Genomic DNA, 69,545 nt, shown 5'->3' on the forward strand with positions numbered 1-69,545 from the left:
GAAGGCACTGCAGGGGCCAGTGACCCCTGCATCCCGTCCCCACCCACCCACCCCACTTTGAACAGGAGTGTCTGTAATAGTTACCTTTGTATGTTGGGTGTGTGGCAGGGGTTGGGGACGGCACACGACCTGTCTGTTGAGTTGAGAGGTCTGCAGGCAGAGGAGACCCACAGCAGGCGCTATGCCTATGGAACCCCAAAAGAGCCAACTGGTGAATAGATTGGACCTTGGGCTGGTGCTACAGTCGGCTGAGACAAACCTGGGGAGCACTGTGCTGATTGTGGCAGAGGTGGATGGAGCTGGTCTTCAACCACAGCAAGGAGGCTGGGCTGGCTGCAGCAGGGCTGGAGCGGTCACGTCGGGGGGGGGGTGTGCCAGTGTGCAGGCCAGGACATCTGACTCAGGTTCTAGAAGAATCTATTCTGGCTACTAGCTTTTGCTTTGCATTTAAATTCTTGGAGTGCTCTTAAGCCTCAAAGAAATCAATCTTCAGGCTTTAGCACTTGCCTTTTCATGTTGTTAACATAATCTAGTATTTTCTGTATGAGCGTTACAAATAACCAATGGGCTAGGATTGAGTTTCTTTACTCTTGACTCTTGCACATAGAACCGAGAAGTGTCAGAACTAAATTAAGTTTGTCCAGCATGATTAATTCTTCACAATTCCAGGCTGATGGCTATCTCACTGCCGTTGGAGATTCATTTCCCTATCTTCCCGTGTATAGACAGACGTGGTCAGCTTATCAGGGTTGTCATCCTATACACCCCCACTTCCTTCATGTTCTGTGAAGCCAGTCTTGCTTCTCACTGGTCCAACCAAACCCTGACCTCTAGATGCTCATTTTCAGCCATCAGGTTGCTGATTTCTTGTCCCTTTGGTAGCAAGACGTCAGTGGAGAGGCTTCCAGCTGAGTCAGCAGCCTCTGCCTGAACCAAAAGGCTGCACTTCTGGCTTTCTGGACCCAGCTGGGGGCTCTTCTGATTGATATAGTTTACAGCATCTTTTTTCTCCCATGTAGGCAAATTTAAAAGGTCTGCTGGGTAAAGTCGTATTACCAGACTTGGCAAACTACAAGTGCCTTGCAAATTAATATGCTAGCTGTCTTCTCTAAACCAGGCTGGCTCTGCGTGTATGTGGGCGAGGGGGGGGGGTACGGTGGGGGCAGGCAGGGAGGGGGCTTTTGATCATCAGGCTTCATATTTTATGTTTAAGAATCTTGAGGGGTACTTGGTTTGGGGTTTTTTTTCTTTTTTTCTTTTTGGCTTTGTTGTCATTGCTTTTGTTTTGCTTGCCATTTCATGAGCAGGCTTTAAGTGGAGCAAAGCCACTTTGTAAAACTTACACTTCCAAGATGCATATAAAAATTTTCTGGAAAAGTACTTCCTCAGTGTAGGTGTGCAGGAAGCAAAGGCTCCAGATGTTGGCACTAGGGGCTCAGTGGCTAGCATTCCAACAAAGGCACTGTGTACGGTGCCCTGAGCATGCCGCCTGGCCTGGCATATCAGACACTTTGTGTGCAGTGAGGAACGCAGACCTGCCATCTAGTCCCAGCTGTCTCTTCTTGCTGTGTGACGGGGCCTTCGTGTCCCCATCTATGAAACTGTAATAATATGTCCACCTCATAGGATTAAAGGAGAGAGTGAATGCCACATGCTTACTAATGCTTGGCAGTGGCAGCTGTTACAGTCCGTCGCCGAGGGCCTCGTTTGATGTGTTGACAAAACCTTGCACTTCCATCAGTAACGGGCAGGGCAGGGACCGTCTTCGCGTAAGATTAACAGCCTGCACTTAGGAAGTGGGAGGTCCACCATGGAGGCACCCTAACCACTTCTGGAGGCCGACACCTGGAGGGGTCCTGGAACCCAGTCCCGTGTATGTTTCTTGCCCATGTGAACAGCAAGCCACCCAGGAGGCATGTGGCATGTCTCCCAATGGCCCTGAATGCGATTTGGAGGAGGGTTTCCAGGTGTGACAGCCATCAGTGCACTTGCTGTGCTCATTAGGGAAAAGGCAGAATTTGAGTTTTCAACGTTTGCTCTGTGAAAGACCCTGTTAAGAGGTGGAAAAGACAAACTGCAGACGAGGGGAAGAGCTTTTCACACCACGCATCCGACATAGGACTTGTATTTGGAATACATGAAGAATTCCCAGAACTCAACAGTAAGAAACAAATACAGTTAGAAAGTGAGCAAAAGGGTGTGAAGAGACATTTAGGTTATTGGGTGAGACCCACCATCTGTGCTGTACTGTTTTCCTGCGCACGAATGTGGCAGTCTCCCCACTTCATTCAGCTCTTTTTTATTATTTTTTTTAATGGAGAACACGTTTTCTTTTTAATTTATTAGTTTCAGGTGTACAAGACAAGGTAATACTTAGACGTTCATCATTTATATCCCTCACACTGTGAACCCCCCTCCCTCCATCCACTATCCCTCCGACCTCACACTGACCATCACATTATATATATAAAATTATAGTTGGCATTCATTAATGTTTAGCTTCTGGTGTACAATGCCATGATCAGGCATCCACAGTATCCCTGAGGTGGTCTCCCAAATAGGACGCATGTCCATCGGATACCCAACAAAATCTTTACAACATTATTGAATACCTTCCCCAAATTAATTTTCAGAAAACCCTGAGGCCATCTTGTGGTCACCAGCTGCTTCCAAATCCCTTCCCCTTTCCCCTTATGCCCACCCCCCCATCTGACAACTCTCGGTTTTTCCTTTGTGTCCCCAAAACCGTTTCTGGTTAGTTCATTCACATGTTCTTTTCTTTAGATTCCGCATCATTCAGCCCTTTACTCGTCCGTAACGCTGTGTAACCTTCCCCGCAAAGCGTTACAAAACCTCAGCTTCCGCCCTGGGGGCCTGATGGCCGGAGTGGAGGCCGGCCCTAAGACCTCCCGCGCTGGCCGGTGCCTGCGGAAGGCGTCCGCACTGCTGGGTAGTGATCTCTGTCGTCCTCCCTTGCTCGGTTCATCACCTGCTTGTTATCACACAGCGACCGTGCCTTCCTTCCCTCGGTGTTTCTTTGTAGAAAACCATGCTTAGGCTAAAGGACAGCTTCAGTCGTTCCTTTCCAGCCCTTATGACTTGCATTTGTTTCTTCTTACCGTGTTGGTGATGACCTATATAGCTTGCTCTTAAATTTTTAAGAGCCAGAGACTTGCCCAAGGTCACGCAACGGGTCACGGGCAGGGCGGGGACGGCCCAGGGTGTAGGGACCCTGGTGTCCGAGGGTGAGGAACCCGAATGATCGGGCTGCTGGCGGGACCAAGACCTTCGCAACGGCCGGAGCCACCCGCCTTCCCTGTCAAACACCCCCTCCCGCCTCCTCAGGTCGCCGCCGCCGCCCGCCTTCGCGGCCCGGGGACTACACGTCCGGCGCACGCCCGCTTCGGCGCAGGCCCCGCCCCCTCGCCAAAGCTGGGCCGTCCCCGCCGTATCAGGTCCCGCCCCCCGGACGCAGCTCCTCCCCTTCGTCGACGCAGCCTCCGTCCCCGTGCGCGCTGCGCGGCTGAGGAGCGAAGGGGCGGTGGCCGCGGGCGAGCGGCCAATGAGCGCGGCCAGAGGGGGCGGGGCCGCGCGGTGCGCTCCCCCGCGGCTGAGGCGCGTCGGCTGTTGCGGGAGGAGCGCAGCCTGCGGGGCCGGCGTCTCAGTTGCTCCGCGGGGCCGGCCGTGGCCGCCGCCGCTCGGCCGCGCTCAGGTACCGGCTCCCCGTCGGCCCGCGAGGCGGCGGCCGGGTGCGTGCCTCCCCGTGCGTGCGCGCCCCTCGGGTCCGTGCGTGCGCGCCCCCGCCGCGGGGCCGCGCGTGAACTTGGGTCGGACGGTCCGGCTTCTGTCGGCGCGCCGAGCCCGGCCCGCACGGCCCGATGGTTTTCCACCCGCCTCGGTGCCGAGCGTTTTCGCCGGTGGGCCCTGAGGGCGCGAGGGCCCCGGGGCGCGAGACCCGTGTGGGACTCCCGCCACGCACAGCGCTCCTCGGACTGGCCCGGCACCTCCGCGCCGCCAGGCCCCCGCGCACCCTCTGGCTGTCAGGGCCCGCGCCGGGGCCGCGCTGCCACTTGTTGAACCGACTTGGGTGTCGCCTGCCGGAGCCGTGGTCGTGCCTGGTGGCAGGTGATTGTCGTTGTGCAGCGAGAGAGGAGCCGCGGGTTTGACGCGACACTGTGCGCCGAGGGAGCGCCGACGTGGGGAGGCCAGGGCCTCCCGGCGACCGGTGGCGGAGGCTCGGAAGCGGGTCCCGACAGCCGTCGCTGCGTGGACCGGACGGCGGACGTCTCGCCCGCTTTTCCTGTGGACGCAGGCCGGACGGCGGCGCGGCGGGGGCGGAACGTCGCCGCTTTACTCGCGCTTAACGGAGCGCGGCGGCGCTGGGCTCGGTCCTCAGCCGCGGGCGGCCGACTCGGGTGGGCGCGTCGCGTCGCGTCGCGTCGCGGCGCCGGCCCGTGTTTTGAGTCTGAGCTTCCGTAACTTGAAAATGCTTAGGAAACAACAACCAAACCAGCCCTGAAATCCACGCGTCACCTCCGTGAGTTTACGTTGATCGCTCTGCGCGGAGAACCTGTGAAGACGCGTTAGACCTCAAGAATGGGCTGCAGCTTCACGGCCGTTGAGACATTTAACTGGAACGTGCAGATTCTGTTTCTTCACGCGAGTCAGGGCTGCCACCTCACTGTCTCGTGGGATCACAGGTCCCGGCAGAGAAGCTCAGCCTCTTGCCCTGATGGGAGAAGGTGGGGAAGCGCCGCGTGGTGACTGTTTTGAAGTCCTTGGCTACAACCCGGAAATTCAAATTGAAATCGAAATTGTTTAGAAACGGTGGCTTTTCTTTAAATCGGGGTAGTTAGCGCAGGAATCCCAGACAGTTCTCCTTGCCTGCTTCACTTCCTGCCTCCCCTCGGGAATTCCCCAGGGGTGGCCCCTCTCCCCCTGGGAGTCCTCTCTGCGCTGTGGGCTGTGGCCTCTCCGGTGGCTCCATAGGTGGCTCCTGTGTGCCCCTTGATACCTGTGAACGGAGAACGTGCTGCTGGAGCTCTGGGCTTCTGGTGCCCCTGTGATGCCACTTTGCAGGTCACGCTGCCGGGTGGCATGTGTGGTGTGAACGGGAACCATCGTAACGGCTCTGCCCTGTGATGGGTTCTTATGTTTTCTTGACTTACGTTGGATTTAGGGGCTGCAGGAAAGACAGCAGTCCTTGTTGCTACTGGAAATAGGTAACGGAGAGAAGGCCAGAGTTCCTGTTTTTTTCTTTAAGGGGGTGTACGGGCCCTTGCCCAGTTATGGAGGCATGTGCTTTTGTGCACAGGGAACAGGCGCACGGAGAGACTCACCTGCTCTTACTGGCAGATAGAAGAACCAGGAGAACACTTAGGTATTGCTCACAGGTGCATTGCAAACATTTGGGGAAAAAAACACTGAAAAACACCCCAAATTTTTATGGAAACCCTTACAGCTTTTTGTGCAGCAATATTTCTTAACGGAAAATTGACATTCACAATGTTTGAAGCATTTGTTATCTAAACATGTGTGCCAGAAACCCGGGCATTTTCACGCGTGTTACTTAATTGGATTCCCTGTGGCCTTCTGTAGTGGGTGGTTCTTTCCCATTTCAGTCAAGGAAATGCAAGCACAGAGAGGGGAAGTCACTTGCCTGGGAGAGCTCAGCCAGTGAGCAGGGCAGCTGGCGTCTGAGCCTGGGTCTTCTGTCCCACCCACCCGAGCCCACCTGTGGCCTTTCGCTTAGTGAAATGACTTGCCGCACTTTTTCATTGTGGTTCAGTCTCCATTTTAAGATGCGAGTTTCTTCTGCTTTGTTGACTTGCAAAGGTAACATTTCAAACGTGATTTCTGTGTACCCCTAAACTGAGTATCCTGCTGTCCAAACCTTCTAGTTGTGGGTTTTAATATTAGCCGGTTGTGGGCTAGTTAGGATAGGCGATTTTTGTCTTCTTCTTTTGAAGTCCTCGAAAAGGACTTCAGCAGTCTGGCACATATGAGTGGCACCGGCTTTGTGGCACGGTCCAGGGCTTTGCCTGCACATTTCTGGGGATCCTGACTGTGGCACCTAAGTGTGACCCGGTAAAGAGGTGCCGAGCCCTGCAAATGGAGTGGCACCCCGGGCCTTACCAGATGACAGTAGTCTAGTGATTTGGGTAGTTTGCTGTGACGGCCTGCTTAGCTTGTGTTGCGTGTGGGGACATGGCCTCGTCCCTTCCCTTCCCAGCCTTCGTGTGATGCAGGAGTGACAGTAATGACTGTTTCCTACAGTGAGAGAGGTGCGTTTGGCTCCATTTGCCTTTTTAAGTGTCACTGCTGTGGTTACTATGGCAACATAAGTTATCTCCAAAATTGGTGGCTTCACACAACATAAATCATTTATCACTGCTCATGGTTTCAGGGGTCCAGAATTCTGGGGCAGCTCGGCTGGCAGTCTTTGCTGGGGGTCTTGTGCAGGCTGGTCAGATGGGGGCTGGGCCGGAGGGCCCCCTCTTGGGCATCCTCGCACCTTGCCTGGCACCTGGGCTGGGAAGTCCTGAACAGTGGGGGGCTCCCGGCGTCTCCCCACGTAGTCTCCCAGCATGGGGGCTTCAGGGTGTGTCCCGAAAGAGAGCCAGGTGGTTGTAGTGCCTGTTCACTGCAGTCTGGAAGTTGCTGAGCCTCTGTCATGCTCACGGGGCAGTTATAGCCCACCTTTTTGTGGGAGCAATGCCAAAGGATCTGCAGTCATGTTCTGAAAGCACTACATTCACGGCTGCTGGTTAATAACTAACGTCCAGCTGGATTCTAAGTTACTGTGCACGTGCTGTTGGCGAGGAAACTGCGCAGAAGGGAAGGTCCGAGGACAGAGTCCGGTGCCGCTGAGTCGGCCCTGTGGTTGGACTCTGCATGGAGCACCCCCTCCAGCCGTGCTGGCCGACTCCTCTGCTGTCTGCTACAAACCCCCACCCTGGGAGCCTGCTGCCCTCGTGCTGGCCTTCCGTCTGTTACTGGGAAAGGCCGGTGACTGCGTGCTCCAGGTCAGGCTCTGGGCACAGCAGACTAAGTAGGTGCTTAGTAGTCGTTCTCCCCATGTCGCGCTTCAGAAGCCATTGTGGAATGCCAGCAGGTAGGCCAGGGCCTCGGCTTGAACTTGGCGTCAGAGCTGCAGCTACTGGAGGGTCCGGGTCAAGTGCCTGCCCAGCCTCTGCCTGGGGCTCGGGAGGTGGAGCACAGCTGCCATTTCTAGGGGGCTTTCTGCAGCCTGGTTGTCCGTGCACATGGACCTATTCTGCGAGTCCGCGCTGGCCTCAGCCATGTGTCAGGCGGCCCGCTGCTGGGGATGCAGGGGTGACGCACAGCTGTGCGGCATCCTGGACGGCAGATGCTCTCTCTGTGTGACGTGTCAGCTGTCAGGCTGGCAGAGACCAGACCCAGCAGAGGGAACATGGTACTGCGGGGACGAAGGAGTCGTTAGCATGAAAAGCCCTGTGGTAGGTCGCACAGCCGCAGACAGGCTCCCACAGGAGCGTTCAGAGCCGGCGCCCTAGGCCGTTGAGCAGACAGGGGCAGACAGGAACGTGTCGTTGGAAGGCCTGGAACATGAAGACAACGGCTGACCCTGGAAGATTGCCAGCAACAGGAAGCGTGGCAGAGACCCGAGGTCGGAGCCAGCCCCGGAGGGCAGCACCCGACCCGTGGCTGTTGCAGGGACAGACCGGGCAATTCGGGCCTGGACGCCTGGGTCTCCAGATGGGAGGGCTGTGTCCCAAGGCCTGTGCGCATTTCCTAACACCGGGAGGGAGAAGAACCTAAAAGCCTGGCCAGCGTCCAGCAGAAGGGACGTGGGTGTCGCCCACCCACCTGCCTAGGCACCGTCTTAGGAAGTGGCCCGGTGAGGGCGCGGGTGAGTCTCAGGGCCCAGCTGGACAGCAATCCCCCGACCCGAGCAGACGCTGGGGGCCAGTTACAGAAGGCCTGAAGGGTGCCTGATGTCTTTGACCAAACGAAGCTCGTCGAGTTTTGTAATGTCGGGGATTTGGGGGGAAGAATTTATAATGGGGTGAAAGTTTGAGAAAAAGGAGTGGGTTACTAACTTTGCGGAACAGAGGACACTGCGGCTTAGCTGCGAACACTGTGTAGTGACATAACAGTGTCAGTGAGGACGTAACGAGGCTCCGACAGGCATTTTGGGGGGTTGGAGGTGGGGCGCACTCGTGAGATCCAAGCCCTGGTGTCCCTCCAAGTCCATAGGTGGACGGGTCAGGGAGTAGCTGGGCTTGTCACCAGGAGCTGTGCACGTAAACAAGCAGCTGAGCGCAGCGCTGAGGGTGAGGTGCCCCCTGGGAGAGCTCTGTGGTGACAAGCACAGCGCCACTGGTTCTTCAGACCGTGTGCGTGGCCGCGGCCTGTTCCGGGCTGCACTGCGTCCCTGGGAAACTGCTAAGCTGAGGTCCGCTCCTAGGTCCTAGCTCAGACGGTGTCTTTCCTGGAAATAGCGGCTCTGCAGATGGAGTGAGTTAGGACGATGTCATACTGGGGGGTGGGGGGCCTAACTGAAAATAATCAGTGTCATTAGAAAAGGGGAAATTTGTACAGACATGGGGAGAGGGATCTGGGAAGGTGACGAGTGCGGCTGCCACACGCCCAGGAACTGCCCGAAGCCACCAGGACAGATTCTCGCCAGAGTCTCCGGGGGGCCGTGGTCTGACTCAGGCCCCACTCCAGTCTGGCACCGTGAGTCCCTGCTGCTCTCAGCCCCAGGACACTCCGATGTGGCTTTGTAGATGGGGTGCTGACTGTTAATACGTGGAAATGAAGAAACAGCAGCAGAACAGAAACCACTGTGCTGCCTTTTTGGAGGGAGGGTTCCTGGAGCCACCAGCCAGCAGGCTCCTGTCACGTCCATCTCGTGGGCCAGCCCTGAATGACAGTGAGCGCCCAGCGTAGTCTGTGGAGCGTCTCCTGTGTGCCTGGCACTCCTGGGGCCACAGGGCACCTGGGTGTGGGAGAAGACAGGTGGGAAGGCCTGGGCCCAGCTCTGAACTGTGGACTTCGTCCCACGGCTGTGGAGGGGGTTTTTGGGGTGGCAGTTCCGGTTACTTTCTGTGGAGGCTGGGGTGAGGGGTGCCTAGCAGACGGGAAGGCGACTGCAGACATCCAGGCTTGCAACATGGGGTCTGAGTCAGGCACGGTGGTGGAGCCTGGGCAGAGAAGGACCATGTGAGGGTGTCAGCTGAGCCCCTGGTTAGGTTGCAGAGAAGGACCTGTGCCTTTAGAGGTGAGGCCAGTGGTTTGAATTTCCTGTCGTGGAGAACGTGGAGATGAGTCTGTTCACGTACTTCCTCTGGTGTGGGTTCACTGGACTCGCAGAAGAAGGCGTCCCTGGGCTCATGCCATGCTCTGGTTTGTGTGTGTGGGGTCACCAAGGGCCACTCCTAATGCATGGGCTGTGGGGGGTCAGAGGTCAGCTGTGCGTCCAGAGGCTCTGGGCCCCAGCGTCACCCACGTTCTTTGCCATGTGCAGCCCTCGGTCCCCACCTCTCGGTTGGTTGGCAAGGCTGCGTAGTTCTCTTATCTGGCCCCATCGTCCAGCCTGACCGCTGTGTCCACCTGGCACCAGAGTTCTGGCTTTGCCCTTCTCTGGCTCCCTCTGCTCAGCTTTCAGTCCTGGCTTTACTGTCACCACCTCAGAGGGGCTTCAGGCCACCTGGCCAGCTGCCTGCCGATGGGGTTCTGCTTGCTTCCTCCGGGCACCTGCCCCCCGCTGGCTTTGTTTTATTTGAGGAGAGCACGCGCTCCCTCAGGGCCCAGACGCTGTCCTGAGCTGCCCCACTCAGGCTCATGGCTAACTGGAGCCGGATGCCCTGTGCATGATGCTGTGTGACCGTGACCGACCGTCCCGGTGGTGCAGTTTCTTTAAAAGCATTGTGGATTGAATTGTGTCCCCCACAAAGACATTCAAGTCGGAGCCCTCAGGACTGGGAGAGGCCCCCAGAGGGAATCCACATGCCGACACCTTGACTAACTTCTGGTCTCCAGAACTGGTGACAGATTGGTGTGTTTCAGGCCCCCGAGTATGGTACTGTGATGGCAGCCATCTGAAGCTAGAGCATGGGGACTTAGATGTGCATGTTAGTAACACCCCAGCAATACGCATCCTTCTCCTCGGAGAAGGTTAAGGTGTCACACGCTTGGGTCCCTTCTCCCCTGCCCAGCGCTCCATCCCCATGTCCTCGGCTTGCTGCGGGGAGCCTGGTGGAGCCCCCACTGTGTGCTTTTCCTGCGTGCACACTGAGCGCACTCTGTTTATTTTTTAAAACTCCGTGACTTGTGACAGAGGATGACCGCTGCGCACTAGACTCAGCCGAGCCGCCACTTAGAGGGACGTAGGTCCCCAGCGTTCACACCTGACGGAGGTGCAGCCAAAGGTCGCATCAGGAGAGCACTTGATGTGGCCCGGCGCTGGTATCTGATCCCGGTGCTCATGCAGATGTCGGGAACGGTCCCCTCAGGTCCTTCCTCTGACCCAGGACCGGGGCTGCATTCGGCCGTGGTTGTAGTGCAGCGCTCTTGTCCTTCGTGACCTGGGCACCTAAAGGGGCGGACCAGCTGTTAGTACAACTCACCCTCCTGGGTTTGTCAGGTGTGTCCTCACGAGTACACTCAGGTCCTGCTCTCCTGGCAGGAATGGGCGCAGGTGGCATGTGTCCTGCCCCGCACAGCACCCCATGTCCACTTGGCCTCTGACTGGCCGAGTGCGCTTTGATCACTGGCTTGAGCTGGTGTCCACCAGCCAGGTCTGTAAAATGATTGTGGTCCTTGGTAATTAGCTGTGTCTCGTAGGGAGGCCAATGCTTGAGACTGTGGAAATACTGTTTCTCATCGTACTTCCACCGACTTTTAGCATTTATTCATGATTCTCGCCTGAACCGTTTGTTATGGGGCCTTTGTCAAACGGTGACATAAAAAAGATCCCATCAGTCCATCTACATTTCTCAGTCGGCATTCTACCAAAAGGAAGACCTCCCCTTCCCTGTCTACGTATTTTTCAGTTTTTTACGTCAGGGTGGACTCATGGAGTCTCAGTTCATCCTGTGGAGTCTAGCCCGTCCTCTTTATGAACTGGCTGCCGTGGGAGCCCTGTCATCATTCCCTGGGGGACATGCTCTGGCCATGTCTCGTCCTTCCCTGCCCCAGCCTGGAAATCAGCCGTCTCTCCAAGGCCTGTGTGGCCTAGTAAAATACTAGTTACTTTATTATTTTTCAAGTTTTGCTGTGGCTGCCGTAACTTGTGTGGTTGTACATGCTGTGTGCCAGTAGGAGGCTCTGATGGGGACTCGAGACGCCGCGAGGGGTGGGCACAGGGCAGAGCTGCCCCTTCATCCTGCATTAGAGGGCAGTGCCATGGCCTCTGCCCTCCGTCCTGGGCTGGTGGAATAGCAACAGAGGTGGCACCTGTGGCACGTCAGGCTGAAGGGGCATTCCCATGAGGGAGGTGCTAAGTTAGGGCTCGGAGTGAATGTATGTGGCATGGCAGTGAGAATTGGCCAAGTGGCAGATGCCATTCTGTGGCTCGCCTGCTCCTGCCCCGGTGACTACCAGCGGTGCAGTTGTGGTGTGGCTGGCGTGGGTTCTGAATGCTCCTCTGGGGAGCTGGCTGGTCCTAGCCCACTGTACTCCTCTCTGGGCCTCGGGGTCCCCAGCTGTGCTGGAGGCGATGGCCGTCCCTACCCTGTGAGCACGGAGCTGCCAGATGCTAGAGACCTAGTGGTAAGGCCCTGCGATGCAGGTGAGGAAACGTGAGCAGGGCTGATGTGCACCCCTCCTGGCCTGGAATAAACCCAAGATAGCGCATGGCATCCGGGTCCCCTCGGCTCAGCGAGCCCCGTGCCCTGCTCCTGCGGCAGCCTCAGTTGTGCCCATGTTTGCTGCAGCGCCTGCGTTCCCGAGAAGTGGTGGCGGTCAGCGTTCAGGTGGGCACTGGGGTGGCGGTCAGCGGCCAGCAGTCAGGTGGGCATGGGATGGTGGTCAGTGGCTAGCAGTCAGGTGGGCATTGGGCTGGCAGTCAGCGGTCAGGTGGGCACTGGGGTGGCAGTTAGCGGTCAGTGGTCAGGTGGGCACTGGGCTGGTGGTCAGCGGTCAGGTGGGCACTGGGGTGGCAGTCAGTGGTCAGCGGTCAGGTGGGTGCTGGGCCGGCGGTCAGCGGTCAGGTGGGCGCTGGGGTGGCAGTTAGCGGTCAGCAGCCAGGTGGGCACTCCGGTGGCGGTCAGCGGTCAGGTGGGTGCTGGGCCGGCGGTCAGGGGTCAGGTGGGCGCTGGGGTGGTGGTCATCAGCAAGGTGGACATTGGAGTGGTGGTTAGCAGTCATGCTGGCATTCTTGAGGTGGGCATTCTGATGGCGGTCAGTGGCCAGCTGTCAGCTGTCAGGTCACAGGCAGGTTGTTTCTTGTGTTTCTGCACTGCTGGCTTAGCCTTGGCTTTGCAACAGCTTTCTGGCTTCCAGAGTGTTTCCACATCTCCTGCTTTCTTGTCTTTTCAGAGCTGGGGGGTGGCCTTCCTCGGTGCTTCATTGGGATTAGGGGAGCAGTGGGCTGTCAGGTGTGTGTTAGCCCGCTACCCTTCCACCGGAGCCCTGCTCTTACTATGTTTTCCGAGGTGGCTCCTGCGGTCGTTGTAAGTGGCCTGAGTCAGGCCGAGGTGTTAGGTGCCCCGTCGGTGCTCAGGTAGAGCGGGAACACTGGCCAGGGGGTTTCGCATGTATTTATAGACGTCTTCTCTTTACCCCAAAACAGACACGAAGCTGGGAGAGGAGCCCTGGGAGAGGAAATGCAGCCGTGAGGATTAGCGCGGACCCAGCAGCGGCCTGGGCCCGCTGAGCCCGATGGTCCAGAACCGCCGTGGCCACTGGTGTGGAGCGAGGACTTCGGGCCACCGACCATGGTCACGGTCATCACCGAGAAGCTGCAGAATCAGAGCCTGGACGACCTCAGCTGCAAGAGCTGTGGGGCCAACCCGGTAAGCAAGAGGCCTCAGAGGCGCTGCCCGAGCTGGCCGGGGACGTGCGGCCGAGGTCTGAGGGGACGTGGGGGCCGGTGTCCCAGGGAGGCGCCAGCGCACACCCAGCGCCCAGAACCATCAGTGTCGTGATGGGAGGTTTTCAGCATCAGTAAAACGAGTGAAGTCTAACCAATACATAGAAGCGTGTGAATCCCAAGTGTGCACGAGCCTGTGACTCTCCCTCCCCCCACCAGTGACCAACACCCTCAGAGAGCCTGTCTCATCTGTCCCCATTGCTTAGTTTCACCTGGGTTTGCACTTTGCCTTAGTGGAGCCATTTTCTAGGGTTACTTTAACGTGAATTTCAGGACACCACCCCTGCCCTGGTTAGATTCTGGGTCCAGAAGGAAGTGGCTGAGTGTCTGGCCCCTGCGGACATGGGGGGCCAAGCCCACGTGATCTCACCAAGACCAGGTGCTCAGAGCTGCTGTGTCCGCCCCGGCCCTTGGTGACAAGAGGGTGACGGGAGGCTGTGAAATCCAGGCCTTTGTACCGTGCCTGGCGTGTGGCCCAGGGCCTGAGGGCCAGTGCTGCAGGTTCTCCTTCCTGCGGAGGGGAAGGGCTGGGCGTGGGGTGGGCATGCGCAGGAGTGTGGCTGGAGGTGGGGCTGCGTCTGCTGCCCAAAGGACTCCAGGGGCCTTTGCAGAGCGCTCTATCCGGCCTGGCACTCAGAGCCTGCCCCGAGCGGCTTCCTGCGGCACACACACCGTGCCCCAGCTCCCATCTTCCCCTCTGATCAAATGAAGAAGCATTTTTATGGAGACTTTAACCAAGACCAAAGATATAGCGCAGTACGTGCGTCGTCAGGTGGCCACATGCCCCTTAGAATGTCTCTGGCAAGGAGCCCGCTGCCAGGTGCCTGTTGGTTTTTCCAGGAAGACAGGCTGAGGGTCCTGCCTGCGGAGTTCCTGGGGAGACGCCTACGTGGCTCACGTTCTCAGCTCTCAGCTGGGCGTTCTCACCCGGTTAGGGAACACACTGCCACCCTGACAGAGAGAAGGTCGGCGGCCCTTTCTCAGCCGGCCCAGCCAGAGCAGCCCAGCAGTGAGCAGCGAGTGTGGCCAGAGCTCAGCCCCCGCCGTCTCCTCAGCCTCCATGGCCATGCCCAGGGCCGGCAGTTTGGAGTTCCGTTACTGTTGCTGGTGGTTTTCTTTTTCAAGACTTGTGTTTGTTTTAAAAGGGGGGCTGTTTACTTTTTTCGTCCTGGAATGGGAGAACAGACTGTCCATTCCCGCAGTGTAAATCTTTTCCATTTTAAGAGGATCCGTTGTAACATTTGAAGCCTAATTCTGCTGTGGGTGGCGAAGAGACCCGTGGCCTGGGCAGCCCGGGCCTGCCACTCCCCCACCACAGCTTGGGCAGCATGCCTCGGCGAACAGGGGCATGCAAGCAGGTGTTCGTTGTAAAGAGAATAAGGTGCCAAGAAAAATCCTGCCGATAATTCTTCCCATGTACCACAAATAATTTTACTTGGTGTGAATTTCTTACGAGTCTTGCTGTCCAGGATGGAAATGGTGTGGAAAATAATTTCCCTGTTACCGGGAGACATCTCACTGACTCCCCAGGGAGGCTCGCTGATTTACCTGTGTGGTTTTGGCAGCATGGCACCCAGGCTTGGCTTATAGCACCTGCTTTTACCAACATCCACTTTTTAAAAAAAAAAGAGGTGTAATTTGCATGCAGCAAAATGCACCGGTTGTTCCATCTTTTCAAGAAAGAATCTCTGCCATCTCCAGCACCATTTGATTTTGGGCTTTCGGTTTGTGTGGATCTTGAATATCCCTTTGCAGTGAGGACAGTTTGGGCAGCGCCCTGGAGGGACTTTGACGTCCTGTATGGGGTGGTCCAGTGTTTATACGGGAGACCAGCTCTCCCCTGTTACCAGCAAATGTCCAGAGTTACTCTTAACATCCAGTGAAACAAATCAGTAGTTTAAAGAGCCAGTTTGTTGTATAAGAATAATAGAAACTGAAGTTTTCAAAGGTAGTATTTTTATAGCAATATCTAAAGGCAGACAAGAATGGAGAGTTAGAAACCCCACACCCCGACCCACCTCGGTGAGGTCGCCTCTGGCTTGTTTTATCTGTGCCTGCACCCACACCCCTCCTCCCGTGGTTTTGCAGTAAATTCTAGACATTTTCCTCTGTAAATATTTCAATATGTAGCTCTCAAAGATGTTCTGTCGTGTGTCCCTGCCTCCAGCTTGTTCTGCAAATGGTTAATTGGAACTAGCTATGCTGTCCCGTTTGGTAGCCTGTCATCACTCATGGCTTTTTAAATTGGAATTAAAGTTGATTAAAATTCAACAGTTAGGGATGGTTGCAGTGCGCAAGTACTCAGTGTCTTTGTGTGGCTCGTGGCTGCTGTGGGGTAGTACAGATGGGACAATCCACGAACTGCCCGTCATCTCAGGGTTCTGTTGGAAGACCTGCCAGGCTCAGTCAGACGCACGGGGGACACACTGCGTGCTCTTATCCATTTGTCTGTTGATGGGCATTGAGGTAGTTTCCTCTTTGGAGCTGTTACCAGTAGTGCTGCTGTGCACATTGGCGCACAGGTTCCTATGTGGACAAGTGTCCTCTGCTCTCCTGGGCACACATCGAGCACTGGCATTCCTGGGTCACATGGCAGCCCTGGGTTTAGCCTGCGCACACGGCTGGCTGCACCGCCGTTCAGCCCCACTGGCAACGCGGGGGGGTCCTGGCTGCCCCACCTTCTTACCCACGTGTGTCGTTGTCCATCTTTGATTACAGCTGTCCTCGTGGGTGCGAGGTGGTCTCCTGTTGTGTTTTGGTTTGCGTTTCACCATGACTAATGTTACCGAGCATCTTTTCATGCGCCACTGGCCCCTTGTGTGTCTTCTTTGGAGAGATGTCTGTTGAAATCCTCGGTCCATTTTAGAACTGGATTATTTGTCTTTTTGTTGTTGAGTGGTAAGAATTCTTCATACATTCTAGATAGTAGTTTCTACTCATAATCAGATACATGATTTGCAAAAACCCTAGTTTTTCTATTCTGTGTGTTGTCTTCACTTTCTTGAGAGTCCCCTTAGAAGCACAAGGTTTTATTTTGTTGAAGTTGATCTGTTTTTCTCTTTTGTTGCCTGTGTTTATGCTGCCGTATCTAAAAATCCCTGGACAAATGTTTTCTTCTAAGAGTTATGTAATTTTAGCTCCTACACTTAGTTCCTTGATCCATTTTGAGTTAGTTTTCATATGTGGTATGAGGGGAGGGTCCAGCTTTGTCCTTTTGTACATTGATGTCCAGTTGTCCCAGCACCATTTGTTGAAAAGACTGTTCCTTCCCAACTGAGTGGTCTCAGCACCCTCGTCAACATTTACATTTTTAAAAACAGTCCCTGAAACCTAGTGTGCACTCGTATTTTACACTTACAGCAAATCTCAATTTGGAAACCATGTTTTCATTACAGAAATGTTTGATCTGTATTTAGATTTCATGAAATTTATAGTTAAAAAGCTAGATTGTCATACCCAGGTTGCTCCAAGCATACTGAAAAGTTTTCCAAAGACTGACTTGAGTATCCATTTTAAAACGAAAATGTTACTTCGGGGTAAATGACATTAGGAATCACTGACCCTGGATCACTGAATCTGGAGCCCTTAGTGCCCTCGCTCTGGGGCTCGTGGGTGCTGATGGCGCACGCGTAGTCCATTCTTTGGCCCCATCATATGGGTTTTACTCTGTGGGTGGAGGTTTGGGTTGTTTCCAATGTTTGGCTGCTAACCACAACGCTGTGAAGCCCCCGTGCGGCTTCTGTGGTCGTCTGTGCCACTCTCAGGGGCAGAATGGCTGCTGCAGGCATCCCTGTACCTGCCTGCAGCTGCTCCCTGGCCCCTTGGGTCCGGTGTGCAGATGTCTCCCGGGCTCCATCCACACAGCACAGAGGGCTTGCCTTGTTTCCAGGGGCTCGCCCCGGTGCCAGTCAGACAGTGACGGCCACGCTTCCCCAGCAGCACGCACACCTCCCGGTGTGGCCCTTGGGTTCTGGTAAGGGCTCAGCTGCCAGGACCCCGTGCCCCCGAGCCCGGGCTAGATGGATGTAAAAGCAGACAGACACAGGAGCTTTCGGGGACCACGGCTCGCCAGGTAGGCCTCAGACTTCACAGGTAGACTGTGGCCAAGAAAGTTCTGTGGGCTCAAGCCGAGGCTGGCACTTTCCGCAGGCCCTGTCCCCCCACGTCCAGACCAGTGCCACCCGGGGGAGCCTGGCTTGGGGTCTGGGTCCAGAGGGGGCTGTGTGGGTGGGAGGGAAGAGGCTTGCTGAAGAGTGACTGAGTGGCAAGGTTTGTGGGGACGCTTGTAGCTCAACAGGGGCCGGCCAGGCTTCCGGAGAAGTGGACGGGCTCATGGCTCATCGTTTCCTTCACTCAGTTGAGTGTTGTTAAGCTTTTAAGAATCTTGATTAAGGAGAACATGTATTCCAGGGGTCACTGCTTTTCTCTTTAATTACCTGAAACGACAGTTTCAGGTAATTAACACATACGATTGTTTCTTAGCACTATTTCTGAAGTCTCACATGAAACTTCTCTTTCCTATCACTTTCAGTATTCTGCCGAGAAACTGAGCAAAACTGGCCATTTGTTCCCTTTTGAGACCAACGGTAAGTATGGAAAAGCCCTGGGCGGTCTTCCTGGGCTGCTGTGGCCACAGGCGGTGAGCAGGGCCGGCCGTGCGCCTGGGTGGGAAGCCAGGTTGGACTTGACAGACCTTTGGAGCCAAAGCCCAGGAACAGGGTGTCCTAGGGGTGAGGGGAAGCTGAGCGGGAGCTGGCCCCTCCCTCTGCTGGTCTGTGGGCGGGGCCCAGCGAGGTGGGTGGGGTCGGGGTCTCCAGCCCTTCCTGGGAGCCTGTGGCCAGTTGTGGTGCAAGCTGGCCCTGCGCTCAGTGCTGAGCATCAGACGGAGGTGCCTGCAGGGCGCAGGTGTGCACTCACCCCCTCCAGTGCCTGGCTCACACCTGTGCCCTGTGGCCTGAACGGGGGCAGGTGGCATAGCTGCCCCGAGTGGGCGTGAGTGTTAGAATGTGGAAGTGAGCGTGAGTGTGAGAAGCTCCCTGGCACGTGTCCCCCTGATAAGCCTTGGCTCAGTGTCAGCAGCTGCAGTGCAATGTGCTAGTTGTGTGATTTTTAGGTGGAGCACACCTGAGCTGAGTCCTGTCCTCCCTTTGGCCACAGCGGCCGAGTGGGTGCCCAGTGGCCGTTGGTGGTAATCCAGGGTTAGGTGGCACTCCAGACCACTCTCGTGCAGGTTTGTAGCTGCTCTGATGACTAGAGGAAGTAGGCAGTGTGGCCCAGCACCTGACCCTGGTGCTGTGTCCTCACCTGGGCTTCGTCCTGCTGGCGGGGCCGTCCTCGCTCAGAGCCCCGGGGCGTCTGGCAGGGCCGAGGGGTGCAGCTTGCTTCCCTGTGACACTGCAGAAGTGAGAGTGGCTCCAGGGCTGACCCACCTGGGGAAGGCAGGTAGGGCTGGCATGCACCACGTCTGTGGCTCATGTTGCCGGGGTGGGGGGGCACCTCCCGGTGTGCCTGTGAGGGCCACGGCTGTGTGTCACGTGGCAGCATGGCCCCGCCCTGTGGCTGGCGGGTGTATCCTGCTCACCTGTCTCTCCTCCTTCCTATTTCCTCAGAAGACAGGTGCCCTTGGAAGGTCGTGAGTGGAGGTCGGCCCGTCGGAAGCCAGGCAGCCATGGGCCCCGCTTTCCCCTTCCTGTCGAGCCCCTGCAGGCCGAGCACCGGCCTAGGAGCGGTCAGCGCCGTGGACCTCAGGGACAGCTTAGGGCAGCCCTTGGCACCGCCCACCAAGCGACACTGCCGATCTCTGTCGGAGCCGGACGAGCTGGCCCGCTGCTGGTCCCCGTGGCGCCCTGGCGGCTCCAAGGTCTGGACTCTGGTCTCCAAGAGGCGATGCCACAGTGGCGGGAGCGCCAGCCTGCCAGGCACCACCGGGTCGCCGGGCAGAACCTTCCCTGTGGCTGGCCCCACTGTACCCCCAGCGCCGCGGCCGGCCTCGGCCAGTAGTGGCTTTGTGGATGGCAGCGGGGGCAGCTCGGGCCCTCCCTGGTGTTCCGTGGGGCCCTGGGTGCTGTCCTCGCAGCGCCGCCTGTCGCTGTCACAGGAGCGCCTTGTGGATGTGGGCAGCCTGCCGTGCACGCCTGAGCCCGGCCGGCGGCTGGGCCTGCCCCGGAGCCGCTCACAGCCCTGCGTGCTCTTCGGGAAGAAGAGCCCGCTGAAGCGCCGGCGAGAGGAGGACGCCCGATGGCCGCGCCCGTCCTTGGACTTCCTGAAGATGACACGGGTGAGCCTTTCTTGTGACGCACTCCTCCGCATGGTGCTTCTGTGGAGAGGTGGGCCCACCCGGCTGTGGTGGCGTGCAGCATGTGCTGTGCTCCTGCGGGAGGTGATGGCCGCAGGGACACACTGTGTCCTCCGGTCTGAGGCCAGAACGTCCCCAGCAGCAGCTCCACCTGCCCACCCATCTCCCTCAACAAGGCCGGCCTGGGTGTCCTGGGCCTGCAGGCACAGGGCAGGGTGGGAGCCCGAACTGCTGTTTGGGGTGAGAGAGTGTGGGATGCGAGGAGGCGTCCCGCTGTCCCCGCCAGGCATGCACCACTCTGGCCCCCGGCTCCTCCTCACCGTCCTCACCCTGTCCTCCACCAACACCTCTCTGGGGAGAGGGTATGTTTCGAGTCTTGGGCTGTGGACTAGCTTGAAGACTGGGTTCTGGGGCCAGCACCACCTGCCCCTGCCACCTGTCTTCTGCTCGAAGGCCCTTGTTCAAAGCAGAGTTAGAACAAAGAAACAGACCGGAAACCTGGACCTCTGTTTCTGGAGGGTGACATCTCTGCAGGGCCATCAGGGGAGCTGGAATGGAGCACAGGCGTGTGGAACGGTCCTATTCCCTTGGGACCTTCTGTGGATGGGGGCTGAGGAAGCAAGAATGGGACCTGCTGGTGTGAGAAGGGAGAGGACCTCCCACTGGGCCCGGCGGAGCTCTGCAGGCCGCATGGGGCATGTGCGTGGGGGTCCTCGTGGGAGAGCGGCTGCCCTACACCCTGGGCCTGGGGCTCTCTTGTCAGAACACAGACAGGACCCAGGTCCTCCGCACAGCAGTGTGGCCACTCTGGACGTCACTGTCATCTTGTCTTTCCTGAATGCTGGCTTTTTTGAAGTCTTCCCAGTAGGTGGGTCCCAAACCCAGACACTCTGGCTGTGGAACCTGTGCAAAGGGATGCCCTGATCTTTTCGGGTGAACATGGAAACCACCTGCAGCATGGGAACGTTGCGGGGAGCTCCTGACACGCACCCGCCTCCAGTGCTTTGGCATCTGTGGGCCTGCGGGGTCAAGCGCTGTTGGGACAGGCGGGGCTTCGCCCCAGGACTGCAGTGTTGGGCGTCGCTGGGGGCATGTGCAGCCCGACCCCTCCCAGAAAGGCCTGACAAGGCACAGCAGTGTCGGGGTCAGTGTTGGGGCTCAACCTGGAAGCAGAGGGGCTCCTGGTAGCGCGTGAGGCGTGTGCCAGCAGAGGCACACTGCACGATGATGAGCGGGCATGCTGCTGTGGGGGAGGGGTGTGTGTGTGTGAGAGAGATCTCTATATGGGGTGTGTGTGTGTGCGTGCGTGTGAGAGATTTCTATATGGTGTGTCTGTGAGAGAGATCTCTACGGTGTGTGTGTGTGTGTGTGTGTGTGTGTGTGTGAGAGAGTGTGAGAGATCTCTATACGGTGTGTGTGTGAGAGATCTCTACGGGGTGTGTGTGTGTGTGAGAGATCTCTGTACTGTGTGTGTGTGTGAGAGAGATCCTTATACGGGGTGTGTGTGTGTCTGCTGTGCGTGGATGGAGGTGTCAGGATCCTGGTCCATCGTGTTTCCTGTTGGTTCTTGTGTTCACTGCCCTTGCCCGGGAAACGCCCTCCCAGGGGTGGTGACGGTGCCTTGCTGGGTTCTAGGCCAAGGACTGCCTGTCACCTTTGACTTTGAAGGCCGCTGTCCAGAGAGGCCACGTTGAGGCCTGGGCCTTGGCTAGCTGGGTGGGGGAAGGGCAGACTTGAAGATTTTGGGGTCAAACTGATCAGCCAACAGGGATGGGAAGATGGAGCCCAGGAGAGTAGGTTAGGCACCTGCTGCTCCAGGGAAACAAGGCCTAGAGGTCAAAGTTGCCTGTCCTTTCAAAACGCTTTCCATCTGCTCCGGCACGTTCCTGTGGCTGGTCCCTAGGCTGTGCAGTGGCTGGGGCCTCAGGACCCGGCCATTGCCAGTGTCTGCGTGTGCACCCCAATGTCTCATCTCCCCCAGGGACACAGCACCCGTCTAGGAAGCGTGCTTGTCACGGGGAGTGGCAGATTCTGTCGGCAGGCTTGTCACTAGAGACCCCATGTTCCTTTTGTGGAGGATGCTTCACTTTCATGTGATGCTTCTTAGAGTGGCATTTGCAAAACATGCCGGAGGGACTTAAGAGAACAGGTTGTGACAGAGGCTGTGACAGTTCTGGGGCCCAGACTGGGGCTCGGTTGAGCCTGCGGCTTGGGGTAACCGGGTTTCTCGCCGTACATGTGAGGCTCAGCCGTGACCGTGTGCTTCCTGCAGGGGTCTTGGCAGCCCTGCCAGTGCGCCCCGGGGTCAGGGAACCCCATCTGTGCCTCGACTTGAGGTGGGGGAGCGCAGAGTCCGAGACTGAAGGCCTGGACACGGGGAGCTGCCCGGCCGAGCCTCTCGCTGGCCCCACCAGCCCCCAAGTCCCCGAAGGGCCGAAGGCTGGCTCTGGTCATCAGGGAGTGGACACCACACTGTCTCCCAAATCCTGCCCTGAGGAGGTGAATGTTTGAACAGGAAAACATTTAGGTTTTTCTATTTTGATTGGCAAAGCTGCTTCAAAATTGAAGTTAAAATATTCTCACTGAAAATGTGCAAATCAGTCATGGTTCTGAGAGTGTGGGAGCAGGTGCTGATCTTTATAAAAGTGTCTGTTTCTAGGGTTTTTAAAGACCTTTACCACTTAGAGGAAACCTTCAGCTGCTTCCTGCGTGATTGGAAAGTCACCCGTGGTGGAGACAGACACACTGCTCCCTGCTCAGGGGCCTGAGGACGGTGGTCTCAGAGCCTGACCATGCATGCCAGCATCGGCTGCCAGGCGGGAAGGTGCTGAGGCTGGTGACAGCCCCCAAGCACTGTCCCACACGCCCTGCTGACCTCACAGCTTCCTGTAGTCGCTGTGTGTCCAGCATGGCCTGGCAGGGCTGGGGGCCTTGACACGTTGGTCCACTGTGGATTTCCATTTGTCACATAAGCACGTTCTTGGTTCTTGTCTTTATTTTGTCACACATAGTGCATTCGAGACGCTAGCAGGGACGCAGGGCTGCAACCCTCTCTGAGGGAGGGTCCCGAATGAGGACAAGGGCTCTTACTCGCCTCCCCGGGGGTCACAGCAGGAACCGGGCCCTGATTCTCTGCGTCTTGTCCCAAAGTCCTCGTGTATGTGGTTGAATGAGGCAGTTGTGACGAGAAAGAGGATGTCGGCTGCCAAGAGGGTCAGCTGGTCGGGGTGGTCACGGCCTTTACACGGCCACCGCGGGTGAGGCGCGAGTGGGTGCAGGGGGTACACGGCGCCCTATTCGTCTGCTCCTGCGCTCGGGGGCGGGCGGCCAGGGGTGGCCTCAGCACCTCTCCCAGGCCTTGGTAACTGTGGGGGTGCACGAGAGTGGGAGGGAGCCCCAAGGAGTTCTTCCTTCAGCTGGCAGTAGCTTCCCTGTCAGTGCTGACTGGGGTGTCCAAGGACCCCGAGGACAGTTACACGGGAAGTGGGCTCAACGGATTCGGGCTGACCCCTCTGGCCCATTGTGGTCGCGGGACTTGAGTGTATATTGGCGCGCGGCCTCGCCCTCCCTCGCCCTCCCTCGCCCTCCCTCGCCTAGCTCAGGCTTTGTGACGCTCCCGCACGACTGCTCCAGTTCATGTCACCCTCTGGGTGGAACGGTCTCAGGGCAGGAAAGCCTGTCCTGAGAGTTGAGGATCTGCAGTGGCCGCTTCTTCCCGCTGGTTTATCGGCTTTCTTTCCAGGAGACATGGCCAGTGGGGTGCTGAGAGCGTGTGGTGGCAGCTGGAACACTGGGGTCTGGGAGTGTGTGTGCACACGCACGTAGGATACAGGGCACCCCTGGCTCCCCGCCACCACTGACATTTGGGGTGAGGAAGCCGGGCTTCACTGGGGTCCAGCGGCCGATGAGGTCCTCCATGGCCAGCAGCTCTGCTGCTCAGATCGGGGAGGACCCAGGAGAGTGGTGGTGTACCTGCCTGCACATGCATGTGCCTGGACGCGCACGCACGCGCCCTCACTTCTGGCCATCTCTGTGCCCACCTACAGTGTGGACACTCCTGAGCCCGTCAGGCCTCCCTTTGTCCGGGTGGGGAAGGCTCTCGGGTTTGTTCCGTTGGCTGCATGGAGCTGCCTGTTTCCTCTCAGCCGGAGCCTGTGGGACGAGGACACACGTGTGCTGGGCGGCAGGTGCTTGCAGGCAGGGGGAGGCCCCGCTTGGGGCTCCTGCTCAGTGCTGGCCTGGCAGGGGGCTGCTGACTGCAGGCAGGTGGGCTCTAGCCAAGCAGGGATGTGGTGTGAGCCTCCCACGCGGTCTCGGCACCCGTGGAGGCTGTGCTTGTGCAGGAGAGCAGGCTGTGTGTGTCATGTGGGAGACGGCCGGCGCCACGGCCAGTGGCCAGCTGCAGGGGGCCCGCCAGCCGCTGCACGGTGTTGGAGGGGATTCAGGGTCGCTCACAGGACAGCTTCGTGTTTCTTTCTGGACCTCCTGGCTTACACGCAGCCGGTCAGCTTGGCTACAGGTGGTGGAGATGGTGAGCGGTCGCCTGCCGGCATCCCCGCAGGAAGCTGTCTTGCACATAAGTTAAAAGATCCTTACAATTTAGAACTCAAAGCCTTGACCTTTGAATTTAGAAAAATATTTTATGTTCGTCTGCTTATATGCAGGTCCCCATCAAACCAGAGACGGTTGCAGAAGCCAGAGGACCATGCGGTGACAAGGGTTGCCGTGTCAGGACGGGCTCCAGGCCACGTCATCTGCCCCACTTTGTGTGGTGGGAGGTGGCGAGACTCCCCGTCTGGGCCGAGCCGTGCGGGTGGGTGGGTGTGTGTGCACTGTTTCTGAGGAGCATGGTTGTGAGTGCTTCACCGGCGGCCTGAGCTGGGAGTTGGGAAGAGCGTGCCATTTTCATACGCAGGCCACACAGGGGTGGTCCATAGGTGACCTGTGCACAGAAGCCATCCCACGCCTGTCAGGTCACTGTTGTCAGTGACAAGGACACCTCTGGGAGGTTTAAGGAAAGGCCTGGAACACTGTCAGCTCGAGGGGCCCGCCGTGCGTGGGGTGGCCTGTGGAGCCAGTGGGGTGACGAGTGCGTGAGGGTGCTGTGTGCCATGGGCACAGCCCTCTCTTCAAGCCAGCCTGTCGGATCTGCCTTGATTTGAATGAAGAAGGAGTTACCTCATGAACCCGTACTTTGTGACCAAAACGTGTGGCCAGTGGTGTCTTTTAAGATTTGATCCTTTAGCATTTTGCTTCTCAGACAGCACCTCGCTTGTTAGAGTAAAATAGCAAAACAAGAACAACACGGGCGCTGCCATCTGTCTTGGGGAGCCAGGGAGCTGCCTTAGAAACTGGTTCCCGGGGAGCTCCGTCTTCCTGGGGGACGTGTTTGTTGGCTGCAGCTCTCGGTGGGACTGTTTCCAGATGTTTCCAGAGCCTTCTAGCCACAGGGTGGGTTTTCTGATAGGAGGCATTTTGTGTGCGGGACGAGCTGTGGTTTGGGGGACTTTTGGGTGTGGAGTCGGTTAGCTCGTGTTCCAGTTCACGCGTTTCGGTGGCCAGTGTGCTGCTACCAAATTAAAGCCTGGGGCATTGGGATGGCTGGCATCGCCATGTGCATTGTGACCGCTGTGTCTGCAGGCTCCCTGTACAAGGCCCGGGCCACATAGTGACATGTCTGGGGGCAGCGTGGGTGTGGCTGGGACAGGAGTCCAGGGGTGACAGCTGGACGGTGGAGCCAGGTGGGAGGTTGCTCCAGCAGAGGTGGGGGCAGCATGACGTCAGGATGGGGTGAGGGCTGCGCTGGTGTCGCGGGGAATGGAGCCCTGGCTGTGCCGAGGGGGCTGCTGCTGTTTGCGGCCCAGAGTAGGACCGCGGTCGAGGGGCTAGAGGTGAGGAGACCAGGAGGCCAGGCACGCCCTGCTGCACGGCCTGGGGTCAGCAACCCCAAAGGTAGGTTGGGGTGGTCTGCGGCTCTCAGCCCCCGTGGGGCAGCCTGGGAGAGGTGCCACCAAGAGATGGGGTTCTGACTGCCACTGCTCTGGTCTGGGGATGCAGTCGTCTAGAGGAGCAGGGCTGGAGCTGAGCTTGGGGAGCCCCCGTCTTTAACCAGTCCAGTGGGGAGGCTGTCCTGAGCACAGGCGGTGGCGTGTGCCCGGGCCGTGGAGGGGAGGCCCCGTGGGGCGTGTGTCTCAAGTGTTTTAAGATGACAAAGACTTAAGCACGTTCATATTGAAGGAAGAGAACCGTTGGGAGAGGAGCGCTGAGGGGAGAGAGGTGGGGGCTGGGTGCGATGGGGCCCCGCCCACGGACATGGAGGAGGGGCTAAGCTATGGGGGCTCACCTGGTGGGAGCCATCGTTGGACCTGGGACCCCCCCGGCCAGGCTGTTCCCAAGTGTGGACACAGCTCCACACTGCAGTCTCCGGGTATCTGCTGCTTCAGGGCTCAGGCAACGTGACCTCGACGTTGGTCTGGGGGGGCGGGGATATGGGTCTCCCCCCAAAACCCAACCGGCAGTGCCGAGGCCGTTTGTGGACACGCAGGGCTCTGAGACAATGGCCCCGAGGGGAGGCACAGGACACCAAAGATGCTCTATGTGACTTGGGGACCCCTGTCGGGGTCAGTGGGATTCCCCTCCCATAAACCCTCCTGGAATGCTTTAAGTCTGTATGTTTTCTGTTGCAGACTTTAAAAAATTCAAAAAGCCTTTGCTCCCTTGATTATGAAGATGATGAGGATGACCCCGGAGTGAAGATGTCCGTGTCCTCCACACGTGACCCCCGCGGCCTCACGCGCCTCCTTATCCCTGGCTCCAGCCCCCTGAGCGCGTGTCCTGGCTCCCGTCCCGTCAGTCCTAGCTCGTGGGCCTCTCAGGAGCCCGTGGCCGGCGAGGGCGGGAGCGGTGGGGACCCCAGTGACTGGGACAGCGCTGGGGAGGAGACCACCTTCCCTGTGGACCACGGCGACCTGGACCTGGAGCAGATCGAGAGCAACTGACCCGCTGGGCAGGGGGCGCCCCGGGCAGAGGCCGTGGCTGCCAGTGTGTCCTTGGGGCACAGACGGAAACCAGGTGACGTGCTATTTTAAACATTAGCTGTGATTTGGGTTCAATCTTTCCTAAAGAAGTTTTGCATTTTGATGGCTTTTACAGTTCTGGGGAAAGCGTCTCTATTTTGAAATAAATTTCCAGAAGAGCATTTGTTAACCGGGAGTGGCGTCCAGACCCCAGTGCAGGTTGGTCTCTGTAAACGCCTGCTGTGAAGGGCGCTGTGCGTCGTTTAGCTTCTTGAACGAGACCCGGGCACCGGTGGTCCGGGCCCTCCGCGCACCCTGTCATCGCATGTGCTGCACTGCCAGCCTGCCGCCCCGTTCTCCCACCTGCTGTTTGGAGCAGGCCTGAGCTGCGGGGGCTGCCGGCTGCGGTCGGTGCTGTCTGTCCCCGAGGGCGCAGGGCCATGAGGACAGTGGTTCTGTCAGCACCTGGTCTATGGCGTCAATAAAGGCCTTAGCTGTGCACGTGTGACTTCTGCTTGTTGGTTTTCCTTTCGAGGGGCTCTCGGGCCGCGGGGGAGGGGAGCTAGGCCTGACGTCTGGGTGCAGCACAAGACCGAGGGTGGGCTCACCTGTGTTTTATTCCTAATTTGGTAAAATCACAGGAATTTGTACTACAGACATTGACCTAGGAACTTTGGGTAAGAGGAAGGAGTTTGATAGCAAATGAAAGCATTAATGATCTTTGGAGAAATTGTCTTGATTTTTTTCCCTGAGAAAATTAGCGCAAATCACTGTCATAACTATGGAAGCCACCTTCTTAAGTGGTTTGGACTGTAGCTCAAAGGTGGGAAGTACTGGTTTTCCAGAGCAGCCTTTCTGAGGCCGAGTCCCCTTCCTCCATCAGACCCACTCTGCGCGCGCTGACCAGTGGCCGGTGGCCACAGCCCCGGTCTGGACGTTTACTTGTAGACTAGAGTGGCTATAATGGTTTCTTTTCTGATTAATGTCAAAGAATTTTTTCCCTCTTAAAACCTAGGCTGTCGTCTCAGACCCTGATATTTCTGGAGGTGGGCAGTTCAGAGCCTTGCTCCGGGCAGCAGGCGGTCAGTGACGGCCGGTGCTGTCGCCTGGACAGTAGGGTTCCATGGGAAGAGGAAAGAGGAAAAACAAGGTGCCTAGGGAACCAGGCTCAGTGCAGCCATTATTGTCCTCAGCAGCCCCTGAGGACTGCTGAGTGGCCCATCACGGGTCTCGAGTGGGACAGGAGCCAGCGAGGCACAGGAGCCTATGGCCTTGGGGACATGCTGGCCCCTGGAAGTGTCACCTGCCCCCCACAGCCACACCTGGCCACACATGAGGTAGAGGGGCCCGAAAGGCTTAGGACCCCGCAGGCAGGTCCTTGGGGGTGGCAGGGTGACTGCTTCCTGGGACCCTGCCCTGGACTTCCTATACTACCGCCAGAGTGAACACTGCGAGGTGGTGTTTCGGGTTAATTTTGGAAGCAGGTGCCATACAGTTACCTGTATTGTCTGTGGCCACCACCCGGCGGTTCGCTCGAATTGACCCAAGAAGCCAGTGCTCTGGGCTGTGGCGTGGGGGCGGGTGGTGCCCGAGACGACAGGCTATGGGGCTGTGCGGCTGCAGGCACCGCTCGCGATGGCCGCTGGGATGGCGTGGCCTGGACAGCAGCGGTGGGGACACAGGATGGGGCCTTGAGGCCATGGTGTCAGGCCCGTCAGGGAGCCTCCTGGGATGGGGTCACTAGGGTCGCAACCTGGGGGGCAGGTGGGGCAGGCCAGGCCAAGGCGGTGGGGATGAGCGCAGACACCAGTGAGCGAGTCAGTGAAAGGGCACCGACATACGTAACTAACTCCAAAAGGTAGGCGCTACAGCAAGAACGGACATCATTACTGCCAGAAATTCACAAAGCTGCCGTCCAGTGTGAGACTTTTGGCTAATCCTCTTAGTAGTCAGCTGGTCAGGTGGACCCAGAAGGAAGCGATGCAGGACAGAAGGTTCAGTGGCCCTGTTCACGCCTCAGCCGCCGGCCTTCTGCCCACAGTGCCTCACGGGAAGTGGCGTTCATTCCTTCCAGGCGTCAGAAACCCACCACCAACCGCCAGAACGGAAACATCATTGAGTGCCAACAAATTGGTACAACGTAGATTCTACTTCAGCAGCACAACTTGGTAACAAAAGGAGCAAACAAAATCTCCCATATTTAAAAAATTAAAAAATGCCCTTTGTGTAACTCACGGATCAAAGAAGAAATCATTATCCACGTCAGAACATGCTTAGAGCTGAATGATGGTGAACATGGTGGGTATTGAAACTTGTCAAATGTATCTGAAGTTGTCAATAGAAGGGAATTTGTAACCTGAAATGACTAGTAGGAAAGAGAAAATTGAAAAACTTAATGTGCTAAGCATCTGTCACGCAGGGGACCCTGCTCGCTGCGCCATTTGTCGTGCGGGGGACCCGGCGGGGTCTCAGCTCTCACTCCCCACTTAAGAACGCAGGACACGGTAAGGCCAAACGGGAACACCCACAGAGCCATAGATAGGGGAGTCATACCACTATATTCTCGCTGGCGGCTGGGCTGGAGACACAGGAAACAGGAGCCACACGATCTGCAACCCGCCGTCCTAACAGCAGTCCGCGCTTGCCCGCCACCATCTTCTTGCTAGCCCCCATTCCTTTCTGCTAGCGTAGCCACGGCAGTTATATTAGTGGCCAATGGCTTGCTGGTTACAGCTGACGGCCAACTAGCCACAGCTGCTGGCCATCTGATCACAGTTGATGGCCATTTACTACCTGAGCCAGCACCTTTCTATGTGAGGCCAAGAGCCTGGAAACTGCTTTCTGGGACTCTGTCCCCACTGCATCCAATTTGAGAAATTAGGCAGAGGTCAGCAAACTTTGCCAGGAAAGGGCCGGGTAGTAAAGATTTTGGATTTTGAGGCCACGGGTGCCCGTGTCCGTCTTGTCTCAGCGTGAACGCTGCTCTGATCTCTATCCTCTCCCTTGCCTGTGCACAGACAGGCTGCCTTTTGCTGAGTCCTGAGTATGAGGGATAAAAGAACAAAACCAAAGAAAGAAGATGGGAAGAGATGAGAAATGACGTAGCGGATAACAGAACCAGAGCTAGAAGACCCAGTCTCGTCCTCGGCACACTGGACGGCTGACAGGAAGAGAGACAGCAGTAGGTGCTCAAATGAAGAGGGACAGAACCTGGGCCGCAGCAGAGGTCATAAAGGTCAGGGGACAGTATAGGAGCAACTTAAGGAAATGGACACTTTCCTGGAAGAAGAGTGCCACAAACTGACTGGAAGGAAGAACCCAGGGGCTGTCCTAGAACCACTAAATAAAATGAAACAGTTTAACGTCTTCCCGCAGAGGAAACACCAGCCGCAGATGACGTTACAGGCAAGTTCCACAAGATATTAACCAGACGGACGGACAGGGAGGCTGCAGTGGCCACCTACTGACCACTGTGGCCGAGGTGGGGGAGAAGCCCCTTGGGGCTGGCCTCTGCCCTCCTGTTCCTGTCCCCATGTCCCTCTGCGTGGCGTGGAGGGGCCTGGGGGTCCAGGACTGAGCTCAGTTGTGCCCTCGCCACCTCTCCATCTGACCCCCACACAAGGGGGTCCTAGGCAAGCAGGGTCCAGCTCCCCCAGCCCTCCAGATAGTCAGGGAGAAGGCCCCAGTCCCCTCACGTCCACCAGCCGTAGGCCCTGAGCCCCCCTCCCTCTCCCTGGCCCCCCCAATGGTGTATAGGATGGAAGCAAGTCCCCAACCCAACCCCAGTCACCCACCTTTTTCTGTTTTTCTGCAGTTATGGATATAGCTTTTTAAACCTCTTTAGTTTTGGTAATTTATATCGTCTTGGGAAATTGTCAGTTTCATCAGGAGTATCCAGCATATTGTCACTTTCTGTCTTTGTGTCTCTGATGCCCCAGCTTCGGCCCTCACCGGTGCCTGTTCTCTCTCTGTTGTCAGGCTGGTCAGAGGTTGCCTTATTTTATTTACTTATTTTGAGGAACCAGCTCTTAGATTTACTGATGGGTGCTCCCATTTTTCTTGTTTCCAATTCATTAATTCGCCGTTATCTTCATTCCCCTCCTGCCTCCCGTGGATTTACTTTATCGTTCTATTTTCCCTCCTTGTATCGAATGTTTAGTTCATTTATTCTCAGTCTCTCTTGCTCAGTAATAAAAACATTTAAGGCTGTGAATTCTCCGCCAACTCCTGACGCGCAGCCTCTCCGTCTGTGTGGCTGTAAAACCGCCTGTCACGGCACTTGTTTACTCTGTGACCACGGAGTTACTTAGGAGGGGATCTCTGCGTCCCCACACTGGCCACGTCTCTTGTAGACCCTTCTGTTAATTTTTACGTTCATTGCATTGCTTTCGATGATGAGGCCTGTGGATGTTTTACTATTTGGAATGCAGCGAGGTGTGTGCGTGCATGTGTGCTGACGTGAACCTGCGTGTGCACAGCCACACAAGCATGTGTGTGTAATGCACGCCCATATGTGGCCCACGTGGCCGTGTGCACATGTGCACACATGTACATGCCTGCTGTGCCCTCGTATGCATGCACACACGTGTGGAATATTCTGGCAGTGAGCACATCTGTGAGAGGCTGCAGGCCCTCATCCTCATCCCAGCTCTGCTGGCTGAGCCTGGGTCTCCAGGCGAGGTCTGGGCCTATGCGTCCAGGGCGGGCCTGACAGCCCCGACTCCCGGATGTGGGGCAGGGTCACGGCAGATGTCCCTGAGCTCACAGCCCTTGTGTAGGTCTGGGGGGCCAGGCCTGCTTGTTAGCAGGGCTCAAAGATGTATTGGAGCCCACAGGGCAGCCCGGGACGGGCTAGGTGGGGACTCGAGGGTCGGAGAAGCATGTGTGTCCTGTGCAGCTGCCAGATCCTCTCCAGCCTCGGAGATGAGGAGCTGAGCTGGGTGGACCTGGGACATGTTGAAACACAGAAAATTCAGTTCTTTTCATAGTTTGCTAACTGTGAAAAATCATGAATGGTTTTGAATTTTAATATACTTACTCATCTGTTGAGATGACCCTATATTTCTCCTTTAACCTGTGTACTCATTTCCTAAAGCTGCACTCACACCCAGCACAGGCCGCGGCTTACACAGCTGACATTTCTCTCTCCCAGTCCTGGAGGCTGTCACTCTGTGTGTGTCTGTCCTCATTTCTTCCTCGTACAAGGACACCAGCCAGACGGGATGAGGGCCCACCCTGCTGACCTTGTTTCACCTTAATCGCCTCTTTAAAGACCCATCTTTATTGTTTTTATTGGAAAATACATATAGCATAAAACTTACCGTCTTAACCATTCTTAAGTGTACAGTTCAGTGGTATTAAATGCCACCCCCACCGTCTTCCCAGGACTCTCCGTCCCCCAAACTGCCCTCGGTCCCCTCTCCTCCGTCCCCTAGCCCCTGGCAGCCACCGTTCTCATTTTTGTCTCTGAATCTGACCATGTTAGGGACCCCGTATAAGCGGGGTCACACAGTGTGTGTCCTTTGGTCACTGGCTTCTCAGCAGTGTCCCCAAGGTCCATCCATGGTGGAGCGGTGTCAGGGTTTCCCTCCTTTTTAAGTCCGAAGAGCGTCCCACTGCGTGGATGGAGCCCCTTTGCTTCCCACCATCCGCTCGCGGACACTCGGGTGGCTCCCACGTTTTCGCTGTAGTGAGCAGTGCAGCTGTGAACATGGGTGTGCAAATCTCTCTTCGAGACCCTCTTGCATTCCCAGGTGTATGCCCAGAAGTGGATTGCTGGGTCACAGGAAGGTCCGTGTTTAGCTTCTGAGGACCCCACACTGTCCCACAGCGGCCAGTGCTTTGCGTTCCCGCCAACAGCACAGGGCTCCCTTTGCCCCGTCCCGCCTGCACGTGTGTCTGCTCCTTTGAGTGGCCGTTGTCCTGGGTGGGAGGTGCTGTCTGTGGAGTCTTTTTTCTGTTTTGTCACTGATGCCGGACTTAGCTGCATTACTTTGTTGAAACTGTATAGCCTGCCATGTGGCCAGCTTTTTGTTTTTTTCCCCCAAAGATTTTATTGGGGAAGGGGAACAGGACTTTATTGGGGAACAGTGTGTACTTCCAGGACTTTTTTCCATGTCAAGTTGTTGTCCTTTCAGTCTTAGTTGTGGAGGGTGCAGCTCAGCTCCAGGTCCAGTTGCCGTTTCTAGTTGCAGGGGGCACAGCCCACCATCCCTTGCGGGAGTCGAGGAATTGAACTGGCAGCCTTGTGGTTGAGAGCCCACTGGCCCATGTGGGAATCGAACCGGCAGCCTCGGAGTTAGGAGCACGGAGCTCTAACCACCTGAGCCACCGGGCCGGCCCCAGGTGGCCAGTTTTCATAGACACTCCACCTGTGCCTGAAAAGAATATGCGTTCTCAGGGCGTTTGCAGCTTTGTACACATGTCTGCAAGGTCCACTCAGCGTCAGTCTTCTGGATCCTCACTGAGTTCTTTGTCGTCTTGATGGACCAGGTACTGAGCGCTGTGTTACATTCTGTGGTGGCTGGTTGCTCTAGTTCTTGTCCTTTTGTGGGTGTATATAAGTTTAGAATTGTCATCTATTTCTGTTGAGTTGAAACTTTTATAATTACAAATCGACACTTTGTGTCTAGTGATCACTTTTGCTTAAATGCTGTTTTGTCCAAAGTGAATATCAATATGGTATTCTTCCTTTGGTTCCGACCTTACGAGGGTTGATGTGCTTTCTTCCTTCCAGTAGATCCAAGTTCCCATCGGGTATCATTTGTCTTCAGCCTGAAAAACTTCTTTGTCATTTCTGTAATTAGGTGGAAAGGCTCAGCTTTCATTTATCTAAAAAGACCTTCCTTTTGCCTTAATTTTTGAAGGATAGTTTTGCCAGATGCAGAATTCTAAGTTTGTCTTTAAAGAGACAACTCTGCCGTCGTCTGGCTGGCATAGTTCTTGATGAGAAGTCACAGAGACGTTAGTGCTTTTCTTTTTTTGTCCTGGAAGCCTCGAAGCTTTTCTCTTTACTGTCAGTTTTCGGCAAGTTGGCGGGGACATATCTAGGAGTGCTTTTCCTTTGTATTTATCTTGCCGAGTGGTGGTGGTTCCGGTAGCTTCTGCAGTCAGTGTTCTGTTAGGTGTTTTCCAGGTGTTTCTCGGCAGCCCCTCTCTTCTCCGGCTCACACCTCTTAGGCCACCTGATAGGTCACGCTGCTCGAGCCTGGCTGCTCCCCCAACTTCAGTCTGTTTTCCATGTGGTCCCTGTGCGCTCCAGGCGCCCACCGGCTGTGGAACCTGCTCCTGAGCTCCGCCGGCTGGGAAACCTCATCTCGCTCCAGAACTCGGTTCCCTGAGGAGCCCCTGCGTGTCTGTCTTCCCGGCTCTGTAGCAGAGCAGGGCTTTGGTTAGGGCGACCGAGCAGTGGTTTCCATGTCCTCTGCGCTCTTAGCAGAAGTTCACGTCACCAGGCATGTCATTTATGTTCTTTGATGTGAAATCTCTCTGTAGCCTCATGTGTTTGGTGAACAGACTGGTGCAGTTTTCTGAATCCCACCTCCATCTTGTACCTAGAGCATTTACTGTGTTTTCAGGCATTGTAACTATTTCTGTCACGTGCTGCTGTCCCTTTGGTCTCCTCCTATTTGTGAGGCTGTAGTTTCTGTTTCTGTTCCGTACGTGGCACCCTGGAAATTTTAATGAGTACCTTTCTTTGCCTTACAAAGTCTAAAGCTCATCAGGTCTCTACCCTGCCCTGGACAGACCAGGGGGAGGGAGGGACAGTTTAATTCCGGCCACTCCCCTCTTGGTTTTACTGTCCTGTTGTGTACCGGGCAGGTTTGTTTCCTCAACCCCATAGGACATTACTCTTGTCGTGTGCTATCACTGGCCGTTTGGTGTCCCCACGTGTTTTGCACTTGGATGGCCTTCCCCGCCCTCTGCGTCACACGTTTCCTCTGGGGTCACCCTCGGCTCTTTGCCACACGGGCTTCTCCACAGGAGCTCAACACAGCAGCAGCTCTCTCGAGGGGCCAGCCAGTACGCAAGGTGCGCCCACGACCAAAGCCACTTCTGTGGAGCTCCGTCTTGGAAGTGACACCTGTCCCCTCTGCCACTTTCTGTTCACTGGAAGCGAGCCACCGGGTGCAGCCCACAGTTGGCGGTAGCGCCAGCACCAGGAAGTGGGGTCACGGGCGTCTCAGGCCGCCTGCACCGCCCTGGACACAGAGCCTTCCTCTGAGGGTAACGTCCCTTCAGTTGAGGTGCCATGTGCTGCGGCCTCTCCCCGATGAGCTCCCCACGGTGCCACATGGTGAGACCCCATGGCACTGTCCCCGGACCCGGACCTGCAGAGGCTGACAGCGTGTCTTAGCTGCCTGTGGGAATGCTGGCCCTGCCACTCCCAGCGCGAGACCCTGGGGACTGGCTGTGCGCTGCAGGGCCTGGGGCACAGCCAGCAGGGGGCGCAGAGAGCGCGCGGAGGGGCCTGGGCCCCGCGACCCGGCAGCCACGGGCCCGGTTGAGGCTAAGCTCTCTCCTTTATTATTATTTTTGAAGTGTTATAATTTATTGGAAGCATCTTTTCTGTTGTTAGAGTAAACGACGTTTACCGATTTGGGTGTTACTGCTACATGTCACTACACATCCAAACTACCTGTCCTTTTAAAACTTTTTCAAGGTGATAGTTACATCACCTACATGTCACCACTTAAAGGGTCATTTGGTACATTGACAGGGTTATGTAAACACCACCTCCATCTAGTTCCAAGACATTTTGCTTCATCGTCCCCAAAGCCCCCACCCTTGTCCATCGTCCCATCCGAGCCCCTCAGCCACCCGTCGGCTCTGCTCCTATGATCTACCTCGTTTGGACATTTCCTAGAAGCCACCTGCAGTGGGGACAGCTCCACCCGCGCTGCCCCTGGAGGCCGCTGGGTGGCAGCAAAGATCGCCCCTGGAGTGGCTGCCGTGTCAGCCAGCCTGCCTGCCGCTAGGTAGGTCGGCTGGGGGCCTGAGCTGCGGTGGTGTGGGGGCCACCCCTTAGGCCTACCCACCCCAGTGCCCTCTGGTGTCTCCTTCCACTTCCCAGCCAGAGCTGGGTCTGGGGAGGGATCCAGGTGCTGTCCCCAGAAGAGTGCTGGGCATCCCGGGGGACGAGGTCAAGGAAGAGAAGTCCCCACCCAGAGGCCCGGCCGACTAGGGGCTTGTCCTGCGTCTGGGGTTCGGGAAGCAGGGTGGGGCCAGCACAGCTGCACCTGGGGGGCCAGGGGCGGACACTCAAGGTTGGTTGCTCGAGGACCGAGCCCTTCCCTCAGGCTGGTGGGCGTCGGGCCTGATTCCCCACCCTGCAGTGGGGCTGCCCCGTGGCTCCTGGGCCTAGTGGCCGTGTTGGTGGGTCTGTACAGGTGTGGAGCTCTTGACCCATGCCACCTCTCCGCCTGCCCAGCTGGCTGTGTGTGGCCCCAGCTGGTGGTGGCATTCTCCACCCGTTGTCGCTGGACGCTGTCAGTTACACATGGGACTCCAGAGCCTGAGGGTCCCGTTCACGTAGGTGCCGGTTCCAATTAGTCTGATGAACAACGAAGGTTTTGGGATTCGGCTCGAAGCTGGGGCTGCGCACATCCCGATTAGGCTGCAGGATTGGGGACGGGGAGCGGCCCTGGGCCTGTTACCTGCCGCCTTATTCACCCCTGCAGCCCCAGCCCTGGGCCTCCATGGGGTGCACGTGAATTGATGGGTGAGCCTGTGCTCAGCTCAGCCAGGCCAGGCCGTCCTGTGTGGGTTTTGGAGGCTGGGATGGGCCCTGCCCTGCCCTGGACCCCAGGCGGGATTTCTGTTTGGGCCTTTGAGCACAGGCAGTCTCCCCTGGCGCATGCCTAGGGAACCTGTGTTGTGTCAGCCAGGTTCTGTGGGGAGGCTGCCATGTGACCTTAGCGCTGGTGACAGCTCGTGAGGTCAGGGTGTGGCCAACCCCGGGGCCAACAGGCTCCCTGTGTGTGCAGACAGCGCAAGAGGCAAGGCCACCCTCATAGCCAAGCCCAGGGTCAGTGGGCGGGGACACGCTGCAGGGCACCTGCCAGGGCTGTGGCTGGAGGGGTCCTATCTTGGGGGTGGGGACAGGGATGGGAGGGGGACAAAGTCAACCTCCACGCTGCCTGGACACGAGGCTCCAGCCGGCTCCACTGGCACTGACCGCACTAGGTGGACACTGGGCATTCGGTGCCTTTTCAGGCATGGGCACTGTCTCTGAGTGGTTCCATCCGGAGGGACACTGGGCGAGGCCCGGGGAGGAGTTTCCACGTCATCTGACATGAATGGTGGTGTAGCTGGATGGAAGGGGCCTTCCTCGAGCTTCGCCAGGAATCCTGCTTCCACCTGACCGCTCTCTGGCAGCTGGTGGCTTACCAGCCACTGCTGGGTTGTCACATCTGGGGCTCAGAGGGGCTGTGTCACTGCCTCCCGAGCTCGTGTCCTCCTTGTCTCGCTTGAGCCCTGCTGTCCTGTCACCTGGGGCTTGTGGGAGCTTTTCCCCCAACCACATGGCTCAAAGGGACACTGGACACCCTCGGGCTCCAGCATTCGGGGGATCCATCCCTGCTCCCCAGGGACCTTGGGCGCCTGACCTTGGCGTCACTGCATGAGCCCCGCTGTGGCCCTGGGCTGGATCCTGCAGTGTCCTGGGTACTGGACGCTGCCCTCCCCTTTCACGGACGAGGAAGTGAGGCCAGCAGGGTGAGAGGCATCTGGGAGGAGACCTGAGCTGAGGGCGGCCAACCAACCTCACCCTGCCGGCCCTTTCCCAGCCCTGTCTCAGCACTGGGAGGGGGCCCTCGCAGGAGGTGACCAGCTATCCCTACGGACGGCAAAGCCACACACTCAGGTCTCCCACAGCTGGCAGGGACATGCCAAGGACGGGAGGCCGCGTGTCCCACCGCTTCCCAGGTGGTGCTGGCCCAGGCCCTCGGGTGTCCTGGGGGTCCCTGAGGAGGGGATGCCATATCTCCAGGGCGGGGGCTTTGCCAAGCGGGACATGGAGCTCCTCACCGCCCGCCAGAGACGGAGCCCGTTAACGCTGCCCCCCCCTCGACTTTTTTCTCCTCCCCAATTAATTAATTTCAATTGACCATTAAGTCAGCGGAGTTTTTGATTGATATTTTCATTAGCAGCCCTGTCCGACGCCCAGGAATGTATGGTGATGTCCAATCTGCAGGCGGACCGTGCTCCTCCTCACCGCGCTGAGTTATGGCTGGCACCGCCGTGCGTCTCTCGGGGTAATTTGAATTCAGATGAGCTGCCGCAGTGTTCCGGAGCCTGGCGGCCGGCTGCTGACGGATGGCACTCGGGTTATCACAAGGTCACCGGTGCAGCCGCCACCCGTCTCGGGAGGGGCCGGCCAGGCCTCTGGCGCTAGGGAAGGTGGGTGACCCTGTGGACTCCCAAAATCAGCCTGCTGGTGGCCATTGGGACAGAGCCACCACGAGCAAAGCAAGAGCAAGCCCGGGCCTATGTTTCCCGAGGCCATGGCCTAACCTCATGGCCACTGTCCCTGGAGGGGAATTAGCAGCCCCTCCAGGGAAGGGGCGGGTGGGGGCCTTGTCGTTGGGAGACGGCTGACCAGCATGGAGCAGCTGCCTTACTTCCAGCAGAGCTATGGCCAGTCCTGAGAGCCATGGTGGTAGAGTCAGGGGCCTGCCTGCAGCTGCGTGTCCCCATCCTCAGGAGGGGGCACCTGGGGCCTGGTCATGGCCAGCTCCAAGGATGGGACTTGCCTTGTCCCATGAACTCGGTGTGGGGACAGGATGTCAGGCTGGTGACCAGCGTGGGAGCCTGTGCAGCTGTGTGGCCATGAAGGGTTACTTTAGTGTCCATGCCTCGGTTTCCCCACCGGTGCCATAGGATAACATGGTACCCCTCTTTGTTTAGGGTGAGCAGCAGATCATGAAGTCCTGTCTGGGCCCCCGCATGGCCTCTGCTTCCGGCTGGTGCTGATCTGCCTGCCCTCCCTGCCTGCTGACCTCAGACCTGATTGGGGGTGCTGGGGGCCCCCAAGGTGCTTGGAAATACAGTGCCCACCAATGGAGACCCAGAGGGCTGGCAGCTGGGCCAGGCCGGAGTGAAGCAGAGGGCGCCCCGTGGGCTTGGTGGGGCAGGGGGAGGCCCAGCAGAAGGAGGTTATGGGCACCACCCCTTGGAGGGCCCAGCTGGGAGCCCAAGGGCCAAGAAGTAGTCCTCCCGCTGAAGGGGCCACTCAAGCCTGGTCCATCTGCAGCCCAGGTCTGAGCTCTGACCACCACATGGCTGGACAGTGCAACCTGAGGCTGGGCTTGTGTCATGAGCTCACAGCCAAGGCACCAAGCCACAGGGTGGGACGGACATCGCTCCTGGACACGGTGACAGGGATGGTACCAGACCAGGTGCCTGCCTCAGTCTTTGCCCTGCAGGTCCCTGCAGACCTGCCCTGGCATCTTCAAACTGGACAGGGCTGGGACTTGGGAACACCAGGGAGAGAGGGCGCTAGCGTCTGCCCGGTGGCAGGGAGGGGCTGGCTGTGTGTCGTGGGCAGGGCCCCTGTCCTCACTGTGTTGTGTGGGGCATAGCTGCCCCACAGAGCTCCCCACCCCAAGCTGCTGGGGCCCTCGCTTATCTGGGCCCAGCCAGATGTCCTCCCTTTCCCAATCTTTCTGCAGCTGACATGGCCATCTGACTAAGTTCTGGCCGATGAGATGAGAGTAAAAGTTTTGAGCAGAACTTTTGGGAATGCTCCTTAAAGTAGCTAACTTGCAAAGTACAGCACGAAATGCAGTGAGTAATATTGTGGTAACTGTGTGTGGTGTCAGGTGGGGACTCGACTTCTCAGGGCATCACTTTGTAGATTATATAAATGTCTAACCACTACGCTGTACACCTGAAGCCAATATAATATTGAATGTCAACTGTAATTGAAAATAAAATTATAAAAAAAAAATAAAATTATAAATGGAAAACAATTGCTGACTCACCTGGGAAAAGCCCCCCTTGTCCTTTGCATTTCTTCTTTCCTGCTTCCCGAACAGGAGTGTGATGGCTGGGGCTCTGGCAGCCATTTGAATCATGAGGCGACCTTGGGGCAGGAAGCTGTGTGCACGGAGATGGAGCAGACAGACAGGCACCTGTGTCTCTGATGATGGTGGGCTCTCAGGCCAGCCCTGGACTGGCCATGGGAGAGAGAAATGAACCTCTGACTTACTGAAGTCACTTCTGTTGTCGGTGGTGTTTTGGCATTGGTGTACAAGGTCGGACAATTAAGTAAGTTCGCGAACTTGTTGCACCGATGTTGCTAACTTTTTTTGATATCAGAGTGATTATTCATTATGAATTTGTACCAACTGGACAAACAGTTAATCGAGTTTACTATTTGGAAGTGCTGAAAAGGCTGTGTGAAAAAGTTAGACGACCTGAGCTTTTCGCCAACAATTCATGACTCTTGCATCACGACAATGCACCAGCTCACAGGGCACTGTCTGTGGGAGTTTTTAGTCAGTAAACAAGTAACTATTTTGGAACACCCTCTCTACTCACCTGATCTGACCCCCAATGACTTCTTTCTTTACCCAAAGATAAAGGAAATATTGAAAGGAAGACATTTTGATGACATTCAGGACATCAAGGGTAATACGACGACAGCTCTGATGGCCATTCCAGAAAAAGAGTTCCAACATTGCTTTGAAGGGTGGCCTAGGTGCTAGCGTTGGCGCGTAGCTTCCCAAGGGGAGTCCTTCGAAGGTGACCATAGTGATATTCAGCAGTGAGGTCTGGAGCACTTTTTCTGGGATGAGTTCACAAACTTAATTGTCCGACCTTGTGTGCAGCCAGCACAATTGCCACCACAAGCCAGGGGAACCCACCCGATGTGGAAACAGCTGCCGCAGAGGCCTCCCCTATCCCAGGACAGAGTGAGGGAGCTCAGGCCGGGTTCTGTGGGTGGTTCTACCCTGGAGACCCGGTGGATCGTTCTACCCATTTTATCCGACCAAAGTGGCTAAGTACCCTTGGGGAAGATCTGTTCTGGGAAAATAAAGTGACGTTTTATGAGGCATTGGTGGGTTTAATATACTGGAAGGAAATATGGAGACCTGAGACAAAAGTTCCAGATAAGACGATCTTAGGAGAGAAGGAAGTGAAGTGGAGACCACCCAGAAACCAGCGTGGGTGAAAAGGACCCCAGTGCCAGCAGGACAGGCTGGTACCATCCTGTGCCAGGGTCTGCTGCGGCCTCCTCTGCCCATCTCGCCTGTCTGGGCTCATCGGCTCTGGTGTGCCCAGGGTGCCCAGGCTCCCTCCAGGATGAGGGGGCCAGCGTCCTCCCAGCCCTGCTTCCCCTAGCCTAGTGAGAGGTCCCTTAGAAACCCTTCTTCATCGTCCTGACTGCAGGCCTGTCCCTGCGGCCCCTCCCCCCGGGGAGAACACAGGAGTAGAACTGGGTCTGCAGAGACGCTGGGGTGCAGGCCAGGGCCACGAGCTCTGAGAAGGGTCCAGATCTCAGGGAGCCAGGACAGATGGCTAGAGGAGTGATTAGGAGAACCACAGATGTGGGAGGAGACCGGCCCCATGTCCAGAGGCCCAAGGTCACAGGAGGGCCAGGGCCACTGGGCAGGGTCAGTCGTCCCCTCTCCTCCACTCAGCTGGACCTTTCAGTCCTGCCCCTGCCGCACCCCTCACTGAGGTTCAGCCCCCTCCCTCATTCCCTTTGCCTGGCCCTTGAGGTGAGGGTGGAGCCACCGCCCTGGGCTACACGGTGTCCTTGGACAGGGCAGGTCCCTCGCTGCTGCTCGTCCGTAAGGAGGGAGGTAATGGCTGCCCCAGTCTGGCCCTGCGAGCTGTGGAAGTGGACTGTTCGGTGTAGAAGGTGAGAGCGTGAGAGGGTGGCTGAGCGCTGCGGGGCCTGCGGGGCCTGCGTGGCCCCTTGTGTCTGACCGGCGGGAGGATGAGGGGCACAGGCCACCCACCCCTCCCCAGGCGGCTTTTGATGCCCGTGCTCGCCTGCAGCCCCAGAGTGAGCGAGGGCCCCCAGCTCTCCCCCGCAGCATGACCCATGTCTTTCCATCTCCTGGGGGTGCCTGCAGCTCGCCCACACCCTGCACACCCTTATCTGAGCGCAGGTCTGGGTGTGTTGTGTTTGAGTGCAGGCCCCTGCCCGTGTATTGTACTAATGAAGGGGACACGTCAGCTGGTGCAGATACACCCCAAGCCCTCAGGGTGCCTGCCGCCCTCGGTGGCCTCGCTGTCAGCACAACCCAGCCACCAGTAGTGCTACTTGTCAGGGACTTGGGGATCCGCTTCCTTCCATCGCCAATGGGAGACTCCCAAGGTCATGCCAGGGTAGTCGCAGAAGGGGACACACGTGGAGGTTGGCATGGTTGGTTTGGGGCTGAATCTCGCTCTGGCCACGTTCTCCTGTCCACACCTGACAGCAGGCGCAGGTCCCTCTGTGCACTGAGCAGCTGGCTACCGCACGCCTACAGGCCACCAGAGAGCCTCTCCTCCCACCTTGCCTGACCCAGGACCCAGGCAGAGCCTCACTGGCCCTGCCTGCATCGCAGCCCAGACCCCAGCTGGCTGGCGGGACGGGCCCTGCCCTGCTCTCCCGGGTCACTGGGGCAGGGCTCCCGCCGGCAGGTGTTGGGGGCACAGAGTGGAGGCTGAGTCAGTTTCATCCTGACTGTCGGTTGCCCTGGGGACCTGGCCTCTCTGCCCACTGTCTCTGGGTCTCTGAAGTGGCAGCCACCTCAAGGTCCCGCTCAGGTGGGAGGCCGCGCCCCGGGGGGTCTGCCATCAGTCCTTCCGGCCCACACGCGGCGTAACCTGCAGGGCTCCCTGGCCACCACCCTCTGCCCTTGGGCCTGAGCACACAGTGCAAGGTGGTCTCTGCTTCTGCCCAGCCCGGCCATTTCTGCCTGTCGCCCGCCTTCCACACGCTGCCGGGCTTGCTTCCCTTGGGGTGTTTTATGGTCGAGTCCTCATGGGTAAGACGCCGCGGGCTGGTCACCGGGTGGTGGGTCGTCCCCATGTGCCGTGCCGCCTCTCCTTCCATCTTGTGGTCCTACCATTTTCGAATGCCGAGAGCAAGGAGCTGTCAGCCTGGAATTTTCTATTGTCAGGATGAAGGGGCGATCAAGACCTTCTGGGATGAAGGAAACAGAGACGGTCGTGCCGGTCGACCTGCCCTGACAGCTCGGCCCACGCGAGTCCCCAAACGGCCAGGAACTGCGCAGGAGGGGCCTGGCACATGGAAGGAAGGGCCAGCATGGTGGGCGGGGGGACGGCACGCACACAGGTCTGCTCCGGGGTCTCCCAACTCCTGTGCGATGCCGTGCTCACAGGAATCCTAACACGATGGATGGACGTGATTCTCGGTGAAGGTGAAGAAATGTTTAAGGTGAAGGTACCGCCGTGGGGGAGGGTGAGACATAGGAAGGGGGTTCGCCACCTCGCCCACACTGGTACAGTGGGGACGCCGCACAGGGGGCTGGGCTGTGTCCACAGTAACCCCAAAACACTCTCTAAAGGGATAGCTTCACAGTCACCACAGAGGAATCCGGAAATAATCCTCAAAGTCACGAAGACATTCTCCTTGGCTTTTTCTGGAAGATGAATCGTTTTTGACTCCTTGGTGTAGCTCATTGATTGCTGTGGACTTATTGGGGCGCTGCCAGGCAGGCGGTGAGGGCCGTCTGTCACCGCACACCTTCCTACCTGCCCCGCACCACTTTTGGGAAAGACTTCCCTTGCCCTCAGCAGGCACTGGTGTCTTGTCAGGAGTGAATTGACCACATACATATGCGGTCTATTTCTGGATCCTGCGTTCTGCTCCATTGAGCTGCGGGTCTCTCATTCCTCCCCACACTGTCTCGACTGCTGCAGCTTTATAGTAAGTCTTGAAATCAGATAGTGTCAGTCCAGTTTTTTCCTTTCTTTCCAAAATTTTAGGCCATTCTGGAGTTCTGTGTTTCCGTAAAACTCAGCAAGTTTTACAGAAAGGCCGTTGGTATTTTGATTTGGGTGGCGTTCAGTCTGTGAACCCATTCAGGGGAGAGTCCCATCTCACCGGGGCTGTTGCCTGAGCCACCAACACGGTCCATGTCTCCACTGATTTGTGAGGGCTTGTCATCTCCCTCAGTTACCCCTGCGGAGGCCTCCTTGCACATGTTTTCTTCAATTCCTATGTATTTTATTTTGGGCGCTAATTTAGATAGACTTTAAAACCCCCTTTCTAATTGTTTACTTCTCACTTATAGCAATGAAATTGACTTCTGTAGCTCTTGTACCTGGTGACCTTGCTGAATGCAGCTGCTAGTTCTAGTGTTGCTTTGTGGGTTCTTTAGTGTATAAGTTATCTGCTGTTGGTAGCAAACTACCCCCAAAAGTTACTTGCCGACAACCAGAGCTCCCTGTGACCTCATGGTTTCTGAGTGTCAGCAGCCTGCGTGGCTCAGCAGGGCGTCCGGTCCAGGTCTCACACGGCTGTCATCGACTGTCACTGAGCCTGTGGGCTCCCCCAATGACTCCCTTGGGTGGGTGGGGATTCACATCCAAACTCACTCCTGAGACTGTCCACTGGGTACTCCTGACACGTCAGCTGTCCTCCTAGGGTGAGCGATTAAGGGGGAAGGAGGGAGAGAACACCCCAGGTGGCAGCCACAGGTTTTTTTGGCTGAATCCCAGAACTGACATCCCAGGACTGTATCCTGTTCATTAGAAGTGTGACTAAATCCAGGCTACGCTGAAGGGGGAGGTGACACAGGAGTCGAAGCATTGAGCAGGGGCCGTTCAGGGCCTTTCTACCAGCCAGGTTAGAAAGTGCCAGGTTAGGCTTTCTGCGTAAAAATTATTTCATCCATGAAGAAGCTGTAAGATTTTGAAACAAGGTTATAATGTAACCATTCTCTGTAGAGCTGCTCTTCATAACGTGTGAAGATGCTGAGATGCGTCCTCAAATACGAAAGGACTCAGAATATCCTACCACATACCCATCCTTCCTTTAAAAATCCCTTCACGATGGTCTCCTGAGAGCTGAATCAAAATAGGAACGATTGATAAACAGAGGAATTGAGTTCAAGTTCATGTTTTTACTGCAGATATAACCAATATATACATTTAAAAGCACAAGATGCATGCTTACATTTAAAATCACTACTAAGAAAAAAAGCAAAGAAAACGTAACTCTTAAGCCAGTGACAGCAGCAGGGAGATCAGGAAGCAAGTGTGAAAAACGACGCAAAGGAATGTTATAGAAGTGAGAGCAGGAGTCTGTCGTGACAAGGAGTGTAAACGAGCGGAACACCCCGCGAAAGCAGAATGGCTGTGTTTGTACCCAAAGCGGCGACCGTCTGCCACACACAGGAAGCAGCCACTGCTGGATGTGCCCCGTGTTGGTCTGCCTGCTCCGGGCCGCGGGCCCTGCTCCCACCCCTGCTGGCTCGCCAGCACGGCCCACGCATCCGTGAGCGCCCCCCCATTCTCGTCTGCACACCAGTGCTTCGGTCGGCATCTGCTTCCTGCTGCAATCCTGACATGTACACCTAAAGCAGAATTGCCTGCGAGGTGACAAATAAGGGCGGTGAGAGCATGTCAGGCAGTCCGAGCCATAAAGGGAAGTGCGGTACAAGCAGTGCTGTCAGACAGGGTTAGTTCTCCTTTGCTGGTGACAAATCACCCAAACGTAGCAGCTTAAAAAAATGGATGCTGATTACCTCACCGCTTCTGTGGGTCAGGAACTGGGGAGTTGCTGAGCTGACTCGGGGCTCCTACAAGCCACAGTCAAGCTGTCAGCCTGGGCTGAGTAATCTGAAGTGTCGACCGGGGCTGGGGCTGTTCCTGAGTGCCACACACACCTGGCTCTTCCTTTCCACCAGAGACAGGAAGCCAGGCGTCGATGTGACCTCAGAGACATGCATCGTCACCTCTCTTTTACTCTGTTTATGCTGGGCAGGTCACCACATCCAGCCCACACTCGGAGAGGAATAAGGCTCCATGTCCTGAATGGAAGAGCATCAAAGAGTCAGACCAAATGTAATTACAGGTAGAAAGCATTAAAATGGAGAAAAAGTAAATTTATATTGATAAGAGGTAAACTCCACAATGAAGAGGTTAGAGGTATAAACTTTTATGCAATGAACAATATTGCATCAAAGTATTTTAAAGGAAAACTGTCATACCAGCAAAGAAAACACCGATCAGGAAACAATTGTAATGAGAAAGGCTTTGGCCAGATCAGGTGTGTAAAAATTCATGTGTGTATGTAGGATTTGAGTAAAATTATTCAGAGATAATTTAACATATATGTATATATACATCAAACTTTATACTCTATATTAAGAAGACCCTGATTTTAAGCATTATAAAAACGTTTATTAAAAAGATTTATCTAATAGTCCACGAAGAAAATCTCAATAAATTCCTCAAAACAGGAGTGACACCATTTATACTCTGTCTACAATGTAACGACACTGGGGATCAGTAACAAAAGCTGAAACAGCTAAGCCTCCTCAGAACCAGTTTAAAATTTAATCTCTTTCTTCCTTAAATGACCATTGATTCAAAAAGGAAACAAAAACCTAATCATTAAGGGCAATTTAGAAAACAGTGATTTTTGAGAATATGACACGTCAGAACTCACGTGCTCTGGTGTTTCACTTAAATATTAGACAAAAAAGAAAAATAATTAACCACCTTTGACCGGTTCTCCATCGACATTGCTCTCCACCCGCAGGGCCCTGTGTGCTGCCTGACCCGGCCCCCATGCACCACCGGGCCCTGCGAAGCCCCACCTGACAGTGTTTCTTGGCTCAGATGCAGAGCTGAGGGATTCACACTTGTGGCCCATAGAACTTTTACTTCACCAGTCAGTGAAAGGCACACCTGTTTTTTACTTTACGTTTTGTTTCATTTTATCTCATTGTCCCCTGATGTCCGTTCTCTCCTTCCTCCCTGTAATAACAGAACCCCCCGGATATAGCCTGTGGCCCGAGTTTGGTTCTGGGCTCTGGATGGACGTGAGGTGCTTAACTGGGAAGTGGCCTCTTAGATGCCCCACCTCCCAGGCCCCGGCACCTGGAGGATAGGAAGGCAGGGCCAGAAACCTGGGCCCGGAGTCAAAATCAGCTGGTTTCTGTAAAATCCACCAAAGCAGTGCTCCTAAAACAGTGCCACCCACAGCCCTGTCTGCTCCTTGCCCAGACCCTGCACACCTGTTGGTCTGTCTTGGCTGCATAGCGGCTTTTGGGACCACCTGGTACTCTTTCTGTATGTATCTTCATTATTCACGGAGCCCGTGTTTGCGAATTCTCCTCGCTCAAGTTTACCTGAAGCCCACAGGAGGTGCTCACTGCCATTCAGGGATGTGCGCAGCGCCATGGAAAACTTGAGCTACCTGAAGACTGCACGTCCCCCGAGGGGGCTGTCGCAACACCTGGCCTCTGTCTCGGTTCAGACTGTAAACAGCTGTCATTTTTGCCATCTAGTAGTGTGACATTTGCTGTATTTTCGTGCTTTTTCTTGGTGATTTCGCTGGTTGCAATGGCCCCCAAGTCTGGTGCTCCTAAGTGCAGGCTGGGCCACGCCTTTGGGAGAAAACGCGTGTGTCAGATGAGCTTCTTCAGGCTGAGCGACAGTGCTGCTGGCTGAGCTCAGAGCGTGCTAAACGAGGTGTCTCTAAACAGACGCGTTCATGAGACAGGATGTTGTGGGCAGAACGGCCCAGGAACACCCCCCACCCCTGTGTTTCCCCAGGAGTAGCAGTCAGCGTTCGCTAATTCAGTCACTCGTATCGGTGGTGGCTTTACAGGGCATAGCGACCTCGAACGGCGGGAATGGATGTTTCAAGCTCACATGGATAGTGTGGTCTGCACTTCTCTACTTTCTACTTCTCTTCTTTTCCTTCATAGTTACAATCTGCCGTGTGGCAGTGTCTGCCTCCTCTCTTCCCCAGGTGACAGACCCCTGGGTGGCCTCAACTCCACAGATGGGGCTATGACCCTGTCCTTGGCAGGGCCCCTAGGACGTGCGTGGGTCCCAGCGTCTGTGTGCACCCCATTCCCCAGTCCTCTGGGTCTTGCTGCATGCGATGCGAGCTGCCAGCACAGCTCTGCCCACACTGGCTCTGACCTGACCTTTCACAGTCCACGGTCCCACAGGGCACAGAGTGCGTGTGACTTTGCATTTATCTGGTTCCTGTAGGATTGAGGTCTGCATGAACGGGGAGCCAATGTGAGTTGCCTGCTCATTTATTCTGTGGGTCCCAGACTTTTTCATTCCCTAGATCTTTGTATGGAACCCCAGGTACGGGGGCAGATGCTTTTCTCCATATAATAAATCCAACCCCTTTCATTCCCAGTTTTGGAAAGATTTAAAAAGTACGAATAGAGGTTGGACTATACCAAATGCACTCCTGCACCCTTTGAGATAATCGCGTGGTTTTTCTCCTTAGGCTCTCGGTGGGGCTAATCACTGACAGGTTTTCTGAAGTGCATCCTGGGTTCCCTGAGCTTCTTGGGCACGAGGTGCCATTTAGAGAACAGTGGGTTTAGTTAGAAACATTTCATTAAAATGTATGCATCTGTACTTGTGATAATACACATACATGTGTGTATACACACACCTGCACATCTAACACACCAGCACATGCACCTACATACCTACACACACCTGTATCTACACACCTGTACACATACCGGTACACATGCACATGTACCCATACATATACATAACACCTGTACATATATACACACACCTATACATGTAACACACCAGTACACACACCTGTATCCACACGCACACCTGTATCTATAACACGCCTGTGTATATACACACATCTGTACACACCCAAGTCTATGCACACATGTGCATACACACACATCTATATAACACACCTGCACACACCTGTACCCACACCTGCACATATTTCACCCACAGACACGACTCTCCCTCCATGCTGTCTGCATATGCTTTATTTTGGCGTGAACCTCATCTCTGCCTTGTGAACTGAAGTGGGAACGTCCATCTTCTCTGTTTTCTGGAACAGCTTGTAACGGGCAGGAAATCTGAGCAGCGAGAGAAGCTGGGGCCGTGTGACTCTGGGCCTTCTCATGGAGGAGGTTGTGCTTTTCAAAGCACCCACTTCCACACAGTTTCTGGATAGTGTCTGAGCGCTTGGTCTGGTTACTGTGGAGTGGCCGTGGTGAGCGGTGAGCAGGGCAAGTGCAGGCGCCTGGGCTGTGAGTACGCAGGTGGGGGGCTTGGAGGGGGCAGGCAATCAGCCTGCACTAGGCGCGCTGGTTGGGGTGCTGGCTAGACATGGTGGGGGGTCTGGGGCAGCTGGCAGGCGCCCCTGAGCTCTGCAGGGCCGGGGCGGAGTCCCTAGGAGAGGACACTGAGGCCTGAGTCTTCACAGATGACCAGCAGGGCGCGCCAAAGAGGGAAAAGCTCGGGTGAGCTGCCCAGGGAGACCACGCTGCCCCTCAAGCAGCCCAGCAGCAGCGGGGTCCCTGGAGGAGGGCCACAAACACGCCCCACCCTGCCTGGTGGTATGAGTGTCTGGGAACATCAGATGGGGAAACTGAGGCTGGAGGAGAGACAGGGTGGGGACAGGGCTCCAGACTCCTATCCAGGGGCTGGACTTCACCAGGAAGGGACAGCGCTCAGCCCCCCGGTTTGCACGCCCTCCACTCTCACCGGCCCCTCGAGTCCTGGAAGTTCTGTCCTCCCTGCATGTGTGCACGTCTGTACAGGTGTGTACATGTGTGCACTGTGAGCCTACTTTGTGTGCATGCTTGTTCATGCATGTGCACATGTGGGCACGTGTACACACTGGCACAAACGTGCACGCACACAGGTCATGCTAACACACAAGCACATGTGTGCACAAGAGCTGTGTGGTAGTGTGCACATGTGTGCACCTGTGGCCTGTGTGTGGCATGTGTGAACACGTGTGTGTGCCTGTGCATGAGTGTCGGGGTGCTGAGCACACACAGGGAGGGGCCCCGGCAGTGCCTGGGCTTGGCTTCACCTGGCCCCTCGCGGCTCCCCTGGATGGTCCTGGTGACAGGACCCCAGTGGGCAGGGAGCTTTAACCTTCACCGGGCAATGCCATCGGAGGCCCTCACACGACCTGGTGTAAATACAGCAATTCGCACTTCAGATAAATACCAGATGCATCAAAAGATTTAAGGCACCTGTTGTGTATTTAAAAGAATTATATCTTGTTTATGGGGTGGTATAAAACACACAGCTGATTTATATAGTGGCTGGTCCATCGCAGAGGAAATCTCATTTCAATCATAAATGGCAGGGTTTGATTTAAGAATTCATTCTTTAATGGGTCTGCAATGTTCAAATTTAAACCCATTCAATTCATCAGCCAAATATTCAATATGGGGCGCAGGGAACTCATTTAGGCAAACAGAGACTTTAATATAAATTTTCCGGGAGATTTCTCCATCGATCCCGCAGTTTAGTGCAAAATGATTTGTGCGATACATTCTCGGGGATCAATGCCGCCAGTCAATGGCTCCTAGAACCCCCACCCCCAACCCCCGCAGGTCAAGGAACTTGGGCTATTGGGAGCCTCTCAGCTGGAGGCATCCGCCTCTGTGTGTGCCCGCTGCCCTTGCCCGCCTGAGATCTGGGGCTGACCAGGGGCAGCGGGGTCCCTCAGTGCTCCATACCAGGCGACACCCTGGGAATCTCAGAAGCCAGGCCCACGGTGGCCCCGCTCTGCCACATGGTGCTACTTGGAGCAGGGGCCTTAGTGTCCATATGTGTGGGGGCCCCGTGGGGACACATGAGACTGTTCAGCCAGGAATGCTGCCTGTCCTCTCATGAGCCCGGCCCCCAGGAAAGGCCTGTCAGCTGCACCGGTCAAGGCCACCAGCCCTGGGAGCATGTGAAAGGGCGTTTGGGGCCAGGCCAGGCTGCCCTTCATGGCTGTGCCAGGCCCCGAGGGCTGGTCTCTGGGAAAGATGGGGGCGGGGGCGGGTAGACTGACCACTGACATCAAGGCAGCAGACTGGGGTGGGACACACTGGGGTCTGCCGGCAAGAGGGCCTCGGGGGGCTGAGGGCACTGGGCCCCACACCCTGGCCCGGGCTAAGGGGAAGTGGAGGGGCTGCCGCTGCCTGAACCAGGAAATGTCACCTCTGCTGCTGCTTCTGTGGGCGCCACCTGGGCTCTAGTGGGCCTGGTGGGAGTACAGTGGAAGGGATTGGCTGGGCCTGAGGGCGGGCCAAGGACGGTCCTGGGGAGGCCGGGAGCTAGTGTGGGTGCAGCCTCAGCCCCTGGGTGCTGCAGTGAGGGGTGGGGGTGCTGAATGAACTGGCAGGGAGCTCAGTGGCGGTGACCTTGGGGTCAGGGTGGCCACGGGCTGAGGGAGGCCATAGTGGATATAGCTGAGCCACCCATTTCAGTGGCCTGAGTCAAAGCCCAGGCTCTGAGGGTGGTCTGGGGTGGGCGCAGAGCTGGCCACACCTCGAGTTGAGGGAATGGAGCCTGTTGTGACCTGGGAGGATGAGGGCCTGGCCCACTGGGGCGGGTGGTGTGGGGCCCTGGGCCTGGGCTCTGGTGGACCCCCGGCAGGGGACCCCGAGGTGAAGGCCCCTGTCACCAAGGCTGCACCAGCTGGACAGCCACCTTCACTGAGGCACAAAGGTGCTCAGAAGTGACGGACCTGAGGTCTGCACCCAGGGTCTGCCCCCTGCGGCGAGTCCCAGACGAGTCTCGGTGCGGCCAGCACCTGGCCGGGCCGCCTGGCCCTTGTCCCTGAGTCTGAACGGGCCAGGGTCAGTCCAGGAATGAGTAGCACGCCATATTGATTTCATTTCCAAATTATTAATCAGCTCCACAGATCCACAGAGACATTGTGCTGTTCTGCTTGGGCAGGTCCCAATGGCTCTCCCTCGGGCAAGGAGTGGTTGCTGAAGGACAGTGGTGATGGACGTCCCAGCTTCTTGAGTTGTGCCCCTGGGAGTGTGGGCTGTCCCCACCCACACGTGGGACCCTGAGCTCGGCACCACCAGGGTCTTCTACTGTGTCCTGGGGTCAGCCCCCCCGGGACATCGAGTCATGAAGCCGACTAACACCCTTCCTGCCTCCACCTGTCACACCCTGAGGTGTGTGGCCCTGCTGCCCCTTCCCTGGCCAGGCGGCCCTCCTGCCTGCGTCCTGTTCAGCTCCATAACTGACTGGCCTATTCCTGGACGGGACTTTGAGCAGCTGGTCCCTCCATCCCCAGGGGTCAGTATGAAATCAAAAGGCCAAAACCCCAACAGGGCCCAGCTTCAGAGCGAGGCCAGGAGCAGGGAGGACATACAGTAGGTGCTCAGTGAGGCTCCCCCGTTGCCTTCAGGAGTTCCAAACCTCTGAAAACTATAGTTAGGACACAGCCAGTCTGCCAGGGAGAGATGGGGAAGCAGTTGTCACTTTCAGTGGATGGTGTGCGGTTAAGTCCCTTGGCGTTTGGAAATGCACCCTGAAGCGGCGGGGGGAGGGAGAAGTGGAGGATTGCTGTCCCTGGGGGTGGGGGTGGGGGGCAGAGACAGACCCCAGACCCTGAGTGGCGGTTGTCAAAGGCGGGTCCAGGTATGTGATGACATTTCCGTAACATTCTAATACACGACCCTCACAGCTGCCCCACACCAAGCTCGCGCCGCGGGCTGCTGTCACCCTGTCTTGCGAAAGGAAACCAGGGCATAGACAGGTTCCTTGCTGGCCTGGTCCCCCAGCCAGTGCTCGCAGAGCTGGGCTGCAAATCAGGCAGCTGGGTTCTCCGGGGAGCCTGGCTTGCAGGGCGTCCTCCCTCTCACCCCTGTCTCCCAGCCGGGTGCCGCCTACGGTCTCCTGGCAGCCTGGCCTGGCTGCCACCACAAGGGGAGGGGCAGAGCCTCAGGTCTGAGCGCCACTGAAATCATTCGCTCTCCCCCCCAGCGGTGAAGCCAGTCAATTTTTTCAAACCACATTTGCTGTCTTATTGTTTATTTTCGGGCAGAAGCAGCAATTTTCGATACCCACCTCAGATATGGTGCGGGTCACCTGTCATTCCAGAAAGGTCAGCGATTCATTTAAAGTTTCATCACTCTTCACATAAGCAGGCAAATACCGTTTCATTCGCACAGCCTTTGTGGCCAGAGCCACAGCCTGTTGTCTGCTTCCTGGCCTGGGAATTGACAGTGAGGCGCCCCACCCAGGACCTCGCCCCTCCTGGCAGACTTTCATTTAGAGATAATTCTGGGAGCTGGGTCCCAGCCTGGCCCTTCCCCTGCGTCTCTTAGGATGGAATTATCCAATTACTTGTCCCACTCTGCACTGTGGCACCCTGCCCCCCAACCCCAGTCCCCCAGCCCGGCCCCCCCTCTGTCCCCAGCCACCTCCCCCACAACCCCTTTCCCCTCCACCCCCTCCAACCCCTGGGAGGCAAGTAAGGGCTTTTCCTGCTCCCCAGCAGCTCAGCAGTGGAGGGAGCTGAACCCCAGATGTGGGCTGTACCCCCAGTTTTTGGTTGACTGGTGGTGGCTGCACCTGCAACCTTTGGTCTGGTCCTTGCACAGCTTCACCTGACTTGTTCCTCACAGGACCCGTGCAGGCACCCCTCATCCTGGGGTTGCCGCTCAGAGGGGTGAGCGTCTTCCAGGGTGTCCACTGGGCCACATCGGCCCAGCCAGTCAGGGCCTCTTGCTCCTCTGAACTCGGGTGGACCTGCCCATCTGTACCGCCTGCTCTGAAGTGGCCTGAGGACGAGGGCGGCCTGCCTCTGTGTGAGCACACTTGTGCCTGGGCAGAGCAAGAGGAGCTGGGGGGTGGTCTGGGTACACTGAGCTGCCTCATGGGCCCACTGGCCTGGGTTAAGGAGTGGGGGGGGGAGGGAGAGGGAGGAGAGAGAGAGGGGAGAGAAACAGGAGGAGGGAGAGATGGGGGAAAGGGGGGAGAAAGGAGAGGGAGGAGGAGGAGAGAAGGGAGGAGGAGGGAGAGGGAGAGGAAGGAGGGAAGGGAGGAGGAGGGAGAGAAGGAGGAGGAGGGAGAAGGAGGAGGAGGGAGAGGGAGAGGGAGGAGGGAGAGGGAGGAGAAGGGAGAGGGAAGAAAAGAAGGAGAGGCTCTGTCCTTGTTGCTGAGGCCACTCACTTGGCCTCTCTGCCTCGTCTCCTCGTCTGTGAAATGGGCCGTGCAACACAGGACTTGTTTCTCAGCAGCATCCCTCCGGCCCAGTCCAGGGGACAGTCCAGACAGTGGGCGCTGGGCAGGCTGGCCCATTCCCCGTGGGGTAAGCTTCCAGGACCCCAGTGGGCCCAGGGCCACGCTGGGACCGCCCAGGTCTGGCTGTGCAGACAACTCCTCCCCTCACCACTGCTGTGCATTCCAGCTGGCCGCTCCACTGGCCAAGGAGCTCCTTCCCACAAGGTCTGTTCTGAGCCCCTGGCCACCCTTGGGTGCCCCAGTGGGTCGCTGCCAGCCCCAACCCCGTGCTGGCACTCACGTTCACCTGTGCCAGGACTGGGAGCAGAGGGACGCTGGAGCTGGGCCAGAGCAGTGCAGACGGATGGACGGACGGACAGACTGGTGAGCTGTCAGCGAAGGCTGCAGAGAGCCAGGCTCCCAGCAGGGGTGGCTGCTGGGCAAACAGAGACCCAGAGGGAGAACGAATCATGGGGAGAAGGCCTCTGCCTGGTCTGAGTCAGGGCCCCTCCCCAGCATGCCGGTCTCCACACACTGGCTGCCAACCCGCCTGCTGTTCCAGGTTGACCCCCGGTGTTTCACAGCTCTGCATAATAAGCCTCCCTCCCTCCTTCCTCACCACCCACCACCCTTACATACATCTTATCAGCAAAGCCACAAACATGCACAGCCCCTGATGGGACCAGGCCATGGGGGCAATGGGGACACCCACAGGGAGCGTTTCAGCATCTCAGCTGCGGTAGAGAGCGCAGAGCTGCCTCACGACATGGACGGGTGACGGAGTGGAAGGCAGATTAGGGGCAGGGCTGGGCCCTGCGTCCTCACCATGGGGCCACTAGTGTCCATCCCGGGGTCTCATCTGAACCACTCGGTTCAGCAGCAGAGTGTCATCTCCCTTAACACTGTTGTGGGGCAGGCCCCTCCAGCCGCCCCGCCCAGGCCCCGCCCAGGCCCCGCCCAGGCCCCGTCCAGGCCCCGCCCAGGCCCCGCCCAGGCCCCCGCCCAGGCCCCGCCCCCTCCTGGGCTGGCGCTCAGAGCAGAGGAAGCAAAGGTCCCCTGCTCCCAGCCTGAGTTTCCCTCCTGCCTCCCCTCACCAGCGCCATTCAGGTCTCCCACCCCTGGGCCCCGTCCTGAACACCCCTCCCCCCCCCCCCCCCCCCCCGGGCACCATCAAGGCCAACCCATTCCCCAGGGAATGAGGTGCTTGTTACCTGCCCTTGGGGTGCTCAGAGAGCAGCCTAGCACCCCCACCTGAGTGCCAGGTGGGGTTGGGGCGGCTGCCTCTGCCTTCTAGCCCCGGCAGAACACTTCTTCTTGGTGGTGACAGGCTGCCAGGAGAGGAAGGAACAGAGGAAGCAGAACAGGGTGGGGACAGGCGGCGCCCGCCTGCCGCACGCACCCATGCATGCCTTGGAGAGGAGAAAGAAAGATAAGTGATGGGTAGTATTTTAAGGCATATTAACCCAATTACAAGTATATTTTTACAATCGTGGCTCCAACATTTATCATGTGGCGTTTATTAGCCCCCGGAGCTGGGCTGTGTCAAATGAAGGCTATGAAACAGGAGCATTTCATTACGTTCTGCCCGCGCCTGGCGCACCAGCCTGCGACTCTTAAACCGCATGATTTTATCAAAATCTTCGGAAATTGAAGCAATCACTAAAAGGTGTCGGGGAATTAAAATGTTCTGTCTCAGTGAAAGAGATACACTTCTTGTAACATATATCAGTGGCTCTTTTTTTTTTATTAAAGACACATTACTATGCAGAGAAAAGGCATCAAACGTGGGTGGGGGGGCATTCCAGAAGGATCCAGCAACAGCAATTCTTCACGCTTAAAAATTGTCTCTAAGGGACGCGTAGGCGGCGAGGGCTCTTGTGTGATGCCTCTCTCTCTCCTCTGCACGCTCTTCCGATTTGCCTTTTCACCCTCACGGTTTAGGGGTCATGTCACAGCCCCCTCAGCCTTAGGCCTGCAGCAATGAAATCTGAGCAGTGGGGGGCCAGAGTGGGGTGCTGGGTACTGTACCCCTCTGTGTGGGGAGCTGGCGGGAAAGGCAGAAGTGTTCGGATTGTGCCCCAAATTCCTCAAACAGTCAAACGCAGCCGTCACTGCTGGTCTCATCTTCCTGCCAGGTTTGTGGGTGCAGTCGGTCATGGCACTGATCTGGGGGTGGTGCTACCCCCACCATTGTTCCTGAGCTGAAGTAGGAGCTGTTTGCGTCTCACCCTTATTACCCCACTGAGCACAGCGAAAGGGGTGGCTGGGCCCCTCAAAGAGCACCTTCCGGATCTTTCTGTGGGAACATTCTCAGGACTTCAGGGCCCAGAGCTGTGGCTGCCTTATCCGCCCCCATGGGATTCTGTCCATGAGGTTTGCAAGACCCTCAGTTTGGTTGGGGACAACTGGCCATGCTCTGCCCGGGTCAGTTCTGAAGCCCTGAGGGCGTGACAGTCGTGTTGGGTCTCGGCCGACTGGACAGATGTGTGTCCTGGGAGGGTGGGGACCCTGCCGAGGTTTGTGCCATCGAGGCTGCTTCCTCCAAACCTGCCGGCGAAGAAGGCTGTTTGTGTACTGTCAGTTCTGAGGGGAGGGCCTGGCAGATCCGTGTGGGGCCCTGTGGGCAGCCCCAGGTCAGTCCCTGCCACGCCGAGGGTCTGCCTGGCCTTGGGGAGAAACCCAGTCTTGTTCTCAGGTGTTTGCAGTGGGGCTGGCGTGCGGGCAGATAGGTCAGTGGTGATGGGGGTGCTGGTGGAGGACCCTGGACGGGGCCTTAAGGCTGGCTTCCCCAAGGTGGCCTGTGTCAGCCAGGCTGGGGTCTACGGCACAAGGGTCCGAGGCTAGATTTGGGTTTAGGAAGCTCCCCAGCGCCACCTCCGGGCAGTGAGGGGGAGATGCCTGTGGAGGAGTGGAGGCAGGGACACGTGAGAAGGGCCGAGTACTACCCCAACAGGGTCCAGGTGCCCTGGCCTTGCTGTGGCCCTGCAGGTGTCACAGCCAGGAGCTTGCCCGGATGCAGGGCTGTCCAGATGCCGCTGACCTCGGCGGTATCCGCCCTGAACCAGGCGTGTGGGAGTCTCAGAGGGGCTGCCAGCCCACCTGAGACTGGGGCAGGGGCTGTCTCCTCTCTAGCCTCCTTCAAGTGGCGACGTGGGACAGAACACCGCAGAGGACCAAGTGTCCAGAGCAGGCTCCCCACGGGAGCCTTTGCAGGCCCCTCGGTGGCCTCTCCGTCCCTGTCTGTCCCTGTCTGTCCCCATCTCTGTCTCTCTCTGTCCCCGTCTCTCTGTCATTTTAGGGGCAATACAGTAGAACAACTGGAAAGAGCTCAAACGTCCTTCAGTGGGGAAAGGCACACAGCAAGGAGGACGGCGCAGTTAACGGGGTGCAACGAGGATGGCAGTGCGCCAGGGACCACGGCAGAGCCAGGCCCCGAGGCTCACCCTGCTCGAGAGCCTCACGTGGCTGTGTCCACGGCCCTGGTGTGACGTGGCAGTTGAGGGAAAGCGGGCAAAGGGTACATTGGGTCCCCTTGTATAGGTTCTCCTAACATCATGTGAATCTCCAATTTCCTGTAAAGTAAATTTAATTAAAAACAAGTTCTTGTGGAAAAAAAACAAGTTATGTGACAATGGGAGTCACAAATTTGAAGGTGGAGTGATGCCGAGGCAGGTGCCAGCCCCTCTCTGGCCCCCACAAACCCCTCCCCACGGGGACGGTGAGCACAGGGTCCCCTTCACATGATGCTCCCTGTGGAGGAAAGGCTGGCTCTCAGGCGGCATGTCTAGGCTCCTCTCACATTGTTCCTGCTGGCCCTGCCCCTCGTGTAAGTGAGGGCTCCTGGACCCCTCCTCCAAAGGCGGCAGGATGCCCCAGGAGGGCACCGGGAGGTGGTGGAGCCCACGCAGATGGTGTGGGGGGGGCCTGGGAGCACAGAGTGCAGAGGGCAGTCCTGCCCCTCTCCCCACCCCCCGGCTTCCTGCCACTGGGCACACTTCCACTTAGCAGGGAACCCATGGCAGGGAGTACGAGGCGTGCCTTCTGTGTTCAGCACATAGAGCCTGGCCACAGCCTGGACGGGCCAGCGGGAGGAGTGTGAGTGGTGGGCAAGGCCCCATGGGAGCAGGAGGCCTGCTCCAGCTCTGTGCTGCGGGCTTGGCCCTGAACCTCACCAAGTGGCCCAAGCCCCTGGGACATGGCCCTGGGTCGTGCTTCTGTGGGTGTCCCTGGGACGTGGCCCTGGGATGTGGCCCTGGGACATGGCCCTGGGATGTGGCCCTGGGGTGTTTCTGTGGGTGTCCCTGGGACGTGGCCCTGGGACGTCCCCGAGCCATTGGTGTTCTCCCCAGCCTCGTCCCTCTGTCACTGTGACCCCTTTAGCCTGGCTCAGGGGCAGGGACCCCACATGCCACATCAGCAGTGACAGGTGCAGGAGAAGCAAGACAGCCACCCTCTCCTGTCCTCCATGGAGCTCAGCCTGGCCTGACAGTGACCCGAGGGCCACCCCTGTCCTGTGAGGCCCCCACTCAGCATCGGGGTTGTCAGGAGTAGCAGCCTGCCACTAGGATGGGGTTCTCCTCTGACAGGTCAAGGGGGAGGAGGAGACAAAGGACCCAAGTGGACCACAGATGGGCCTAGCTGAGGCCTCTCAGCCTGGCTGGGTCGGGTGGGGGCTGAGCTGGTTCCCGGGAGCTGCCCGTCACCCTCCTGGGTGGGTTACACTCCAGGGCCTGGGCAACCTGTGGTATCAGGAAGGGTCAGTGCCAGGTGGGGTCTGCTCAGGTCCCCTTTACTCAACCTGCTGCACAGTGCCACTAATTTACACCAGTGGGCCATTTCCCAGGGCCCCACCTCAGGAACCACTTAATGTCCATGGGTTTGGTGGTGTGCAGTTCCCATGAAGGATGGGGAGGGGCAGCTGTGCCCGTCATTCTGTGCAGGGACAGACCTGCTGTCCCCACGCCTGGCCCAGGACAGATCCTGGGGGCTGTGGGCCTGCTCCCCCAGCGTGCCCCATCCTCAGCCTTCAACAGCAAAAGGCCCCTGGCTTTCCTCAGTGGCCAGGTGTCTTCCCCTTTCTCCACGAGCCTGTCTCGTCCTGCCCTATGACCTCAGATGCTCTGGAAATAAGCCTGGTCTCTATCCCTGGAGGGTGAGGCCCTGGGGTCAGGTCTCCTCACCTGCGCTGGCCGTGTGGGAGGCCTCCTCCTGCCCACCGTGCAGGTGTGTGTGAAGGATACAGGAACCTGAAACGCCTTGCAAAAGGGTTAAGTTATAGAGCCACGCTACTGGAAGTTGGAGAAGGAGAGAGAGAAAAGGACACAAAGTAGCAGTTACATAATCATGACCACCCCAATCCCGGTGGGGAGCTCCCTGTCACCCCGCGTGCGCCCCTGCAGCGCCACTGTCAGCCTGCTTCTCACAGTGGGAAAATGGAGCCCAGCGCCCCTCAGGCCCCCAGGGTTGCATCCAGCCTGGGGCACGTGCTGGGTCCCGCCCCTTCCTTTGCTCACCCCACCCCATCTGTCTGCCTCTCCAGGAGGGCTCGCCCACCTAACCCTGCCTCCAGGAAGCCTTCCAGGCTGTGCCACAAGTTGTAAGCTCCTGTGTTTGCCCACCCCTCCTCTGGAGATTTGTAGGGGGAGCCCCTGGAGGCGGGGCCACCGCCGGGTCCCCAACTGCTCAGCTCCTTAAGCCAGGACTGAGGGGACAAGGGAGTCTTCCGTGAGGGGCTTGGAGACAGTGGCGGGGCTGCTCACCGTGGTGCTGACCCAGCTGGTCTGCTGAGTGGGGGCTGTCAGGCTCTCTCAGCAGCACCCCTCCCTGCGGCCAAGGCCCCCACTCCCACGGCAGTGATGACGGTGCAATTGCCAGCCGGGTGCTCTCCGCCCCATAAATTCCTGGTGGACGGCAGTCCTGCTGAGACTGTATCTCCTACTTGTCGGTGTCACAGACTTTGCCACACTGGGGTCAAGAGTTATCCTGCCCCGTCTTTTGTGTTCTAAATTTAATTGTTGCACTCCTTTTCTCCCTTAAAAAGATCAGGAAAGACTGTTAATTTGATCAATACTTAATTTTTTCACCCGGACGGCGTTTCTTCTGCTGGCCCGTGATAAGCGGGCGGCGGGGCAGAGGGACAAGTAAATTGTCAGGAGCTCCCCCTCTCCCGCGGCCACTCCACCACTTAGAGCCGTGTAATTTATACCCTGGCAGTCGCTCTGCAATTACCCTGTCTACTGCTGTCGACAGTATCGCACTATCTTTTAAATAGATCCGGCTCGGCTGGTCCAGACGAGCCAACAGGACAAATGACGCCATCCCTCATCCCGCGGGCCCTAAAGAGATAAGTCCCTTAAACAGGGGCCCATTTATCAGCTGATACAAGCTGGGTACTTACAACCTACTTCTTTGTTTGGGCTCTTTTCAGATTTCCAATGCTATTGATCTACCGAGGGGGTGCCAGGCCGGGCGCAGGGCGGGGGCCAGAGGCCCTGCAGAGAGCCCGGGATGGCTGTGGGGCTCGTTCGGCCACCACTGGCCCTGGCCTGGCGAACTCAGGTGGGCAAAGAGGCGGTGTGGTTGTGCCCACTGACCCTCAGCTCTCACAGGCTGCAAAGTGGCCACCCCTAGACCACAAGGCCTGCATGGGGGCAGGGAGGAGCTGACTGATGTGGGAGGGCCCTGATGCCACTGGCTCCCCCACCTGGTACCTGCTCCTCTGCCCCTTGCCCCTTGCCCCCTGCCCCTGGGTGAAAGGACACCTCTGTCCACTCTTGCTGCAAATGCCCATGGCTCCACAGTGTGCCAGGCTTGGGCACACAACAGCCTGTGGGTTCTGTACCCAGAGACCATCAGGGCTGCATTTGGGAGGAAATGAAACCGGGCGACAGCCATGTGCTGGGGGGCTGCTTCGGGAGGGGATGGGGGCCAGGTGGCTGACAGGAGGACTGGCGCCTGTGACAGGGCCCAGGTGGGTGGTGGGGAGTGAGCAGGAGAATGTCCAGTGGGGTGCAGCCTGGCGGCTGTCCAGGAACTCAATGAGCTGAAGAATCACGGTTGTTACTCAGGGTGCAGAAGGAAGCAGGAGGTGTGCCAGGCTCTGGGCACCTCAGGAGGCAGGCAGCAGTACCAGGGGACCGATGGGCTCCGGTGAGCAGAGAGCAACTCAGGGGCCAGCCTCACACAGATGCACCAGCCCTCAGCCTTCACCCAGCCCATTTCCGGCAGGCAGGGCCCTTCCCAGGCCCTGGCCCCACGGTCCATGGGCTGATACTGTGGGCAGCACCCCTGGAGAGCACCGGACCTCAGCCTTGGGCAAGAGCAGGTGCGGCCCTTCACCGCGGCTACCGGCCTTAGCCATCTCTATAGCAAGTCTCCTCCCTCTGGGCACCCCTGATACCTTGTGGCTGGTGCCCACCTGGCCCCCTGACCCTGTGGCTTCCAGACTGTCTGGGTTTTGCAGCCTAGCCTGGTTTGGCGAGTGGGAGCTGGGCCCAGGAGTTGCGAACATGGGTAACGCTGCTGGGCTGGAAGGGAGTGAGGTCAAGTATGGAGCAAGGGGGAGCAGATGCTGTGGGGGGGCTGTTGTCACAGTTGCGGGCTGTTCCTAAGTGGCTCTGTGCCCTCCAAGAACCCACTCCCGTGTCCTGAGTGAGTGGCAGCTCCCCGTTTGGGCAGGCCTGCTGTGCCTGGCCAGAGGATCCTGTCAGCAAATTTGGGGATGATCTCTGTGGTCCCCTGACAGGAGCCAGGCCCTCCCTTCCACACTGGACGCACCCCGGGCCACGTGGGGGACACACAGGCTTCGTGGCGAGGTTGCCTCCCGAGCCTTCACTCCGTGTCCGTGGAGATGGATGGGAGCACAGTGTCGGACGTGCTGATGCCGCGATACACCACGGGTCATCTGTTTGGTCTTAATTTAGAAAACCTTCACAAGATTATTACACGCCACTTTTTCCCTGTGGTGCTCGATGGTATCGGGGGGTTCAGGGCTCAGCTTCCCCGTTTATCTTCCTCAGAGAGCTGCATTAATACGTAGGCTCAACGGCCCAGACTAAACCCCACAAGAACAAATAGAAATGATCTTTGCAGTGTCTCCCTTTAAAAATAGCGTCAATTTGTCATCCAGCCGATGGTGCTGGGCTCACAGCTGTGGTCTGGGGCGACTGACGGCTGTGGGCTTAAATATCTGCTCCCCATTTAAGTCTCTTTCTAGTCAGTCTCCTCTTCCCACCCAGCGCCCAGAAGGAGCTCCGGATACTGTGCTGGCTGCCCGCAGGGGTGCACCTGGGCCAGCAGCTCTGTGAACAAGAGGACTCCCGAGGGCAGCCTCAGTGCACCCCCGCTGAAGTCCAATCCAGGACTGTGGTTCTTCCGCTGCTCAGACCCCTCCCTGGCCACCTCTGGAGGGACTCACATTCTTGCTTCCAGGGACTCCCAGGCCCGAGTGGCCCCTGAACCCACACCTGGAAGGAGCTGCAGGTGGCGCAGGGTCTCAGGGCAGACCATGTGTCCACAGTGAGTGAGCACCTGTACTTGTTCACTCACTCACTCACACTAAGACTGAAGCCTTTGAAGTGCACGTGGGTGCTGTACTGCCAACAAGACCGGCCAGCCCTGCCCTTGTAAAGCTCACGTCGTCGCTCACGACTCCGTTCCTAACAAGCAGGGACCGTTGGCATCTCTAGGTGATGGGGGATACTGGAGTGCAGATACCACAGTGTCCAGAGAGGCGCCAGCCTGCGTGGGGGTAGGGACAGGGTCTTTGCAACCCTGGAGAAGTAGAAAAGGAAAAAAGAAAAAAATGAACCGAGTGTAGAAATTAGAAAACACACAAGATGGCATTAATCAATTCCAAGAGAACAAGAAGTGTAGATGAGTTAGAATCAACAATCTCAAAGCTGAGACTCACAGATGGGACGAGAAATGAAATGCTGCAATATGTTGCCTATAGAAGAAACATTTTAAAGGGCACAGGAAGGTTGAAAATCAAGGGATGGAAAAAAGATATGCCAAGCAATGAACAACCAAAAGGAAGTTGCAGTAGTGTGGGGACAGAGCCAGGAGAGCAGTTTCCAGGCTCTCGGCCTCACGTGGAAAGGTGCTGGCTCAGGTAGTAAACGGCCATCAACTGTGGCTAGTTGGCCATCAGCTGTAACCAGTGAGCCACTGGCCACTAATATAACTGCCATGGCTTCGCTAGCAGATGATGGTGGCTGGCAAGTGCGGATTGCAGTTAGCATGGTGCATTGCAGCTAGCAAGCGGGGTGGGTTGGCAGAGAAGCAGATGGCAGGTTGCAGATCATGTGGCTCCTGCTTCCTGTGTCTCCAGCCCAGCCGCCAGCGAGAATACAGTGGTGTGACTCCCCTATCTATGGCTCCGTGGGTGTTCCTTTTTGGCCTCACCATGTCCCGCATTTTTATGTGGGGAGTGGGACCAGAAACCCCACATGACACCCTGCATGACAAGTAATAATTCTATTATAATATCAGACAAAATAGAATTATGGTCCGAAATCATAAGGGGCAAAGAAGAATATTAGACATTTGTTCAAAGGAACAATAGATCAGGAAGACATAATGATCATAAATATATATTCATTAAATAATTAGTCTTAAAATATAGGAAGCTACAACTGAGAAAGTTACCAGGAGAAATATATGACTAAACTATGGTAGTTGGAACTTTTAACAAATTCCTTTTATAAAATAATAGATTAAAAATACAAAAAGGAAGTATAGATATTTAAATTTGAATGGAATAGTAAATTAATTTAATTATCTCTATTATTTCTATCAATTTACATATCCCATGGAGAATATGGATTCATTTTGTGCACAATTTATTATTCACAGAAATAGGCTATGTACTAGTCCTCTGTTATCATCACCTGCAGGCAGAATCCACCCCAAATCTGGTTCAAATATTGAGATGGAAGAAGCTACACACACACACCAAGAGGGTATGAAAAAGATTGGATTACTTGACCACTATTGCACTTGTACCTAGAGAGAAAAGCTATGGTTTTAAATATGTTATTTGTCAGAAGACAAAGAAAATTTGAAAAGAAGTGAACTAAGTGTCCAATTCAAAACTTATAAAAAGAACTAAGGAATATATCTAAAAAGCAAGATGGAAATAAAAAAGATCAGAGCAGAAATCAGTGAAGTAGAGAATATCTTTAATATTAAAAAAACAGAAAAGATTTACAAAGTTAAAACCAGTCCTTGTAAATATAATAAAACAGGCAGACTTTCTGGCACCACTGATGACAAAACAGAGAAGAAGCAAATGGAAAACACAGAATGAAAAGTGGAAAAATAAAGGAAAAAGGATGTATTTTTAAAAATCTAGGTAAAATAAGTAAATTTCTAGAAGAATATAAAGGCCAAAATTGACACTAGAGTAAGTGGAAAACTTAAAGAGACCCAAATCTATTAAAGAACCTGAAATGGGGAAAAATAATTCCCCACTAATAACCTTCAAGAAAGATAAATGATTTCTCGTGCGAACTCTTCCAGAGGATAGAAAACAGGGGAAAGTCTCTTAACTCATTTTATGAATTAGTAATACCCTATTGCAAAATCAGAAAAGACAGTTATAAGCCTTTTCAATTAAAAAGTCATAAATAAAATATAACCACCCCAAGTGTATATTTTAAAAAATCATTATCACATCGATTTATTCCAAGAATGCAAAGATAGTTCAACATCAGAAAATCTACCAATACGATTTGCTTCCTGAGTGTATAAAGGGAGAACAATCGTGTGGTAATCTTAATAGATGCAAAAGAAAAAAAAAAGATTTGATTGTTACGGTGGTGAATTTCACACGTCAACCTGCCTGGGCTCGGGAGCCCAGACACCTGGTCAAACATTATGTCGAGCGTGTCAGGGAGTGTCCTTCGGGATGAGGTTAACATCTGAGCCAAGCGGATTGCCCCCGCTCCCCAACGTGGTGGTTCTCACGCAATCAAATGAAGATTGAACAAAGTAAGAAGAGTGAGTAATAGGAAACTCTCCTCCCTGACTATTTGAGCTGGGACATGGGTCTTTTCCTGACTTCAGACTCAAACTGAAAAATCGACATTTCTTTGGTCTCAAGCTGGCCAGCTTTTGGACTGGAATTTATACCATTGGCTCTCCTGACGCTCAGAGCACACCGACCCATGAGGTAGTTTGTGACAGGCCTCCCTCAGCTTCCAGGACCCGTCCGGATTTCACAGGAGACAGACTGGCAAGTGAAACAGGATACAAGGACCGCCACCCATGCATGCTTTGGTCTTTAGAGGTGGCACAAGTCTCTGCCATTCTCCCAGTTCTTTCCATGGCTTCGATTGGCTGTGTCAGTTGGGGTACAGTGGTAGAGGCCCCACTGTGGCAGCTCCTACTCCATAGCCAAGGAACAAGTGTGGGTCTGCCTTTCTTTACACACACCTTGCCAGTTATTCCTTTGGGGGCTGGAGAATGCCACTGCAAGGCTGGCGGGACAGGGAGCCTGCTGTGGGCCAGACCTGGGCAGGGGTCCATGTGTCCTCGGCTCCACAGGGGATCGTGTTACCATGCCCACAGACTGTGTGCCTGCTCATAGCTCTGGATCCTCTCCCACGCACTGTGGTGTCCTGAGCAAGTGACCATGGTCTCTCTGGGGATGGGCAATTAGGACACATTTGCAGGGTGTGGAGACCTTCCCTCCCAGGGACTGACCTCTCCTCAGTCAATGGTGACTCTCTGAAAAGTGGCTCAGGTCAGACTTGCACAGGGACCTGACTGCTTGACTGGAGTGACCGCCCTTGACCTCCAGCCAGTTTGTTTGCAAGCACAGATGGAGCAGCTGTGAGATGTTTTGTAGGTGAGGTTAACATTTAAATCAGTGAGCTGAGTGAAGCTGATGGCCCTCCGTACTGTGGGTGGCCTTATCTAGTCAGTGGAAAGACTTAAGAGAAAACAGAGCGCCCTGCCAGGGGTAGGGGGTTCCACCTCAGGCGGCCTTCAGGCTCAGCTGTGGCCTCAGCGCTCCCCTAGTCTCCAGCCTGCTGGTCTACCCAGCAGAGTGTGGACCTGCAGCCCCACAGTCTGATGAACCCATTCTATAAAATAGCACCTCTCTCTACACAGATGTACACATGCACGCAAACATGTGTACACACATGTACACGCACACGTATACACGTATAGACACACGATCACATGTATACACAATGCACATGCATACATGCATATACAAGTGTACATGCACAGAATCACATGTACACAGTACACATGCACACACATATAAACATGTGTATATACGCACATATATACACCTGCAAAGACACACACGTACATGTCCACACATGTACGCACATATATCCACCCACATGTATACACATGCACATGGCATACATGTATACACATGTACATGCACATACACAGATACACAAATGCACACAATTGCACACACACATACACACGTATACACATACACACACATATGCACACATACACACAACCCTTTGATTCTCTTTCTCTGGAGAACCCTGATTGATGCAGGGTCTGCCACGGCTACCCAGGCATTCCTGTCTCCATTATTCTTGGTCATTTAGTCACTTTCAATGCCCAGTTACTGGGCCAGACAACTGCCAGCTTCTGGTCACACATTGCCTTCCGAAAGTAATGCCCACTGCAGGTGCACCTCCTTCCCCCATGGCAGGGGATGCCATTTTCATCAAACAAATCCAGATGCCAAGATATTAGGTGAGAATGACACCCCTTGTCCCAGGTTCATTTCTGGGTTGTACCCCACATGTTATTTCAAGGAGTCAGGCAGCCCCATGTCGCTGATTAAAGGTACTGGGTTTGTTTAGAGGCACAGACACACACAAAGAGCCTGACTCACTGAAAATATGGTAGGATCAGAGGGAAAACAAAATTGGTGACAAACTTAAAAAATAATAACCAAGTTGGGAGAAAACAAAAGCTTGGAATTGATTTTTTCTTTAGCTGCCATTTCTGGCATAATTATAAAATTCTGTTCAGTCTGAGCTTCATATATAAGTGCCCCCCCCCCACACACACACACAGTGCAGGGGATGAGATACTCAGTGTGGAAGGGCCTTCGGGCAGGAAGAGGGAGCTGCCTGCTCAGCCCAGGGACGTTTTCTCTCCACCGGGTTGCCCTGCGTCCCCCACCCCCGCCTTAGTTTCTCCTGCTGAGCTGCCCTCTCAGCCCCTGGAGACCTTTCCAGGACACAGGGATGGCCTGTGGGGTTCTGGACGCTTCTGCCTGATGAATGTTTTCTCCCTGCCCAGGGTGCCTATGGTAGGGCTGCCGTGGGCGGCCAGGGGGCGTGGAGCAGGACAGAGGGCTCTTCACTACCGTGCTGAGCAGCCTGTCCTCCAGGTGGACCCAGCCGGTGGCCTGGTGACTGTCTGCCGGCCGGGCCCAGGGCTGGCCTCCCTCGGACTTGGTTTGGCTTCAGCCGGGCGGCAGCTCCTCAGGCACCAGCGGCCACGGGAGCCCCATTCGCAGTCCATCATGGACGGATGACAGCGGGAACGGTGGGAGTTCATTACAGGGACCATGAATTGTTGGAGGTAATTTAGATTACAATTTAAAGTTTAATTTAAAAATCTATCAACAAATGTGAAAGTACTGGGGGAACATTTTAAAATGCACTTTAATCTCACCAGCACAAATAGCTTTTCGGGGCTCTAAACATCATCACCTGGGAAAACAGTAAAACTTTACTGCATCTTTAATTAAATTACAAACACAAAGGATAATTAACTTTTTTATTTTTATTTTATTCGTGCCATTGTTTCTCCGGAGTCAATATCTTCCAGCTGCAGGAGCAGCTCTTCTGGGGAAGTTTACAGCCACGAGGCCCTGACATGATACCACTGCTGAGAGGGCGGGGTGTCCCAGGCTGTGGGCACCAGCGGGCGCGAGTGGGGGCCCTGTGGGGAGCAAGACATCTGTGGGGGGGTCATCCTCAAAGCCCCCCAAGCTAAGCTCAGCCGGCTGTCCGTGCTGTCCCCCACCCTCCCGCAGGTCCCTGCAGGGCTGTGAGCTGGGGAACCAAGCCCAGCCACAGCCAGCCCTCTGCTCCTGTGCCGGGGAGGGGGGGGGGGTATGAGGACAGCTCAGGTGTGCTGTGTCCTGGCACCTGACTACTAACTCGGTCCTCTCAGAAGCCCTGGGCCACCGTTTCCTCCCCTTTCTCAGACAGGGAAATGGAGGCACAGGCGTTGGGAGCTGGCTGCAGTCACACAGCTGGTAAGTCCGCGCAGAACTGAGCCCAGATATGTGGTGTGGTAGCAGACTCCTCCCCTGACCCGAGCACAGAGGGTGGGGGTGGGAGGGTGGACACTTGGCTCCTACGAGGGGCAAGCTGGTCCCCAAGCCACAGGACAGGGACCTGGGGGGCCCTGAGGCACTGGAGTGGGGGTGCTCCTTGAGAAGCACTGGCCTTGGTGCCTTGTTACAAGGCCTAGCGTGGCCAACAGGGGCCCCTGGAGGGGGGCACGTAGGGACGGAAGGATGGGGGGCACCCATGTGGGGGAGTGTGGAGGCTCAGGGTTGGGAACCTGAGGGAGCCTCGTGGGGAGCAGCCCCTCCCAGGTGGGAGGGTCCGTGAGGGATGCAGGTGGGAGGGGTGGGGATGTGGGGGGTTCCGAGGGGACGCTCTCCCTGTGCCTAGGTACTCTGGGTGTGGGGGCCCATCCCCACCTTCCCACTCTTCTCCACTTCCCTCCTCTCCTCTCCCCCTTTCTTCCTTCCTTTCTTCCTGTTGAAGTGGGAGGGGGGAGGGATGGGGCATAGGGCTTTGGTTCCTTCCTTAGTGCCTTGCCTGTCTTTTCACTCATCTGCAGTGGGGTTCAGATTGGGGGTCCCGACCTTTCAGGGTCTGCCTGGGGGCAGGGTGTAGAACACCTGGGCAGGTCCTGAGCTGTGGTTGTTCTTATCCCCCAATAACACCCACTCTTCCGGGGGTTTTCCCAGAGCCCCAGCTCCAGCCCCTGATTGGTTTTACACTTAAGCTGTTATGTCCCCCAACCCCTAACCTAGAGGTGGAGTGACGGTGTCACGGAGGGTTCCCTGACCTCCTACCCCCCAGCAGGCTCCTGTGGGGCTTCCAAGCTACGGCCTTTCACCCACATGTGCACACCCGCACACACGTGCTCTCACACACGTGCACACCCTCACACACGGGCTCTCACCCACACGTGCACACCCTCACATATGTGCTCTCACACACGTGCACACCCTCACATATGCCCTCTCACCCACACGTGCACACCCTCACACACGTGCTCTCACACACACATCGCCAGCCGTCCTCCTGTACTGACACAGTCACACACACACCTGCCGGCACAGCACCCCCCCACACACAGAGTCCACGAGCACACACTCACATGCCCACCATGCCCCACGCTCACAGACTCTCACACAACCTCACAGACCCCAGGGTACAGGCTCAGACCACAAGGAACTGGCTGCAGTGGGCACCACCCATCAGGAGTGGGACCGCTGGAGTGACCTGGGGTGACCATGGTCGGTCCCGCATCCCCTAGGCCCTCCCCCTGTGCAGCTGGCGCAGCCCAGCCCCTGGTGTGGAGGCAGGGGGGAGGCGGGCTGCTTGGGGTGTTATGTTTTAGTGCGGTGGCTGCTTAATTATTGGTTAATCTAGCAATTTAGCATGCTTCATTTAATTCTAATTAGAAGAATTAATAGGCAGGGAATAGCGATTTCTATAGAGTGGCACAAAACAAAACCCAGCCCCATCCAGTCCAGCTGCAGGGGGTGTACTGGGGGTGGGCGCTTAGAAGGGCAGACCAGCAGAGACACGAAGGGCATGGTGGAGGGTGTTGTGGGGGGGCTCATGGAGGCAGGAGTCGCTCTGTTGCCTTGGCTGCGGGCCTCTGAGGGCGCAGGGGTGCATGGACAGCCTGTCTGCACCCTGTGGCAGCCCCCGGCTGCCCAGCCCCCCCA

At 56.5% G+C, this 69,545-nt stretch overlaps 1 protein-coding gene across 15 annotated transcripts; it reads left to right on the forward strand.

The window, feature by feature from the left end:
• Positions 1-3,502: 3,502 nt before the first annotated feature.
• On the forward strand, positions 3,503-39,315 carry FAM53A (family with sequence similarity 53 member A). Of its 15 annotated transcripts, none has more exons than XR_013993970.1 (7): positions 3,789-4,742; positions 12,779-13,001; positions 17,610-17,664; positions 18,688-19,355; positions 26,060-26,444; positions 37,537-37,644; positions 38,297-39,315. XR_013993970.1 is itself a non-coding variant. In XM_081058924.1 (6 exons), exons 2-6 carry the CDS (start codon positions 12,868-12,870, stop codon positions 26,369-26,371), a joined length of 1,302 nt encoding a protein of 433 aa, XP_080915050.1. In that variant the 5' UTR covers positions 3,509-3,712; positions 12,779-12,867; the 3' UTR covers positions 26,372-26,896. The 15 variants fall into 15 exon arrangements, 11 of the variants coding, with proteins under 11 accessions (XP_080915054.1, XP_080915050.1, XP_080915052.1 ...); XR_013993972.1 differs by having other exon boundaries at positions 37,540-37,789; XM_081058924.1 differs by lacking the exons at positions 3,789-4,742; positions 37,537-37,644; positions 38,297-39,315 and adding exons at positions 3,509-3,712; positions 17,018-17,150 and having other exon boundaries at positions 26,060-26,896.
• Positions 39,316-69,545: the final 30,230 nt, after the last annotated feature.

Source organism: Rhinolophus hipposideros (assembly GCF_964194185.1).
Source record: "Rhinolophus hipposideros genome assembly, chromosome: 1".
Lineage (NCBI taxonomy): Eukaryota > Metazoa > Chordata > Mammalia > Chiroptera > Rhinolophidae > Rhinolophus > Rhinolophus hipposideros.

What these genes read in the sequence shown, in the direction of transcription:
- FAM53A (XM_081058924.1), top strand. Translation starts at nt 12,868, where the DNA reads ATGGTCCAGAACCGCCGTGGCCACTGGTGTGGAGCGAGGACTTCGGGC. An exon ending in AGAGCTGTGGGGCCAACCCG is followed by an intron (nt 13,002 to 17,017) that starts GTAAGCAAGAGG and finishes CTTCCCCAGCAG; the next exon opens with CACGCACACCTCCCGGTGTG. An exon ending in GTTCCCTTTTGAGACCAACG is followed by an intron (nt 17,665 to 18,687) that starts GTAAGTATGGAA and finishes CTATTTCCTCAG; the next exon opens with AAGACAGGTGCCCTTGGAAG.